At 46.4% G+C, this 64,122-nt stretch overlaps 2 protein-coding genes across 2 annotated transcripts; one reads left to right on the top strand and one right to left on the bottom strand.

The window, feature by feature from the left end:
- Positions 1-7,072: 7,072 nt before the first annotated feature.
- On the top strand, positions 7,073-27,009 carry LOC118948229 (heparan sulfate glucosamine 3-O-sulfotransferase 3B1-like). The gene is made up of 2 exons (XM_036973279.2): positions 7,073-8,822; positions 25,205-27,009. The coding sequence occupies exons 1-2, from the start codon at positions 8,236-8,238 to the stop codon at positions 25,830-25,832; spliced, it is 1,215 nt and encodes a 404-aa protein (XP_036829174.2). The 5' UTR covers positions 7,073-8,235; the 3' UTR covers positions 25,833-27,009.
- Positions 27,010-49,672: 22,663 nt separating this feature from the next.
- LOC118948227 (uncharacterized) lies at positions 49,673-54,385 on the bottom strand. Its single transcript, XM_090197608.1, has one exon. It carries the CDS (start codon positions 53,967-53,969, stop codon positions 51,075-51,077), a length of 2,895 nt encoding a protein of 964 aa, XP_090053734.1. The 5' UTR covers positions 53,970-54,385; the 3' UTR covers positions 49,673-51,074.
- Positions 54,386-64,122: the final 9,737 nt, after the last annotated feature.

The raw sequence follows: 64,122 nt of genomic DNA, 5'->3' as shown, positions 1-64,122 counted from the left end.
AAAATGAAACACAGTCATCAACATCATGTACTCCCTGCTCAACATGAAACACAGTAATCAGCATCATGTACTCCCTGCTCAAAATGAAACACAGTCATCAACATCATGTACTCCCTGCTCAAAATGAAACACAGTAATCAACATCATGTACTCCCTACTCAAAATGAAACTCTGCTTACTAATGACACACACACGTCAAATGAATCTGACTTAGCGACAACCCAGATCCCACTGATGTGACGTATTCAAAACACTACTATTAGAACCTATTTCAGTGTAAAGACTTCTGTTGTTATACTGTATATTGTTTGTGTGTACTCAAACAAGAAAGGAACACAGCTGTAAAAATGTCTGTTTTATATTTCAACATGACTCGATACATGTCAACCAGCATACTGTAAGCACACATACAGTAAAAATGCAAACACAGGAAATATATTTTGCAGATGCAAAGGAAGAAAAATAGTCCTATTTGTACTACTGTACTGTATGTTCGATCAATTGTGTGGAAGAGATAAAGACTGTCAAATATAAATCATAAGTCAAGAAACAAATACTCCATTGAGAAAACTAAATCAGTCATGTCTGTTGTTTTGGTCCGGCCACAGATTTATCATCAACAACACAGGGCAGTATTCTCCTTGGCCAGACAGCAGGGGAATATCTTCTGGCATGACACATCCATCCACCCCTGACAGGACTGGAACGTCACCACAGGCCTCCTCCATTGCCTGGAGAAGGGCCATACGTTCATGGGGTTGTGATCATACACCTTCCACCGCCATGCTGAAAACAACTCCTCAATGGGGTTGTGATCATACACCTTCCACCGCCATGCTGAAAACAACTCCTCAATGGGGTTGTGATCATACACCTTCCACCGCCATGCTGAAAACAACTCCTCAATGGGGTTGTGATCATACACCTTCCACCGCCTTGCTGAAAACAACTCCTCAATGGGGTTGTGATCATACACCTTCCACCGCCATGCTGAAAACAACTCCTCAATGGGGTTGTGATCATACACCTTCCACCGCCTTGCTGAAAGCAACTCCTCAATGGGGTTGTGATCATACACCTTCCACCGCCTTGCTGAAAGCAACTCCTCAATGGGGTTGTGATCATACACCTTCCACCGCCATGCTGAAAACAACTCCTCAATGGGGTTGTGATCATACACCTTCCACCGCCATTCTGAAAACAACTCCTCAATGGGGTTGTGATCATACACCTTCCACCGCCTTGCTGAAAGCAACTCCTCAATGGGGTTGTGATCATACACCTTCCACCGCCTTGCTGAAAACAACTCCTCAATGGGGTTGTGATCATACACCTTCCACCGCCATGCTGAAAACAACTCCTCAATGGGGTTGTGATCATACACCTTCCACCGCCATGCTGAAAACAACTCCTCAATGGGGTTGTGATCATACACCTTCCACCGCCATGCTGAAAACAACTCCTCAATGGGGTTGTGATCATACACCTTCCACCGCCATGCTGAAAACAACTCCTCAATGGGGTTGTGATCATACACCTTCCACCGCCATGCTGAAAACAACTCCTCAATGGGGTTGTGATCATACACCTTCCACCGCCTTGCTGAAAGCAACTCCTCAATGGGGTTGTGATCATACACCTTCCACCGCCATGCTGAAAACAACTCCTCAATGGGGTTGTGATCATACACCTTCCACCGCCATGCTGAAAACAACTCCTCAATGGGGTTGTGATCATACACCTTCCACCGCCATGCTGAAAACAACTCCTCAATGGGGTTGTGATCATACACCTTCCACCGCCATGCTGAAAACAACTCCTCAATGGGGTTGTGATCATACACCTTCCACCGCCATGCTGAAAACAACTCCTCAATGGGGTTGTGATCATACACCTTCCACCGCCATGCTGAAAACAACTCCTCAATGGGGTTGGGAAATGGGGAATATGGTGGGAGAAGGAGAATTGTAAAGCTGGGATGGTCATGGAACCAGTTGCAGACCTGAGCAACCCGATGGAAACTCACGTTGTCCCAAATTAGAACATATATTTGCTGCTCAGGATCACGTGGCCCTCTCTGCTCAGGATCACATGAACCTCTCTGCTCAGGATCACCTGGCCCTCTCTGCTCAGGATCACGTGGCCCTCTCTGCTCAGGATCACCTGGCCCTCTCTGCTCAGGATCACATGAACCTCTCTGCTCAGGATCAACTGGCCCTCTCTGCTCAGGATCACATGAACCTCTCTGCTCAGGATCACCTGGCCCTCTCTGCTCAGGATCACCTGGCCCTCTCTGCTCAGGATCACATGGCCCTCTCTGCTCAGGATCACCTGGCCCTCTCTACGCAGGATCACGTGGCCCTCTCTGCTCAGGATCACCTGGCCCTCTCTGCTCAGGATCACCTGGCCCTCTCTGCTCAGGATCACCTGGCCCTCTCTGCTCAGGATCACCTGGTCCTCTCTGCTCAGGATCACCTGGCCCCCTCTGCTCTGGCTGTCCCTCTCTGCTCAGGATCACCTGGCCCTCTCTGCTCAGGATCACCTGGCCCTCTCTGCTCAGGATCACCTGGCCCTCTCTGCTCAGGATCACTTGGCCCTCTCTGCTCAGGAGCACCTGGCCCTCTCTGCTCAGGATCACCTGGCCCCCTCTGCTCAGGATCACCTGGTCCTCTCTGCTCAGGATCACCTGGCCCTCTCTGCTCAGGATCACCTGGTCCTCTCTGCTCAGGATCACCTGGCACTCTCTGCTCAGGATCACCTGGCCCTCTCTGCTCAGGATCACCTGGCCCCCTCTGCTCTGGCTGTCCCTCTCTGCTCAGGATCACCTGGCCCTCTCTGCTCAGGATCACCTGGCCCTCTCTGCTCAGGATCACCTGGCCCTCTCTGCTCAGGATCACTTGGCCCTCTCTGCTCAGGATCACCTGGCCCTCTCTGCTCAGGATCACCTGGCCCCCTCTGCTCAGGATCACCTGGTCCTCTCTGCTCAGGATCACCTGGCCCTCTCTGCTCAGGATCACCTGGTCCTCTCTGCTCAGGATCACCTGGCCCTCTCTGCTCAGGATCACCTGGTCCTCTCTGCTCAGGATCACCTGGCCCCCTCTGCTCTGGCTGAAAAAGATTGTAATGTAAGTTGTTCAGGAAATGAAGATGGGCAGTGTTGTATGGTCCAAGGGTAGCATGGCGGTAGAGGACCCCATTGTGACTCATAGCTGCACATATGATGACATTTCCCCGCGCTGGCCAGGTACCTCAAGGATGGCCCGTTGACCAATGATGTTCCTTCCCCTCCTCCTCGTCTTCGCTAAATTGAATTTTTTACATATTCCCACAGTTTTATGGTATTATTTTCATCTACCATTTGCACAATGGCAGCTTCCTGTTGGTCTGTAAACAGACGTGTTCTACCACCACGTACGTGGTGGTCGTCTTTCAGTTCTACAAACACAAAATAGCATCCTGTACAGTAAACACTACATTAATACAGTATACAAGATAAACATGTTACAAAGTAGTATAGCTCCCTTATTTCATACATACAGTAATACATGAAACATTGACTTTGTTTCCCCTTACAGTATGTATTGGAATCTACCGTCTTTACTGTGCTTTATGTTGCACTACTGTCAAGTAGTAAAAGTAGTAGAGTGGTCCAATGTCTGCTGTACATATCTATTCTCATTTGGGAACGTTCAGATGATGGATGGCCAGGTGAAGTGGCTCAGATTGGGCTGCACTCTCTGCCCAGCCTCTCTCAAAGTCAAACCATGGTTGACCACATGGTCCACCACAGTCGCCCGAATTTCATCAGAGATTACTCTCCTTGTTCTTGGTCTTCGTCCACCTCCACCGGTACCCCCACCTCCACCTCTACCTCCACCGGTACCCCACCCCCACCTCCACCTCCACCGGTACCCCACCCCCACCTCCACCTCTACCTCCACCGGTACCCCACCCCCACCTCCACCTCTACCTCCACCGGTACCCCACCTCCACCGGTACCCCACCCCCACCTCTACCTCCACCTCCACCTCCACCTCCACCTCCACCGGTACCCCACCCCAACCTCTACCTCCACCGGTACCCCACCCCCTCCTCCACCTCCACCGGTACCCCACCCCACCTCCACCGGTACCCCACCCCACCTCCACCTCCACCGGTACCCCACCCCACCTCCACCGGTACCCCACCCCACCTCTACCTCCACCGGTACCCCACCCCCACCTCTACCTCCACCGGTACCCCACCTCCACCTCCACCGGTACCCCACCCCCACCTCCACCTCTACCTCCACCGGTACCCCACCCCCACCTCCACCTCTACCTCCACCGGTACCCCACCCCCACCTCCACCTCTACCTCCACCGGTACCCCACCCCCTCCTCCACCTCCACCTCCACCGGTACCCCACCTCCACCTCCACCTCCACCGGTACCCCACCTCCACCTCCACCTCCACCGGTACCCCACCTCTACCTCCACCGGTACCCCACCCCCACCTCCACCTCTACCTCCACCGGTACCCCACCCCCACCTCCACCTCTACCTCCACCGGTACCCCACCCCCACCTCCACCTCTACCTCCACCGGTACCCCTCCTCCACCTCCACCTCCACCCCACCTCCACCTCCACCGGTACCCCACCTCCACCTCCACCTCCACCGGTACCCCACCTCTACCTCCACCGGTACCCCACCCCCACCTCCACCTCTACCTCCACCGGTACCCCACCCCCACCTCTACCTCCACCGGTACCCCACCCCCACCTCCACCTCCACCTCCACCTCCACCGGTACCCCACCCCCACCCCCACCTCCACCTCCACCGGTACCCCACCCCCACCTCTACCTCCACCTCCACCGGTACCCCTCCCCCTCCCCCACCTCCACCTCCACCGGTACCCCACCTCTACCTCCACCTCTACCTCCACCGGTACCCCACCCCCACCTCTACCTCCACCTCCACCGGTACCCCTCCCCCTCCCCCACCTCCACCTCCACCGGTACCCCACCTCTACCTCCACCGGTACCCCACCCCCACCTCTACCTCCACCTCCACCGGTACCCCTCTCCCTCCCCCACCTCCACCTCCACCGGTACCCCACCTCTACCTCCACCGGTACCCCACCCCCACCTCCACCTCCACCTCCACCGGTACCCCACCCCCACCTCTACCTCCACCGGTACCCCACATCTACCTCCACCGGTACCCCACCTCCACCTCTACCTCAACCGGTACCCCACCTCCACCGGTACCCCACCCCCACCCCCACCCCCACCTCCACCGGTACCCCACCCCCATCTCCACCTCTACCTCCACTGGTACCCCACTTCTACCTCCATGAGGTCTTGAGAGGACCATTCATGTACTTGTAGTTTATGAGTTGATGAGTTTTTCTTGTGTGTGTGATGGTGACTGATATGAACAGGTGAGAGAAGAGAAGAAGTACAGTTACATGTTAACACGCTCCATTTACTGTAATCAGGAGATGTAAAGGACACCTTTACTGTGTCCATTTACTGTAATCTGGAGATGTAAGGGACCGGGACACCTTTACTGTGTCCACTTACTGTAATCTGGAGATGTAACAGACTCCTTTAATGTGTCCACTTACTGTAATCTGAAGATGTAAAGGACCAGGACTCCTTTAATGTGTCCATTTACTGTAATCTGGAGATGTAACAGACTCCTTTAATGTGTCCACTTACTGTAATCTGAAGATGTAAAGGACCGGGACACCTTTACTGTGTCCACTTACTGTAATCTGGAGATGTAAAGGACCAGGACTCATTTAATGTGTCCACTTACTGTAATCTGGAGATGTAACAGACTCCTTTAATGTGTCCACTTACTGTAATCTGAAGATGTAAAGGACCAGGACTCCTTTAATGTGTCCATTTACTGTAATCTGATGGAAGATGTAAAGGACCAGGACTCCTTTAATGTGTCCATTTACTGTAATCTGAAAATGTAACGGACCATAACTCCTTAAATGTGTCCAGTTACTGTAATCTGAAAATGTGAAGGACCAGGACTCCTTTAATGTTTCCATTTACTGTAATCTGATGGAAGATGTGAAGGACCAGGACTCCTTTAATGTGTCCATTTACTGTAATCTGATGGAAGATGTAAATGACTACAACTCCGTTAACCCAGTTTTTTGGGGCCATTATCAAACATATACCATATAACTGTCTGACTCCTGCTTTATAACAGTCAAAGTCATCTCCAGTAATCCTGCTGAGAAAACTGTTTCCAACTTCCTGAAGAAAATGGGTTTTCTGTTGGAACATGCCTGGGTGTATGGATTCAGATAAACACAGAGCACACACACGCATGCACACAAGGACACACAGACCCTCCCCCTATCTAGCCTTGTGTGTGAGTGTGTGTGATGAGATAAGGGGATTACAGTGTCACTGTGGTGGTTCTGGTGAGACTGACTGACATGGCAAGCTCTTCAGTAATCTTCATAATCCATCTGAACACAATGGCTGCCCCCTGACCTTCCCTGTCCACACACACAAGAAGAGGTACACACACACACACACACACACACACATACACACACAAGAAGAGGTACACACACACACACACACAAGAAGAGGTACACACACACACACACACACACATACACACACAAGAAGAGGTACACACACAAGAAGAGGTACACACACAAGAAGAGGTACACACACACACACACACAAGAAGAGGTACACACACACACAAGAAGAGGTACACACACACACACACACAAGAAGAGGTACACACACACACACACACACATACACACACAAGAAGAGGTACACACACACACACACAAGAAGAGGTACACACACACACACAAGAAGAGGTACACACACACACACAAGAAGAGGTACACACACACACACAAGAAGAGGTACACACACACACACACACACACACACACACAAGAAGAGGTACACACACACCACACACAGACACACGCATGGACACAAGCACACACACCACACACACACACATGGACGCAAACACACACACACACACACATCAACGCAAGCACACACACACACACACACACTCACAGACACAGACAGACTCACTGGCGCAGGCACGTGGGCTTGCACACACACCACTTGTAGCCTATACTTGTTATACTGTACAATACACGCGCATCTTGACTACCGGCTGGCAGGAGGGTACAGAAACCGCCTTAAGTCGAGTAGTTACAACCCGTGACACCCTATCGCTGTTGCGCAGTGAAAGAATGCAACTTTACAAACTAGCCATTCAGCCTGGAACCGCAGGAGATTCAGGACATCTGCCCGCGTCGTGCCACGTCCTTTCAGAACGTCGTGTGCTCGTGCTGATCTCTCCGCATAAGACTATTGTCTCGTCTGGTCATGCAGAAAAGCACTTGTTCTAGCGATAGATATTCTGATGCTAAATTCCAATGGCAGTAAACAGATGTTGTGTTGATGCTGCCATGTTGTCCATATGTTTGGGGTGTATAAAAGGACGTTTAAAACGCTATCATAATATTTGCTTTTGCATTTCAGCGGGTTGGATAGAGGATGCGGCTACTTCGCCAGTGACATAAGTTGATTTCCTTCAACAATTCCAGCCTGTTAAAGTAAAGTAAATAAATAACAATTGAAATGTAGATTTTTAAAATAATTTTATGTAAAAAAAAAAGTATATCATATTTTCAAGTTTTAAATATTAAACACGAAACACTTATAACACAGTTATAATCAGCCTACATTATAAGGTGACTATTATGCACGTAGCCATGATGTGTGAAGGGTTTATTGGCCTATAACTACTCATTGGAAATAAAGCAACAGATAATTATCTCTCACTACAGTCTTCTAGGATTGGTCGGCTCTACTGTCAATCATACGCTCCAAGCCTAAACGGGATGAATGGGATGTAGCCTACTCATCTATTCGCCGTAGTGCGCTCCCTCTCGCTCACACGCCTGTTGGCCAAGTGATGGGAGACAACCACGGATACTTTGTTTTTACGCACAGGGCGCGGACACATCTGACCGGAGTATCTTTTCGTTTCGTTTGGAATTGCGTATGAATGGAGCTGGAAATTAGATTCATTCATCACTAAATAATAAGAAGTCCGTTATAAGCAGCGTATAGGCAAGTTGTGGAATTATGTCACCAGGATTTTTGCAGTGGAAGAGGAGCGAATAACTTTAGCCAATATGCGTTTTTGGATTATGACTCGTCTCGCCCGACTGTCCTATGGAATATAGCCCAATATATCAGAACCTGCATTTTGTCTCATCATCCCACGTGAAGAATAAACTCTTTGTTTTCTGCATCATGTTGTCCCTGTGGGTGTATATGATATATTGCTGCGTCGGATACTGTTCAACCATGCCAAGTCTGATGGTCGGTACAGCCAGCAGTAAACATTCACAACATCTCGAAACAGTTGACCCTAACAGAACTCAACCCCGACTCCAAAACGAAGGGGACTTGGAATCCGAACACCAAGAAGATCCGTTAGATTCTTTAGATCCGTTATTCGGCGCATCATCCAGGGACGTGTTAAATAATGAGAGTGATTTGGACAGCAGAGGAGGGGAGGACTGGGATGAGATTCGAAGCGAGCAGAGGACGTTGGATAATAATGTCGTGTCAAGTCTCTTCAACGAGTCAGGGCCGGTGGAGAGTAAGAAGTTGCCCCAGGCGATTATCATCGGGGTGAAGAAGGGAGGCACACGGGCGCTGCTGGAGTTCCTCCGCGTGCATCCCGACATTAGAGCTGTTGGGGCCGAGCCGCACTTCTTTGATCGGAACTATGACAAGGGGCTAGAGTGGTACAGGTACATTTCATACACTTAATAACGTTAACTGATCAGAACATAAACGAATTATGTATATACTACTAAAATAATTCATCATTTGCCCTTTAATTGAGCCCATCTATTTAATTTAATTTATTTTGTATCCCATCTTCATTTCTAGGCTACTACTCAGTCTATAACACATACACATGTCATAGGTTGTCTGGTCGATTAATGGGTTTCTGAGAAACACCGTTATTTTTAGAGACTCACAGAGAACATCAAACAAAACCTCAAGGCTGTCAGGGAAGAACATCTCCGTTTAGAATATTATGTTTGCTGGCCTCTACGTCTCTTCACAGAGCTACTGTAGGACTAATGCACGCAGTGTCTTTAAACACACCTCTAAGATAACACGCAACACTACGATTAGATGGACATATGGCCATTGTGCTGAGTGGAAAAAAATAACCAGGTTGATTAGCATGGATTTAAACACACACACACACACACACACACACACACACACACACACACACACACACACACACACACACACACACACACACACACACACACACACACACACACACACACACACACACACACACACACTCACACTCTCTCACACACACACACACATACACACACTCACACTCACACTCACACACACTCACACAGAGAGAGAGAGAGAGAGAGACACACACACACACACTCACACTCACACTCACACACATAATAGAAATAGGCCTACGCCACACAATGGTAACAATTAGTTAAAGTAACCAGTGCCTGTAGTTAAGTTAATTAAAGTAGTGACCATTCACTGTGGCTCATGTGGATGGTGAATATAGACCTACAGTAGTTCTGAAAAACTGTACCATGAATGTGCAGACACTATGGGTATCCAATGGAATGTGTTTATGAATGTATATCCTGTTCAAGGTGAAAATGAAACACATTTTTCATTGGGCCAATAAAGCTATAATAAAGTTAGAATGAAGCTAGAAGTCTCTCCTCACAGTGTGATGAGTGTGAACTGAGGAATGTATCACTCTAACAGCTGACTACCAACTCAATAATCAAACACTCCATATAAAGTATAGTCCTGAGTCATAGGGAGAGTCCCAAATGGCACACATAGGCTCTGGTCAAAATAAGTGGGAATAGGGTGCCATTTGGGACTAGGGCCGATATGGGCCTAATAAAAGGGCCCAAATTCAATTACGCAACTTAAATGACACATAGAAACTGACTTGTTTGACAGTTCCTTCTAGAGCTCAGACAAACATTCTACAGCTTCCATTCAGTTTGACAGTTCCTTCTAGAGCTTAGACAAACATTCTACAGCTTCCATTCAGTTTGACAGTTCCTTCTGAAGCTCAGACAAACATTCTACAGCTTCCATTCAGTTTGATAGTTCCTTCTAGAGGTCAGACAAACATTCTACAGCTTCCATTCAGTTTGATAGTTCCTTCTAGAGGTCAGACAAACATTCTACAGCTTCCATTCAGTTTGACAGTTCCTTCTAGAGCTCAGACAAACATTCTACAGCTTCCATTCAGTTTGACAGTTCCTTCTAGAGCTCAGACAAACATTCTACAGCTTCCATTCAGTTTGACAGTTCCTTCTAGAGGTCAGACAAACATTCTACAGCTTCCATTCAGTTTGACAGTTCCTTCTAGAGCTCAGACAAACATTCTACAGCTTCCATTCAGTTTGACAGTTCCTTCTAGAGGTCAGACAAACATTATACAGCTTCCATTCAGTTTGACAGTTCCTTCTAGAGCTCAGACAAACATTCTACAGCTTCCATTCAGTTTGACAGTTCCTTCTAGAGCTCAGACAAACATTCTACAGCTTCCATTCAGTTTGACAGTTCCTTCTAGAGGTCAGACAAACATTATACAGCTTCCATTCAGTTTGACAGTTCCTTCTAGAGCTCAGACAAACATTCTACAGCTTCCATTCAGTTTGACAGTTCCTTCTAGAGCTCAGACAAACATTCTACAGCTTCCATTCAGTTTGACAGTTCCTTTTAGAGGTCAGACAAACACTCTACAGCTTCCATTCAGTTGACAGTTCCTTCTAGAGCTCAGAGAAACATTATAGAGCTTCCATTCAGTTTGACAGTTCCTTCTAGAGGTCAGACAAACATTCTACAGCTTCCATTCAGTTTGACAGTTCCTTCTAGAGCTCAGACAAACATTCTACAGCTTCCATTCAGTTTGACAGTTCCTTCTAGAGGTCAGACAAACATTCTACAGCTTCCATTCAGTTTGACAGTTCCTTCTAGAGCTCAGACAAACATTCTACAGCTTCCATTCAGTTTGACAGTTCCTTCTAGAGGTCAGACAAACATTATACAGCTTCCATTCAGTTTGACAGTTCCTTCTAGAGCTCAGACAAACATTCTACAGCTTCCATTCAGTTTGACAGTTCCTTCTGAAGCTCAGACAAACATTCTACAGCTTCCATTCAGTTTGACAGTTCCTTCTAGAGCGTAGACAAACATTCTACAGCTTCCATTCAGTTTGATAGTTCCTTCTAGAGGTCAGACAAACATTCTACAGCTTCCATTCAGTTTGATAGTTCCTTCTAGAGGTCAGACAAACATTCTACAGCTTCCATTCAGTTTGACAGTTCCTTCTAGAGCTCAGACAAACATTCTACAGCTTCCATTCAGTTTGACAGTTCCTTCTAGAGCTCAGACAAACATTCTACAGCTTCCATTCAGTTTGACAGTTCCTTCTAGAGGTCAGACAAACATTCTACAGCTTCCATTCAGCTTGACAGTTCCTTCTAGAGGTCAGAGAAACATTATAGAGCTTCTATTCAGTTTTTCTTCTGGAGTTTAGACCCAAACAGCACATGGTTTACTGCCAGGAGTAAACAGACTAAATCATGACATCATCCCCTAGCAGCCAGAAGCATCGTAATTCAATTGAGTGCTCCCGGTTCCAGGGATTGATTCTTAGGCTGTGATTCCCTTTACGACAACACAGCTTTAACCATGCTTGGTTCCCAAATGGCACCCTATTCCCTATATAGAGCACTACTTCTGACCGGAGCTCATAGAGCTCATATCACACTATGTGGGGCATAGGGTGCCACTTGGGACACAGACAATGAGTTAATTTCAAATTCCAGGGATCCAAAGCTATAGGAACAGTGAACAGTTTGCCCAGTGTTCAACAATGTGTGGTTGTAATGATCAACCTCTCAGTGCATCTCAGTGAGTTCCCAGTGTTAGCTAGACCTGTTGTAACCCACAGCATCACAACAGGCCTCTCTCTCTGTTCTAAACAACTATAGCCTGTTCCTGATTCAGTCGTTGACAGGACCTCCGTAAAGTATCAGAGTGATATGTAAAGTTAAATCATTTCAGGAATTCTGAGGTTTTTAATTGAAGACTGAAAAACAGCAGATGAGACACTTTGTCAACATTGAAACGTGTACCTTTGTTGGTTTCTTTGAGGAGCCATCTAAATGGACTTGAGCCATCTAAATGGACTTGAGCCATCTAAATCGAGCCATCTAAATGGACTTGAGCCATCTAAATTGAGCCATCTAAATAGACTTGAGCCATCTAAATGGACTTCAGCCATCTAAATTGAGCCATCTAAATAGACTTGAGCCATCTAAATGGACTTGAGCCATCTAAATTGAGCCATCTAAATGGATTTGAGCCATCTAAATTGAGCCGTCTAAATAGACTTGAGCCATCTAAATGGACTTGAGCCATCTAAATTGAGCCATCTAAATTGAGCCATCTAAATGGACTTGAGCCATCTAAATTGAGCCATCTAAATTGAGCCATCTAAATGGACTTGGGCCATGGAGATTAGCAGTCAATGTCAACGGCTCCTTAATGCTACTAGTTCAACGCTGTCTTCACCAACCTCTATTCATAACTCTACAATGGAGGAAGTCAGGGGAGCTACGTTCAAAAGGCCTTCTGGGTTCAGCTGCTCCAAGAGTTTCCAGACAGTGTTAGGACACTTGTGTTGAGGTTGACCAACGCACTGTGACGGGGACAGGGGGGGGGGTCTTTAGTGCCTCTTCACTGACTGAGAAGAAAAGAGATGACGTTCAACAAGGAACGGACAGTTTCTTCCTCTGGTGGTTTCTGGAGTCTTTAAGCATCATATTTCATGACTCGATCAGAACGGCAAACTGATGTAGTAGGATCTGTGTTGATCATAGAAGCTGGAGGCTATTGGCGGAAATAAAGAGCTGGAAGACAGTAAACGTCTGAGTGACATCTGACCTATTTATGTTAGCTAAAGGTGAACATGAAAAAGCTCATCCTCTGGCTCAGAACTGGTATTTCTAAACACATTAGAGCTGCAGGTTCATGACTGTGTAGGCCTACAGTAAGTATCCACAGTGGAGAAACACAGTGCAGTTGTATATGTAGGATGTAATGAAAGAACCCTGTATCTGATTGCCTGGAGTGGTTGTTAGGTTAATTAAAACCCCTCCGCTTGAGTAACGCCCAGCCAGACCATTCAGACCCCAGTCAGACCCCAGAGGTCTCTGTACTAATGACCATCACTAGTGACCGTCACCACCCTGGATCAACAGAGTCATCTCCCTCTACTCTGTCTTTTAGTGAAGTCACAGTGGAGGGAGGGAGGGCCGAGGTCACATGGTCATCCACATACCAACCAGTAAACTTACTGTTAAAACATTCTAGATGATCAGAAAGGGTGCCAGTTATTCAGGGTTACTAGAGCAGGCCCAACTCGTTCACCATGGAGGATAGTCCTCTTACCATGAGGTCAGTTATTTCAGTGTTGGTCCTAACTTTATCCTTAGGAGGGGATGGACAGGGAGAGGGTATGGTGTGGCTTGACTAACTCTCGTAAAGCCTCCACCACTGTGCTTGGGGAGAGGAGGTGCAGGGGAGGGGAGAGAGGGGGCTGAGGAGCAGCTCTGCTGGGTGGCCTGGTTCAGGCCCGTCCCCCGTGGAGGCATTGATCTCTGCTGCCCACATCTCCACACTGTTGGTCCAACAGTGCTGTAGAAGCCCCCCACCCTGCAGTCTAGAGCCACACAGAGAGGAGAGGCCATACACATAGAATAACTACAACACACAATATGGTCGCCTTGAAAGGGGATTCTCATCTAGTCCTTCTATTTCTATGGCCTAGGCCTGGCGCAGCGGGGACTCCGGCCACAGATATAGCCAGTTGGCCACGCTTTCACAGAATATAGACGTGCTTACACCAAGAGGCAGAAAGACAGGAGCTGCCAGACAAATTGTAGGCTGCACGCTCACACATACAGGAGGGTGGGAGCGCGGGAGGAGGGAGCGCGGGAGGAGGGAACTCCCAAAGGCCGTGGGAATGTTCTTTTCCATTCCAACCTTCCTCCTCCTTTCTCTATAAGTCACTGTTTTAATTCCCAGTTAGACTTCTTGACTTATTCTCTTCTTGATACTATGAATTTAGAGAGTAGAACATCTGGGCACCACATGCTGCTGGAATCAAAAGGCATGAAGTGATCCTGGAAAACGAACCCATTCTGTTGAAATATGATAGTGTGGGGTTTTTCTGTTCTCGTCAGCTTGCTATCTCACTGACTGTCAGAGGAAGGGAAACAGTTATTCTAACCCCAAACAGAGCTGCTTGGGAGCTGGGTCGGAGCTGGGTGGGAGCTTGGTGAGAGCTGGGTCGGAGCTCTGTGGGATCTGGTTCGGAGCTGGGTCGGAGCTGGGTGGGAGCTTGGTGAGAGCTGGGTCGGAGCTTGGTGAGGAGCTGGGTCGGAGCTTGGTGAGAGCTTGGTCGGAGCTTGGTGAGGAGCTGGGTCGGAGCTGGGTGGGAGCTTGGTGAGAGCTGGGTCGGAGCTTGGTGAGAGCTTGGTCGGAGCTTGGTGAGGAGCTGGGTCGGAGCTGGGTGGGAACTTGGTGAGAGCTGGGTCGGAGCTCTGTGGGATCTGGTTCGGAGCTGGGTCGGAGCTGGGTGGGAGCTTGGTGAGAGCTGGGTCGGAGCTTGGTGAGAGCTTGGTCGGAGCTTGGTGAGGAGCTGGGTCGGAGCTGGGTGGGAACTTGGTGGGACCTGGGTTTGGGATAGGTATGCAGAGAATATTTTTATTTAACCTTTATTTAACCAGGCAAGTCAGTTAAGAACAAATTCTTATTTTCAATGACGGTCTAGGAACAGTGGGTTAACTGCCTTGTTCAGGGGCAGAACGACAGATTTGTACCTTGTCAGCTCGGGGGTTTGAACTTGCAACCTTTCGGTTACTAGTCCAACACTCTAACCACTAGGCTACCCTGCCGCCCCAATGATGGAGTTGAGTCCCAATTAGCACCCTATCCCCTATATAATGCACTACATTTGACCAGAGCATTATAGGCCCTGGTCAAAAGTAGTGCCTTTTCTAGGAAATAGAGTGCCGTTGGGGACGCAGCCAGAGAGAGGGCAGTAAATTGAAAGTGAGTCTTTAGAATCTGCAGTGGCGGTGGGGGTGTACAGCTGTCTGAAAGAGGAGCAGAGGAACCCCTGGGGTTTATATTAACCCTAGTGATAATAGAACAGGGCCATTAGAGTGAAACGTAGTTTCTCTTCACTTTACGTTGTATGCAAATGTCCCTCAGGAGCGGGAAAGTGCTTTTTCAACTTGAATCCTTCGGAATGTTGCCTGCAAATGGAACTCTGGGTTCTGGAACTCTGGGTTCTGGAACTCTGGGTTCTGGAACTCTGGGTTCTGGAACTCTGAGGCCAGCAGGATGGACAGATTGTTAACACTGAGCCTCAGTGTTCTCTATTCTGTTCTGAAAGTTGATTCTCCTCCTGAGGTCTTTCAGAGGGAGAAGTTATATTTCCCTTCAGGTAGTTCATACAAGTACATTTGGTTTTCTTTTTGCTGACTACAAACCCTTAGTAGTTTTTATGGACACAGGGGAATAATAATGGTTTAAGAAGCAGGAAAGCCATCCATGTAGATCCTTCCCAGCTAAATTCAATGCATCAGCATATTGATAGGCAGGAGAAGAACAGAACATCTGTTGAGAATGAGGAACGGGCCCAACGGGGGGTGTGTAGGGCTACAGTAGGTATCGAAATATGCTGACATTTGTTTCTGAACATTCCCAAAATAGTTGACTTTTAGCTGACGCAGCTGTGTGAACGGTATTGGTTAAGACCTACTTTTACTTCTTGGAGCTCAATAGCTGGAAAACTAAAGTTAATCTCTCATCAAACTATTATCAATCAGGGAGGGAAACTGTCATTTCAGGTGGTAAAACCCGGGGGTTTTATAGGAGGTCATCAGACCACAGCACTTTGTCAGACACTTAGAAGAACATGGACACATTGTGGTTCAGTTCAGTTGTGTAGTTCTCGCCTTCTCTGTCCTCCTGGAGTTGTTTAGTTCTCTCCTTCTCTGTCCTCCTGGAGTTGTTTAGTTATCTCCTTCTCTGTCCTCCTGGAGTTGTTGTTTAGTTCTCTGTCCTCCTGGAGTTGTTTAGTTCTCTCCTTCTCTGTCCTCCTGGAGTTGTTTAGTTCTCTCCTTATCTGTCCTCCTGGAGTTGTTGTTTAGTTCTCTCCTTCTCTATCCTCCTGGAGTTGTTTAGTTCTCTCCTTCTCTGTCCTCCTGGAGTTGTTGTTTAGTTCTCTCCTTCTCTGTCCTCCTGGAGTTGTTTAGTTCTCTCCTTCTCTATCTTCCTGGAGTTGTTGTTTAGTTATCTCCTTCTCTGTCCTCCTGGAGTTGTTGTTTAGTTCTTTCCTTCTCTGTCCTCCTGGAGTTGTTGTTTAGTTCTCTCCTTCTCTGTCCTCCTGGAGTTGTTTAGGTCTCTCCTTCTCTATCCTCCTGGAGTTGTTGTTTAGTTCTCTCCTTCTCTATCCTCCTGGAGTTGTTGTTTAGGTCTCTCCTTCTCTGTCCTCCTGGAGTTGTTTAGTTCTCTCTTTCTCTGTCCTCCTGGAGTTGTTGTTTAGTTCTCTCCTTCTCTATCCTCCTGGAGTTGTTATTTAGTTCTCTATTGTCCTGGAGTTGTTGTTTAGTTCTCTGTCCTCCTGCAGTTGTTGTTTAGTTCTCTCATTCTCTATCCTCCTGGAGTTGTTGTTTAGTTCTCTCCTTCTCTGTCCTCCTGGAGTTGTTGTTTAGTTCTCTCCTTCTCTGTCCTCCTGGAGTTGTTGTTTAGTTCTCTCCTTCTCTGTCCTCCTGGAGTTGTTGTTTAGTTCTCTCCTTCTCTATCCTCCTGGAGTTGTTGTTTAGTTCTCTCCTTCTCTATCCTCCTGGAGTTGTTGTTTAGTTCTCTCCTTCTCTGTCCTCCTGGAGTTGTTTAGTTCTCTCCTTCTCTGTCCTCCTGGAGTTGTTTAGTTCTCTCCTTTTCTGTCCTCCTGGAGTTGTTTAGTTCTCTTCTTCTCTGTCCTCCTGGAGTTGTTTAGTTCTCTCCTTCTCTATCCTCCTGGAGTTGTTGTTTAGTTCTCTCCTTCTCTGTCCTCCTGGAGTTGTTTAGTTCTCTCCTTCTCTATCCTCCTGGAGTTGTTGTTTAGTTCTCTCCTTCTCTATCCTCCTGGAGTTGTTGTTTAGTTCTCCCCTTCTCTGTCCTCCTGGAGTTGTTTAGTTCTCTCCTTCTCTGTCCTCCTGGAGTTGTTTAGTTCTCTCCTTCTCTGTCCTCCTGGGGTTGTTTAGTTCTCTCCTTCTCTGTCCTCCTGGAGTTGTTTAGTTCTCTCCTTCTCTGTCCTCCTGGAGTTGTTGTTTAGTTCTCTCCTTCTCTATCCTCCTGGAGTTGTTGTTTAGTTCTCTAGACCTGTACATCTCTGATGTTATCACTGATCAGGTCCTGTCAGACTATTGTCCATCTCTAATGTTATTACTGATCAGATCCTGTCAGACTGTAGACCTGCACATCCCTGCAGCAGCTAGGATAGAGCCATGAGTTGAATTACCAAAGTCATTTATCAAACAAATCACCTAGCAGGAACATATAGTTTTGGGCAGGAAGAAGTTTCTTTCGCAGAACATTTTGCCACATTTTGCTGAATATTTATTTTGCTGACTGTAAGTCGCTCTGGATAAGACAGTCTGCTAAATGGTCAAAATGTATAACTGTAATTGATCCATCCTTGCCACCCTGACAGAGGTGTTGGTTCTGTTGTTCTGTTAACAGCAGGAAGACAGAGAGTGATAAAACTGCTATGCGGTAGCGCAAGGCTGAAAGTGACAGATCTATGAGTGGCAAGTAGCTAACCCAAACGGTTGCTGGTTCAAATCCCCAGCCAACTAGGTAAAACATCTGTTCATGTGCCCTTGAGCAAGGCACTTAACCCTAATTGACCCTGTAAGTCTCTCTGGATGAGAGTGCCTGTTAAATGACTAAAATGAAAAACCAGAGGAGGGCATACACATTACGCCTCTTCTCTGCCCTTCTCCACTCACCTTCTCTCTAGACCTGGGCCTCTTCTCCGCCCTTCTCCTCTCATCTTCTCTCTAGACCTGGGCCTCTTCTCCGCCCTTCTCCTCTCATCTTCTCTCTAGACCTGGGCCTCTTCTCAGCCCTTCTCCTCTCATCTTCTCTCTAGACCTGGGCCTCTTCTCCGCCCTTCTCCTCTCATCTTCTCTCTAGACCTGGGCCTCTTCTCCGCCCTTCTCCTCTCATCTTCTCTCTAGACCTGGGCCTCTTCTCCGCCCTTCTCCTCTCATCTTCTCTCTAGACCTGGGCCTCTTCTCCGCCCTTCTCCTCTCATCTTCTCTCTAGACATGGGCCTCTTCTCCGCCCTTCTCCTCTCACCTTCTCTCTAGACCTGGGCCTCTTCTCCGCCCTTCTCCTCTCACCTTCTCTCTAGACCTGGGCCTCTTCTCCGCCCTTCTCCTCCCACCTTCTCTCTAGACCTGGGCCTCTTCTCCGCCCTTCTCCTCTCACCTTCTCTCTAGACCTGGGCCTCTTCCCCGCCCTTCTCCTCTCATCTTCTCTCTAGACCTGGGCCTTCTTCCAACTGTTAATAAGGTGGCCTTGATTCCTGCTGCTGCATATTGCTGGTATGAGAAGAGTCGAGGAGTGGATAGAAAAGGAGGGGAGGAGAGCATGGGAAAACCTTTCTCTGCATTATCTGTGTTGACAGGAATGCTGTAGAGATATTGAGAAATCAGAGCACAGTGAAGAAGGCACTGAGTGCAGAGAGAGAGAGAGAGAGAGAGAGAGAGAGAGAGAGAGAGAGAGAGAGAGAGAGAGAGAGAGAGAGAGTGATGAGAACGTCTTTTACACAGTTGATAAGAGAACGTCCCACCGGTATCTACAACCAAAGAACGGCCTCATCGTTCCTTCTAAGAAGCTGTTCTCTTTGATTCATGTCTGGAACTTGTCTAACAGAAATGTTGCCAGATTGTTCTGAGTGTCTGCATACCATCACCTCTTATCCCGTGTCTGGTGGTCTGAGGAGAGGAGTGGTTCCCACAGTAGTAGACCCTATGGTCCTGGTGAATCCTCCCTCTGAGCTGGTAGACAGTAATGGACACTATAGTCCTGGTGAATCCTCCTCTCTGAGCTGGTAGATAGTAGTAGACCCTATAGTCCTGGTGAATCCTCCCCTCTGAGCTGGTAGATAGTAGTGGACACAATAGTCCTGGTGAATCCTCCCCTCTGAGCTGATAGATAGTACTGGACACAATAGTCCTGGTGGATCCTCCCCTCTGAGCTGGTAGATAGTAGTAGACCCTATAGTCCTGGTGAATCCTCCCCTCTGAGCTGATAGATAGTAGTAGACACTATAGTCCTGGTGAATCCTCCCCTCTGAGCTGGTAGATAGTAGTAGACCCTCGAGTCCTGGTGAATCCTCCCCTCTGAGCTGGTAGATAGTAGTAGACACTATAGTCCTGGTGAATCCTCCCCTCTGAGCTGATAGATAGTAGTAGACACTATAGTCCTGGTGAATCCTCCCCTCTGAGCTGGTAGACAGTAATGGACTCTATAGTCCTGGTGAATCCTCCCCTCTGAGCTGGTAGATAGTAGTAGACACTATAGTCCTGGTGAATCCTCCCCTCTGAGCTGATAGATAGTAGTAGACACTATGGTCCTGGTGAATCCTCCCCTCTGAGCTGGTAGATAGTAGTAGACCCCATAGTCCTGGTGAATCCTCCCCTCTGAGCTGGTAGATAGTAGTGGACACTATAGTCCTGGTGAATCCTCCCCTCTGAGCTGGTAGATAGTAGTAGACCCTATAGTCCTGGTGAATCCTCCCCTCTGAACTGGTAGATAGTAGTAGACCCTATAGTCCTGGTGAATCGTGTCTGTTTAAATTCTAATCATGATTGTTGTTAATAAGTTATTGAAAGCCTGTGCTCACCTCATTCAGATTACAATGGACCAGTTATGTAAGTAAAGTTTTATTTGGATATAAATGTAGAGATAAAAGTAAATGACTATACACCACACCCCTTCCCCAAGTCAGCCGACAGCAACAGCCAAGCCCAACAAGCTCCATACAGCCAGTCAGTCAGGGAAGTAAATTCCTACCTTTGAACCTGTTCCCTGATAGCAACAGATATCAACATTGACCAGCAGCTTCAAACAGCCTCTGTCTAGAAGGAGATTGGTTAATGAAGTCACCTGACAGACCAGCAGCTTCAAACAGCCTCTGTCTAGAAGGAGATTGGTTAATGAAGTCACCTGACAGACCAGCAGCTTCAAACAGCCTCTGTCTAGAAGGAGATTGGTTAATGAAGTCACCTGACAGACCAGCAGCTTCAAACAGCCTCTGTCTAGAAGGAGATTGGTTAATGAAGTCACCTGACAGACCAGCAGCTTCAAACAGCCTCTGTCTAGAAGGGGATTGGTTAATGAAGTCACCTGACAGACCAGCAGCTTCAAACAGCCTCTGTCTAGAAGGAGATTGGTTAATGAAGTCACCTGACAGACCAGCAGTTTCAAACAGCCTAAGTCTAGAAGGAGATTGGTTAATGAAGTCACCTGACAGACCAGCAGCTTCAAACAGCCTCTGTCTAGAAGGAGATTGGTTAATGAAGTCACCTGACAGACCAGCAGCTTCAAACAACCTCTGTCTAGAAGGAGATTGGTTAATGAAGTCACCTGACAGACCAGCAGCTTCAAACAGCCTCTGTCTAAGAGGAGATTGGTTAATGAAGTCACCTGACAGACCAGCAGACACAACACAGCAGTTTCACAGCTCACACAGACACACAGTGATTAGGGGCTGGAGCTAGGAGTTATCTAGTGGTTCGGGAGGAGGAAGAGGAGGAGGAGGAGGAAGAGCAGGAGGAGGAGGACAGGAAGTGTATGTTACATCTCTATTGGCTGATAGAGGAAGATGCTTTGCAACCTATTGGTTCCTCCAGGCAATCTAGTTTATTATCACAGAAACAATTGTGAAAGATTGTTAATCTGCCCCCAAGGGCACTCTTCTTCACTCCTCTAGCCTGTGACGGTGTTCCCTCTCTGTCTCTCTGTTCTTCTCTCTCGCTTTTTCTTTGTCTCTCTTTCTCATCTCTATTATTTCTCTCTCTCGTTCTCATTCTCTCTCTTTCTCTCCTCCCTATCTTACTCTCTCTTCTCTCCCTCTCAATTAAATTAAATTCAAAGGGCTTTTTAAAATGTATTTGGGTGTCTGTGTAAACTGAGGGAAATATGTGTCTCTAATATGATCATATATTTGTCAGGAGGTTAGGAAGTGCAGCTCACTTTCCACCTTGTGGGCAGTGAGCACATAGCCTGTCTTCTCTTGAGAGCCAGGGCTGCCTTCAGGAGCCTCTCTCAATAGTAAAGCTATGCTAACTGAGTCTGTACATAGTCAAAGCCTTCATTTTGGGTCAGTCTCAGTGGTCAGTATTCTGCCACTATGTACTCTCTGTTTAGGGCCAAATATAATTCTAGTTTGCTCTGTTTTTTTGTTAGTTCTTTCCAATGTGTCAAGTAATTATATTTTTGTTTTCTCGTGATTTGGTTGGTTTTAATTGTGCTGCTGTCCTGGTGCTCTGTGGGGTGTGTTTGTGTTTGTGAACAGAGCCCCAGGACCAGCTTGCTTAGGCGACTCTTCTCCAGGTTCATCTCTCTGTAGGTGATGGCTTTGTTATGGAAGTTTTGAGAATCACTTCATTTTAGGTGGTTGTATAATTTAATTGCTCTTTTCTGGATTTTGATAATTAGCTGGTATTGGCCTAATTCTGCTCTGCATGCATGATTTGGTGCTCTACGTTGTACACAGAGGATGTCTTTGCAGAATTCTGCATGCAGAGTCTCAATTTGGTGTTTGTCCCATTTGGTAAATGATTGGTCAGTGAGCGGACCCCAGACCTCACAAACAGAAAGGGCAATGGGTTCTGTAACTGTTTTTAGACAGGTCCTATTTAGTGTGTAAAATGTTCTGTTCCTTTTTATGTATATTTTGTGTGCTCTAGGGCAATGGTGTCGAGATGGAATTTCTATTTGTCGTCCTGGCAACTGGACCTTTTTTGGAACACCATTATTTTTTGGTCTTACTGAGATTTACTGTCAGGGCCCAGGTCTGACAGAATCTGTGCAGAATATCTAAGTGCTGCTGTAGGCCCTCCTTGGTTGGGGACAGAAGCACCAGATCATCAGCAAATAGTAGAATTTTATTTAGTAGGTTGAGCTGCATACCTGTCTCACCCCACAGCCTTGTGGAAAGAAATGTGTGTGTTTTTTGACAATTTTAACAACACTTGTTGTGTGTGTACATGGATTTTATAATGTCGTATGATTTAACCCCAACACCGCTTTCAAACAATTTGTATAGAAAACCCTCATTTCTTTCTCTCTCTCTCTCTCTCTCTCTCTCTCTCTCTCTCTCTCTCTCTCTCTCTCTCTCTGTCTCACTCCCTCTCTCTTTCTCCTCTCTCTCTCTCTCCCTGTCTCTCTCTCTCTCTCTCTCTCTCTCTCTCCCTGTCTCTCTCTGTCTCTCTGTCTCTCTGTCTCTCTCTCTCTCTCTCTTGCTCTCTCTCTCTCTCTCTCTCTCTCTCTCTCTCTCTCTCATATCTATCTAATGCATTATTCATCCATCTTCCATCCAGGTTTGTTTTGCTCTGGGACTAAGTGTGCATTTTGATTGGTAGTAAGTTTCTCTGTGACTCCCCCAGGGCCTTGACAAAATGCACTCCGCTTGTGTATCCAAGAGATACGGCATATAATTGCAGAAGTGTTGCAGTGATGCTGATAGCGAGCTGTAGTGGTTGGTGTTTTGTTCACACCTCACATAGTAATAGGGAGAGAGGGAGATGGAAAAGTATGAGTGTAGTGGAGAGAGATGTATCGAGAGACTAATGGGGAAGAGGTTTTGTTGGTTTCTGTGATTGTGACAGAAGGAAAGAGCAACCCCCTGTGTGTTTGCCTTGGAGTAATGAGGTCTTTCCAAAAGGAGCGATCCCCATAGGTCAAGGACCCACCCCAAGGCTCCAGTCAGCAGTGCTCAGCTAGGGCTTTACCATGCCTGTTTCTGCAGTAGTTGGTTACACATATTCAGAAGGAGATCAGCAAATACCTTACTTTTGACAAAGTAGTAGTTTAGTAGTATTTATTACTGTGTTCGTCATTGTTAAAAAATAGTGATAACTCTACTTACGAGACATATACTATCAACCTAATGTTATGACTGTACTATAGTAGTATTAGATATATACTACCAACCATCTCCTAATGTTGGTGACTGTACTATAGTAGTATTAGATATATATTACCAACCAACCATCTCCTAATGTTAGTGACTGTACTATAGTAGTATTAGATATATACTACCAACCATCTCCTAATGTTAGTCACTGTACTAATGTAGTATTAGATATATACTACCAACTATCTCCTAATGTTAGTGACTCTACTAATGTAATGTTATCTATCTGTCTTCCTCTTTTCTCCACTACCCTGCCTCCTCCCCTCCCTTCCCTCCTCCCCTCCTTCCTCCCCTCCCCTCCCATCCCTCCTCCACTTCCTCCTACCCTCTCTCCTACACTCCCTCCTCCCCTCCCTCCAACCCTCCCTCCTCCCTTACCCCTCTAAGTCACTAAGCACTAGTATACTACCCCTCACTAGTCTACTACCCCTATCTCCCTCCCTCCTTTCCTATCCTTCTAATGCACTACAAGGACTAATACTCCTAATGCCTATGTGTTTAGGCTCAGTTGAAATCTCTGGTGGCCCACTTTAGCCATTACCCTGAGCCCTGGTCATTACCCTGGTCTGGGGCTGCAGTTAACTGGCTAATTTATTATCTAAAAGAGTTAGGTCAGCTCAGTAAGAGGGACTGGACTGGACTGGACTGGACAGACAGACAGACAGACAGACAGACAGACAGAGACACACACACACACACACACACACACACACACACACACACACACACACACACACACACACACACACACACACACACTCATTCATTCATTCATTGACCGTAATCAGTTTTGACCTTTTATATCATAATGAATAAGATTACATAGACAGGGGGATCTGATCCTAGATCAGCATTCCTATTCCACAACGCTTGATCCTTTATGTCTCCGTGAGTTATCTGACCTGAATGCACAGTCTGACTACTCCTGAACTGTAGCCTGGATGCTGCATGGTCCCAGGCTATAACTCCTGAATTGTAGCCTGGATGATGCATGGTCCCAGGGTGTAACTCCTAAACTATAGCCTGGATGCTGCATGGTCCCAGGCTATAACTCCTGAACTATAGCCTGGATGCTGCATGGTCCCAGGCTGTAACTCTTGAACCACACAGTGCTATATGTGCCTTAGCCCAATACTAACCTCTCCACGTCTCCACCTCTCCATCTCTCCATCTCTCCATGTCTCCATCTCCCCATGTCTCCATCTCTCCATGTCTCCACCTCTCCAACTCTACATCTCTCCATCTGTCCATCTCTCCATGTCTCCACCTCTCGATCTCTCCATGTCTCCACCTCTCCATCTCTCCATGTCTCCATCTCCCCATGTCTCCATCTCTCCATGTCTCCACCTCTCCATGTCTCCATCTCCCCATGTCTCCATCTCTCCATGTCTCCACCTCTCCATCTCTCCATGTCGCCATCTTTCCATGTCTCCATCTCTCCATGTCTCCACCTGTCCATCTCTCCATGTCTCCACCTCTCCATGTCTCCACCTCTCCATGTCTCCACCTCTCCACCTCTCCATCTCCCCATCTCTCCATGTCTCCACCTCTCCATCGCTCCATGTCTCCACCTCTCCATGTCTCCACCTCTCCACCTCTCCATCTCCCCATCTCTCCATGTCCCCACCTCTCCACCTCTCCATCTCACCACCTCTCCACCTCTCCATGTCTCCACCTCTCCACGTCTCCAACTCTCCATGTCTCCACCTCTCCACGTCTCCAACTCTCCATCTCTCCACCTCTCCATCTCTCCATCTCATGGAGTGCTTCACAGTCCTGTCTTTATCCTGTGTGTATAATAACAAACCTCTCCATCTCTCCTCTCCTCAGAGACCGTATGCCTGAGACTCAGGAGGGTCAGATCACCATGGAGAAGACCCCCAGCTACTACGTCACTAAAGACGTCCCCGCCCGTATCCACACCATGTCCCCAGACACCAGGCTGATTGTGGTGGTCCGAGACCCCGTCACCAGGGCCATCTCAGACTACACTCAGACCCGCTCCAAGAAACCTGACATCCCCTCCTTTGAGAGCCTCGCCTTCAAGAACAGAACTACGGGTCTCATCGACACGTCCTGGAGCGCCGTCCAGATCGGGATGTATGCCAAGCACCTAGAACGCTGGCTGCAGTACTTCCCCAAGGACCAGCTCCTCTTCGTCAGCGGGGAGAGGTTGATCTCCGACCCAGCCGGGGAGATGACACGCGTACAGGACTTCCTGGGGCTCAGGAGGGTGGTCGGTCACAAACACTTTCACTTCAACCCAGCCAAGGGCTTCCCCTGTCTGAAGAGGCCGGAGGGGAATAGTAAACCTCACTGTCTGGGTAAAACCAAAGGAAGGATTCATCCTAATATTGACCCTGAGGTGGTACAGAAGCTGAGGGACTTTTATCAACCTTTCAACAGCAGGTTTTATCAGATGACGGGACATGACTTTGGATGGGGTTCATGGAGCTGAGCGACGGAGACATTGAGTGAATCCGAAATGGAACCCTATTCCCTATGTAGCGCACTACCCTGGTCAATAGTAGTGCACTATAATATTGGACAAAATGGCACCCTCTTCCCTATGTAGCGCACTACCCTGGTCAATAGTAGTGCACTATAATATCGGACAAAATGGCACCCTCTTCCCTATGTAGCGCACTACCCTGGTCAATAGTAGTGCACTATAATATCGGACAAAATGGCACCCTCTTCCCTATGTAGCGCACTACCCTGGTCAATAGTAGTGCATTATTGAGGTTGTTGTACACTATTCTGTTCAAATGCAGTGCACTACTGAGGTGTTATGGTGCCCTTTCAGACAGAGATGTTGTATTTTTCTTTGCGGGGTTTTAGGTTGTAATTGTAACACTTTGGAGATATTGTTATACTGTGTATATAAGGCAGCGTGTGTAAAAAGTACAGAAGTCTATTTTATGATAATTTATTTCTAGGATATTATGAACTCACTGAGCTGCCTATCCATGTTTGTTGAGGATCATCACACATCTTTACATTCCTGTTTTTAAAATCTTCGTTTGAAGGGCATTTTGTAATCTTGAAATTACCTCAGAAAAAATACATGTGCAGGAATTGTGGAAATGAAAATATAACAGCACAATTCTGTTACGGGTAGCAGCACTCGACCAGCAGGGTTAGGCTAGAGCTATTGTTTCCCTTCATATACATGCAATGACTTTATAATGCTGCATTAGCTCATTCTCCCTCCCTTTACCACATTGCTTTTTAACATGACTGAACGAATACCACACCATCTCAGCAAAAACGGTTCAATCACAAAGGTTGGTAGAATGAGGACGTACAAATACTGTAACGGCCAGAGAATTAGTGTTGGGTCATTGAACACGGAGGCATCTCTATAGCCTCTTTGTTTTTAAAAGATGTTTAAAAACCACTCATGGAGTCCAAATCAACCTCCTTAAGATCAGCCTGACCTCCAGAGGCCTGTGGGCCCACTTCATCCACCAGATCAATATATAGAACCCCAGCTGATCCCGTCAGTCCTTTGTCCCAAATGGCTCCCTGCTCACTTAATCGTTCACTACTTATGACCAGGACCCATGGGGCATTTAGGGAAACAGGGAACCATTTGGGATGCCCTTCCAGTGTCACTATGACAGCTATATCAATACAGTAATAACTCATCATCACATCAATTACACGTGAGTGATGCCACATTACAGCTGAGTGATGTCACATTACAGCTGGGTGATGTCACAGTGCAGCTGAGTGATGTCACATTACAGCTGAGTGATGTCACAGTGCAGCTGAGTGATGTCACATTACAGCTGAGTGATGTCACAGTGCAGCTGAGTGATGTGACAGTGCAGCTGAGTGATGTCACATTACAGCTGAGTGATATCACAGTGCAGCTGAGTGATGTCACAGTGCAGCTGAGTGATGTCACAGTGCAGCTGAGTGATGTCACATTACAGCTGAGTGATGTCACATTACAGCTGAGTGATGTCACAGTGCAGCTGAGTGATGTCACAGTGCAGCTGAGTGATGTCACAGTGCAGCTGAGTGATGTCACATTACAGCTGAGTGATGTCACAGTGCAGCTGAGTGATGTCACAGTGCAGCTGAGTGATGTCACAGTGCAGCTGAGTGATGTCACAGTGCAGCTGAGTGATGTCACATTACAGCTGAGTGATGTCACAGTGCAGCTGAGTGATGTCACAGTGCTGTCTCTGGACTCTCCTGCTATAAAACAAGGATCTGTCAAAAGGAGTCAACAACGTATGTTGGGACCTTGTGACCACTACACATTTAACATGATGGATTTTATGTTCCGGATTCAAGGCTCTTCTGAAAAGGGCAAGCTATTTAGGAAGCTTTACGTTACTGTCATAGTCTTTAGCACCCCTCCTAGTTCCTCTGCTTGTTGAAGCCAGTTGACCGACCTAAACTCCAACCTTTAAATGTGCAGTCTTTTTTATGAGATGACACCGCATTTTCATGTTTGTAATCCGTTCTTTGCTAACAGTGAGGTTGGCTTGTGTAATGACTCTATACAGGGATGATGAGCTGACCATGATACAGTATAATGTTATCATCACAGCCCTCTGTAGTCCTGTTGGGTAAAGTTAACAGGACTGCTGTTGGATCAGCTGTTATCATGGGTAAAGTTAACAGCTGTTGGATCAGATGTTATCACCACAGCCCTCTGTAGTCCTGTTAGGTAAAGTCAACAGGACAGCTGTTGGATCAGATGTTATCACCACAGCCCTCTGTAGTCCTGTTAGGTAAAGTCAACAGGACAGCTGTTGGATCAGATGTTATCACCACAGCCCTCTGTAGTCCTGTTAGGTAAAGTCAACAGGACAGCTGTTGGATCAGATGTTATCACCACAGCCCTCTGTAGTCCTGTTAGGTAAAGTCAACAGGACAGCTGTTGGATCAGATGTTATCACCACAGCCCTCTGTAGTCCTGTTAGGTAAATTCAACAGGACAGCTGTTGGATCAGATGTTATCACCACAGCCCTCTGTAGTCCTGTTAGGTAAAGTCAACAGGACAGCTGTTGGATCAGATGTTATCACCACAGCCCTCTGTAGTCCTGTTAGGTAAAGTTAACAGGACAGCTGTTGGATCAGATGTTATCACCACAGCCCTCTGTAGTCCTGTTAGGTAAAGTCAACAGGACAGCTGTTGGATCAGATGTTATCACCACAGCCCTCTGTAGTCCTGTTAGGTAAAGTTAACAGGACAGCTGTTGGATCAGATGTTATCACCACAGCCCTCTGTAGTCCTGTTAGGTAAAGTTAACAGGACAGCTGTTGGATCAGATGTTATCACCACAGCCCTCTGTAGTCCTGTTAGGTAAAGTTAACAGGACAGCTGTTGGATCAGATGTTATCACCACAGCCCTCTGTAGTCCTGTTAGGTAAAGTTAACAGGACAGCTGTTGGATCAGATGTTATCACCACAGCCCTCTGTAGTCCTGTTAGGTAAAGTTAACAGGACAGCTGTTGGATCAGATGTTATCACCACAGCCCTCTGTAGTCCTGTTAGGTAAAGTCAACAGGACAGCTGTTGGATCAGATGTTATCACCACAGCCCTCTGTAGTCCTGTTAGGTAAAGTCAACAGGACAGCTGTTGGATCAGATGTTATCACCACAGCCCTCTGTAGTCCTGTTAGGTAAAGTTAACAGGACTGCTGTTGGATCAGATGTTATCACCACAGCCCTCTGTAGTCCTGTTAGGTAAAGTCAACAGGACAGCTGTTGGATCAGATGTTATCACCACAGCCCTCTGTAGTCCTGTTAGGTAAAGTCAACAGGACAGCTGTTGTATCAGATGTTATCACCACAGCCCTCTGTAGTCCTGTTAGGTAAAGTTAACAGGACAGCTGTTGGATCAGATGTTATCACCACAGCCCTCTGTAGTCCTGTTAGGTAAAGTCAACAGGACAGCTGTTGGATCAGATGTTATCACCACAGCCCTCTGTAGTCCTGTTAGGTAAAGTCAACAGGACAGCTGTTGGATCAGATGTTATCACCACAGCCCTCTGTAGTCCTGTTAGGTAAAGTTAACAGGACAGCTGTTGGATCAGATGTTATCACCACAGCCCTCTGTAGTCCTGTTAGGTAAAGTCAACAGGACAGCTGTTGGATCAGATGTTATCACCACAGCCCTCTGTAGTCCTGTTAGGTAAAGTCAACAGGACAGCTGTTGGATCAGATGTTATCACCACAGCCCTCTGTAGTCCTGTTAGGTAAAGTTAACAGGACAGCTGTTGGATCAGATGTTATCATCACAGCCCTCTGTAGTCCTGTTAGGTAAAGTTAACAGGACTGCTGTTGGATCAGATGTTATCACCACAGCCCTCTGTAGTCCTGTTAGGTAAAGTTAACAGGACAGCTGTTGGATCAGATGTTATCACCACAGCCCTCTGTAGTCCTGTTAGGTAAAGTCAACAGGACAGCTGTTGGATCAGATGTTATCACCACAGCCCTCTGTAGTCCTGTTAGGTAAAGTTAACAGGACAGCTGTTGGATCAGATGTTATCACCACAGCCCTCTGTAGTCCTGTTAGGTAAAGTTAACAGGACAGCTGTTGGATCAGATGTTATCACCACAGCCCTCTGTAGTCCTGTTAGGTAAAGTTAACAGGACAGCTGTTGGATCAGATGTTATCACCACAGCCCTCTGTAGTCCTGTTAGGTAAAGTTAACAGGACAGCTGTTGGATCAGATGTTATCACCACAGCCCTCTGTAGTCCTGTTAGGTAAAGTTAACAGGACAGCTGTTGGATCAGATGTTATCACCACAGCCCTCTGTAGTCCTGTTAGGTAAAGTTAACAGGACAGCTGTTGGATCAGATGTTATCACCACAGCCCTCTGTAGTCCTGTTAGGTAAAGTCAACAGGACAGCTGTTGGATCAGATGTTATCACCACAGCCCTCTGTAGTCCTGTTAGGTAAAGTTAACAGGACAGCTGTTGGATCAGATGTTATCACCACAGCCCTCTGTAGTCCTGTTAGGTAAAGTCAACAGGACAGCTGTTGGATCAGATGTTATCACCACAGCCCTCTGTAGTCCTGTTAGGTAAAGTTAACAGGACAGCTGTTGGATCAGATGTTATCACCACAGCCCTCTGTAGTCCTGTTAGGTAAAGTTAACAGGACAGCTGTTGGATCAGATGTTATCACCACAGCCCTCTGTAGTCCTGTTAGGTAAAGTTAACAGGACAGCTGTTGGATCAGATGTTATCACCACAGCCCTCTGTAGTCCTGTTAGGTAAAGTCAACAGGACAGCTGTTGGATCAGATGTTATCACCACAGCCCTCTGTAGTCCTGTTAGGTAAAGTCAACAGGACAGCTGTTGGATCAGATGTTATCACCACAGCCCTCTGTAGTCCTGTTAGGTAAAGTTAACAGGACAGCTGTTGGATCAGATGTTATCACCACAGCCCTCTGTAGTCCTGTTAGGTAAAGTCAACAGGACAGCTGTTGGATCAGATGTTATCACCACAGCCCTCTGTAGTCCTGTTAGGTAAAGTCAACAGGACAGCTGTTGGATCAGATGTTATCACCACAGCCCTCTGTAGTCCTGTTAGGTAAAGTCAACAGGACAGCTGTTGGATCAGATGTTATCACCACAGCCCTCTGTAGTCCTGTTAGGTAAAGTTAACAGGACAGCTGTTGGATCAGATGTTATCACCACAGCCCTCTGTAGTCCTGTTAGGTAAAGTCAACAGGACAGCTGTTGGATCAGATGTTATCACCACAGCCCTCTGTAGTCCTGTTAGGTAAAGTTAACAGGACAGCTGTTGGATCAGATGTTATCACCACAGCCCTCTGTAGTCCTGTTAGGTAAAGTCAACAGGACAGCTGTTGGATCAGATGTTATCACCACAGCCCTCTGTAGTCCTGTTAGGTAAAGTCAACAGGACAGCTGTTGGATCAGATGTTATCACCACAGCCCTCTGTAGTCCTGTTAGGTAAAGTTAACAGGACAGCTGTTGGATCAGATGTTATCACCACAGCCCTCTGTAGTCCTGTTAGGTAAAGTTAACAGGACTGCTGTTGGATCAGATGTTATCACCACAGCCCTCTGTAGTCCTGTTAGGTAAAGTCAACAGGACAGCTGTTGGATCAGATGTTATCACCACAGCCCTCTGTAGTCCTGTTAGGTAAAGTCAACAGGACAGCTGTTGGATCAGACCACATTTTTTGGGAATTCAATGGTGCATTGTTGTGTTATTGTTGTTGAAATGGAAAGGCTGCGATTCAATCCGATCGCACGTTGCAGTGCTCTTGACATCAGAAAGTAATTTCCAGCTGAGCCAACGTTAACAGAGGTTTACCTTGAAGGTCACCTCTGTGAAAGTGGGAACATTACCTCTGTGACAGTGTGCAGCGCTGTAGCGACCCTTGGATTGAATCGTGACCAACGTCTTGCTATTCAGGGCTCACAATTCCTTTCTCCTAAGTCTGTGTATGGGTGAGTTTTATTCATCCCTATACAGAGAGATACGCCAATGACAATGTTTCTACCCATCAAGTATGATGATAATGTATTGATAAAAAAATCTGTATACATACATGAACAAATCCAACTATTTTGCTGTATAGTTTCCATTTTACAAAGATGTAAATGAGGCCGTTGTGAGTAAAATAGCGTCATTGTGGTTATTTCTTTGAAGTAAGGAATATATCTATTTTACCAAAACCAAATGATCCTCTGAATGTCACATTGTCATAAAACTACACTACACCTTTGACATGTGTTATAACTACATTATAAACAAATTATACAGTCTTATAACCAGCTTATGACCAACTTATAAAGCCCCTGTCATTTATCCTCATTGTCTTCGGTGACTACGTCATTGGAGCCCTTAGCACTGAGCACAGTGGCACCAGAGGGGTTGTCTGACGCTTCCTTGAACCTCATTATACAGACAGGTTAATGAGCGCAGTTAGCATTAGTGTTAGCGTTAGCGCCTCAATGGAACACTACCACGCTTGTCGCCATGGTCACAGCATCATGTGTCAGGTCCCTCTCTAAGCAGACAGATGATCAAAACACTGCCATTCCTCCGAGAGCCTGATATTTCATAACACCTGACTCTGTAAAGAAGGCGAGCCTGATAGTTGATAACCCCTGACACTGTAAAGAAGGAGAGCCTGATAGTTGATAACCCCTGACACTGTAAAGAAGGCGAGCCTGATAGTTGATAACCCCTGACTCTGTAAAGAAGGAGAGCCTGATAGATGATAACCCCTGACACTGTAAAGAAGGAGAGCCTGATAGTTGATAACCCCTGACACTGTAAAGAAGGAGAGCCTGATAGTTGATAACCCCTGACACTGTAAAGAAGGAGAGCCTGATAGTTGATAACCCCTGACACTGTAAAGAAGGAGAGCCTGATAGATGATAACCCCTGACACTGTAAAGAAGGAGAGCCTGATAGTTGATAACCCCTGACTCTGTAAAGAAGGAGAGCCTGATAGTTGATAACCCCTGACTCTGTAAAGAAGGAGAGCCTGATAGTTGATAACCCCTGACACTGTAAAGAAGGAGAGCCTGATAGTTGATAACCCCTGACACTGTAAAGAAGGAGAGCCTGATAGTTGATAACCCCTGACACTGTAAAGAAGGAGAGCCTGATAGTTGATAACCCCTGACACTGTAAAGAAGGAGAGCCTGATAGATGATAACCCCTGACACTGTAAAGAAGGAGAGCCTGATAGTTGATAACCCCTGACACTGTAAAGAAGGAGAGCCTCATAGTTGATAACCCCTGACACTGTAAAGAAGGAGAGCCTGATATCTGATAACTCCTGACACTGTAAAGAAGTAATGTCAGGTCAACACGATTGTTCAGTTTTTCGATCGGTAATTTTTTCGAATTCCCTGTGAATGGGTTTGTGTTGGAGGGAATTGATCATCTGTATCTGTATGTAAGTGTACTAAAATCAAATCAAATCAAACGTATTTATATAGCCCTTCGTACATCAGCTGATATCTCAAAGTGCTGTACAGAAACCCAGCCTAAAACCCCAAACAGCAAGCAATGCAGGTGTTGAAGCACGTTGGCTATGAAAAACTCCCTAGAAAGGCCAAAACCTAGGAAGAAACCGAGAGAGGAACCAGGCTATGAGGGGTGGCCAGTCCTCTTCTGGCTGTGTCGGGTGGAGATTATAACAGAACACGGCCAAGATGTTCAAATGTTCATAAATGACCAGCATGGTCAAATAATAGGTCTGGGACAGGTAGCACGTCCGGTGAACAGGTCAGGATTCCATAGCCACAGGCAGAACAGTTGAAACTGGAGCAGCAGCACGGCCAGGTGGACTGGGGACAGCAAGGAGTCATCATGCCAGGTAGTCCTGAGGCATGGTCCTACGGCTTAGGTCCTCCAAGAGAGAGAAAGAAAGAGAGAATTAGAGAGAGCATACGTAAATTCACACAGGACACCGGATAAGACAGAAGAAGTACTCCAGATATAACAAACTGACCCTAGACCCCCGACACATAAACTACTGCAGCATAAATACTGGAGGCATGTATACTAGTACCTGTATGGATGAGTTCATTATATATATTTATAAAATACCTGTAAGGACAAGTACAGTATATATATAATACCTGTATGGATGAGTACAGTATATATATAATATCTGTATGGATGAGTTCATTATATATATTTATAAAATACCTGCAAGGACAAGTACCATATATATACAGTATATATACAGTATATACACAGTATATATACACTAAAACACTAAAATAACACATCCTAGATCTGAATGAATGAAATATTCTTATTAAATACTTTTTTCTTTACATAGTTGAATGTGCTGACAACAAAATCACACAAAAATTATCAATGGAAATCAAATTTATCAACCCATGGAGGTCTGAATTTGGAGTCACACTCAAAATTAAAGTGGAAAACCACACTACAGGCTGATCCAACTTTAATGTAATGTCCTTAAAACAAGTCAAAATGAGGCTCAGTAGTGTGTGTGGCCTCCACGTGCCTGTATGACCTCCCTACAATGCCTGGGCATGCTCCTGATGAGGTGGCGGATGGTCTCCTGAGGGATCTCCTCCCAGACCTGGACTAAAGCATCCGCCAACTCCTGGATAGTCTGTGGTGCAACGTGGCGTTGGTGGATGGAGCAAGACATGATGTCCCAGATGTGCTCAATTGGATTCAGGTCTGGGGAACAGGCGGGCCAGTCCATAGCATCAATGCCTTCCTCTTGCAGGAACTGCTGACACACTCCAGCCACATGAGGTCTAGCATTGTCTTGCATTAGGAGGAACCCAGGGCCAACCGCACCAGCATATGGTCTAAAAAGGGGTCTGAGGATCTCATCTCGGTACCTAATGGCAGTCAGGCTACCTCTGGCGAGCACAAGGAGGGCTGTGCGGCCCCCCAAAGAAATGCCACCCCACCCCACACCATGACTGACCCACTGCCAAACCGGTCATGCTGGAGGATGTTGCAGGCAGCAGAACATTCTCCACGGCGTCTCCAGACTCTGTCACGTCTGTCACATGTGCTCAGTGTGCTTTCATCTGTGAAGAGCACAGGGCGCCAGTGGAGAATTTGCCAATCTTGGTGTTCTCTGGCAATAGCCAAACGTCCTGCACGGTGTTGGGCTGTAAGCACAACCCCCACCTGTGGACGTCGGGCCCTCATACCACCCTCATGGAGTCTGTTTCTGACCATTTGAGCAGACACATGCACATTTGTGGCCTGCTGGAGGTCATTTTGCAGGGCTCTGGCAGTACTCCTCCTGCTCCTCCTTGCACAAAGGCGGAGGTAGCGGCCATGCTGCTGGGTTGTTGCACTCATACGGCCTCCTCCACATCTCCTGATGTACTGGCCTGTCTCCTGGTAGCGCCTCCATGCTCTGGAAACTACGCTGACAGACACAGCAAACCTTCTTGCCACAGCTCGCATTGATGTGCCATCCTGGATGAGCTGCACTACCTGAGCCACTTGTGTGGGTTGTAGACTCCGTCTCATGCTACCACTAGAGTGAAAGCACCGCCAGCATTCAAAAGTGACCAAAACATCAGCCAGGAAGCATAGGAACTGAGAAGTGGTCTGTGGTCACCACCTGCAGAACCACTCCTTTATTGGGAGTGTCTTCCTAATTGCCTATAATTTCCACCTGCTGTCTATTCCATTTGCACAACAGCATGTGAAATTTATTGTCAATCGGTGTTGCTTTCTAAGTGGACAGTTTGATTTCACAGAAGTGTGATTGACTTGGAGTTACATTGTGTTGTTTAAGTGTTTCCTTTACTTTTTTTGAGCAGTGTATATATAGATAGATATGTAGATATATAGATATACTGTATATATAGTACCTGTATGGATGAGTACAGTATATATGTATTGTACCTGTATGGATTTGGACAGTATATATATAGTACCTGTATGGATGAGTACAGTATGTATGCTATATCATTGTCTCTGAACCCAGAGGCAGGCTTTGGAGGCCTGTAGGAACTGAATGAGAATGTTAGTTGAGGTAAACGCCAGTTCAGTTCCTCTCACACAACCCTGTGTTTGTGTGTGTGTGTGTGTGTTTGGTGTGCTGCACACACCTGCAGCAAGGGAATAACAGCAAGTCTGTCAGGTTACTAGGCTAGCAGCCAGCTCCTTAAGGAGGCAGCCCCCCTCTGCAATTCTGAAAGTGCAGTGTGTGTGTGTGTGTGTGTGTGTGTGTGTGTGTGTGTGTGTGTGTGTGTGAGAGAGACTGATTGGAGGGGTTATCTGTGTGTATAATTGCTGTACTCCCAGTTGAGAGACTGTTGTTAACACACATCCCTTCAGGCTGTTGTTTGGATCGAAACCACAGGATCTGGCAACACACACACACACACACACACACACACACACACACACACACACACACACACACACACACACACACACACACACACACACACACACACACACACACACACACACACACACACACACACACACATTGACACACACTCTACAGAACGGACACCTGGCAGATTGGCAGTATGAAAGACAACAAATTGGCCTGACTTCCTACCAGGGGGTACTGATGTAGCTTCGGAGCAGGAGCAGAGAAACAGAACAACCCAGTAGAACAGAACATGCTGTTGATTTTATGGGATACTGTAATACTTTAACACTTTAATAAACAACTCCCTGTTGTTAAAATGGAAGGCTGAGATCTGAAGACTGGTGTTAGCTTTACGAGCTATCGCCTTGGCTTTAGCTCAGAGGACAAACACAATCCTACGGCACACAGAAAACCTGTGGTTTAAATAGATTTAAAGCCTTCAATCCCAGGTTGTATGGCCTGCAGGAGACCAGGGTTTGAATCTAGGTTGATGGCACTCCTTGCCTCCAGACAACTTGTGTAGGTTCTCCATCCCTCCTCTGTTGAAGTCACATGGGCTCTGAGCCAAAGGAAGTTGGCCAATCCAGTGGTAGTGTATAATGGAGTTAGTAACTTAACGAATGCTCAAGGTCCCTTAATACACTTGGCCTTATTAGAGTTGACTTAGCTAAAGTGGCTTTAAGATGTAGAGATTACAGGCCTACAGGGCAGAGGCCATCTGGTTAGGTCGTAGAGCAGAGCAGGTGTTCTAGCACGGTAACGACCAGGGAAGGTAGTGTTGGTGTAATGACCAGGTAAGGACCAGGGAAGGTAGTGTTTGTATCATGATACGGAAAGGACCAGGGAAGGTAGTGTTTGTATCATGACACGGTAAGGCCCAGGGAAGGTAGAGTTTGTATCATGACACGGTAAGGACCAGGGAAGGTTGTGTTGGTGTCATGACACGGTAAGGACCAGGGAAGGTAGTGTTTGTATCATGACACGGTAAGGACCAGGGAAGGTAGTGTTGGTGTCATGACACGGTAAGGACCAGGGAAGGTAGTGTTTGTATCATGACACATTAAGGACCAGGGAAGGTAGTGTTTGTATCATGGCACGGTAAGGACCAGGGAAGGTAGTGTTTGTATCATGACACGGTAAGGACCAGGGAAGGTAGTGTTTGTATCATGACACGGTAAGGACTATGGAAGGTAGTGTTTGTATCATGGCACGGTAAGGACCAGGGAAGGTAGTGTTTGTGTCATGACACGGTAAGGACCAGGTAAGGTAGTGTTGGTATCATGACATGGTAAGGCCCAGGTAAGGTAGTGTTTGTATCATGGCACGGTAAGGACCAGGGAAGGTAGTGTTTGTATCATGACACGGTAAGGACCAGGTAAGGTTGTGTTTGTATCATGACACGGTAAGGACCAGGTAAGGTAGTGTTGGTATCATGACATGGTAAGGACCAGGGAAGGTAGTGTTTGTATCATGACACGGTAAGGACCAGGGAAGGTAGTGTTTGTATCATGACACGGTAAGGACCAGGGAAGGTAGTGTTTGTGTCATGGCACAGTAAGGACCAGGGAAGGTAGTGTTTGTCATGACAAGGTAAGGACCAGGGAAGGTAGTGTTTGTATCATGACACAGTAAGGACCAGGGAAGGTAGTGTTTGTATCATGACACGGTAAGGCCCAGGGAAGGTAGAGTTTGTATCATGACACGGTAAGGACCAGGGAAGGTAGAGTTTGTATCATGACACGGTAAGGACCAGGGAAGGTTGTGTTGGTGTCATGACACGGTAAGGACCAGGGAAGGTAGTGTTTGTATCATGACACGGTAAGGACCAGGGAAGGTAGTGTTGGTGTCATGACACGGTAAGGACCAGGGAAGGTAGTGTTTGTATCATGACACATTAAGGACCAGGGAAGGTAGTGTTTGTATCATGGCACGGTAAGAACCAGGGAAGGTAGTGTTTGTATCATGACACGGTAAGGACCAGGGAAGGTAGTGTTTGTATCATGACACGGTAAGGACCAGGTAAGGCAGTGTTGGTATCATGACATGGTAAGGACCAGGGAAGGTAGTGTTGTATCATGACACAGTAAGGACTATGGAAGGTAGTGTTTGTATCATGGCACGGTAAGGACCAGGGAAGGTAGTGTTTGTGTCATGACACGGTAAGGACCAGGTAAGGTAGTGTTGGTATCATGACATGGTAAGGCCCAGGTAAGGTAGTGTTTGTATCATGGCACGGTAAGGACCAGGGAAGGTAGTGTTTGTATCATGACACGGTAAGGACCAGGTAAGGTTGTGTTTGTATCATGACACGGTAAGGACCAGGTAAGGTAGTGTTGGTATCATGACATGGTAAGGACCAGGGAAGGTAGTGTTTGTATCATGACACGGTAAGGACCAGGGAAGGTAGTGTTTGTATCATGACACGGTAAGGACCAGGGAAGGTAGTGTTTGTGTCATGGCACAGTAAGGACCAGGGAAGGTAGTGTTTGTCATGACAAGGTAAGGACCAGGGAAGGTAGTGTTTGTATCATGACACAGTAAGGACCAGGGAAGGTAGTGTTTGTATCATGGCACAGTAAGGACTATGGAAGGTAGTGTTTGTGTCATGGCACAGTAAGGACCAGGGAAGGTAGTGTTTGTGTCATGGCACGGTAAGGACCAGGGAAGGTAGTGTTTGTCATGACAAGGTAAGGACCAGGGAAGGTAGTGTTTGTATCATGACACAGTAAGGACCAGGGAAGGTAGTGTTTGTATCATGACACGGTAAGGCCCAGGGAAGGTAGAGTTTGTATCATGACACGGTAAGGACCAGGGAAGGTAGAGTTTGTATCATGACACGGTAAGGACCAGGGAAGGTTGTGTTGGTGTCATGACACGGTAAGGACCAGGGAAGGTAGTGTTTGTATCATGACACGGTAAGGACCAGGGAAGGTAGTGTTGGTGTCATGACACGGTAAGGACCAGGGAAGGTAGTGTTTGTATCATGACACATTAAGGACCAGGGAAGGTAGTGTTTGTATCATGGCACGGTAAGAACCAGGGAAGGTAGTGTTTGTATCATGACACGGTAAGGACCAGGGAAGGTAGTGTTTGTATCATGACACGGTAAGGACCAGGTAAGGCAGTGTTGGTATCATGACATGGTAAGGACCAGGGAAGGTAGTGTTGTATCATGACACAGTAAGGACTATGGAAGGTAGTGTTTGTATCATGGCACGGTAAGGACCAGGGAAGGTAGTGTTTGTGTCATGACACGGTAAGGACCAGGTAAGGTAGTGTTGGTATCATGACATGGTAAGGCCCAGGTAAGGTAGTGTTTGTATCATGGCACGGTAAGGACCAGGGAAGGTAGTGTTTGTATCATGACACGGTAAGGACCAGGTAAGGTTGTGTTTGTATCATGACACGGTAAGGACCAGGTAAGGTAGTGTTGGTATCATGACATGGTAAGGACCAGGGAAGGTAGTGTTTGTATCATGACACGGTAAGGACCAGGGAAGGTAGTGTTTGTATCATGACACGGTAAGGACCAGGGAAGGTAGTGTTTGTGTCATGGCACAGTAAGGACCAGGGAAGGTAGTGTTTGTCATGACAAGGTAAGGACCAGGGAAGGTAGTGTTTGTATCATGACACAGTAAGGACCAGGGAAGGTAGTGTTTGTATCATGGCACAGTAAGGACTATGGAAGGTAGTGTTTGTGTCATGGCACAGTAAGGACCAGGGAAGGTAGTGTTTGTGTCATGGCACGGTAAGGACCAGGGAAGGTAGTGTTTGTCATGACAAGGTAAGGACCAGGGAAGGTAGTGTTTGTATCATGACACAGTAAGGACCAGGGAAGGTAGTGTTTGTATCATGGCACAGTAAGGACTATGGAAGGTAGTGTTTGTATCATGACACGTTAAGGACCAGGGAAGGTAGTGTTTGTATCATGACACATTAAGGACCAGGGAAGGTAGTGTTTGTGTCATGGCAGAGTAAGGACTATGGAAGGTAGTGTTTGTATCATGACACGTTAAGGACCAGGGAAGGTAGTGTTTGTATCATGGCACAGTAAGGACTATGGAAGGTAGTGTTTGTATCATGACACGGTAAGGACCAGGGAAGGTAGTGTTTGTATCATGACACATTAAGGACCAGGGAAGGTAGTGTTTAGAGTGAGGGAAGCAGATTTAGAGTAAGTAAGTATTAAAGAAGACAGAGGAAATGAGATGAGAGATCAGTGTTCTCCAGGAATATGTCATTGTAGTCTGTCAGTGCTTTAGGACTTTACAAGGTTTGTAGTGTGTAGCTGACTAACACCATTCAGAGACAGACCAATATACTGGGGACCTCTGATATGGTTCAGAGTTTCTATTTTGAGTGGAACATCCCTGGACATTGTCAACGTGACAACAAAAAAAACATCCTCATACAACCATTATACAACATGACCATGATGTCACCAAATACCTCAGAATAACGTCATCGCAACCTGTTTTTGCTCGCTGGGTCAATGTACAGTATTCTGCAACGGGAACACTTGAGTGCTCTGGTAGATGCTCATGGACACATTCAAGTACTTGTCATTGTTGACCTCTTGAGGACTGCTCTAGTGCGGTTTTCATCCCTTTAAGAGCCACTGTGCAGCTTTACACAGATGTAGTATCATCATTTGATAACTTTTTTGTTGCTGAAAACTTGTAGTGTATTCAAAGGTATAAAGTGGCTTCTAAAGTTTGCAATTTTCACTTTAAAGTGTCAGACTTGATTTAACCTAACGTAAAAATGTATCACCCCCTACCAAAATGTCCATTCATTATAATCCACATAATAATTCACATTTCGTGTTGCTGCAGGATTATTTTCACGCTGTAGCAAACTGGCTCAAATGAAGATCCTACATCTGTAGATATTGATTCAATGGATTCAATAGGTTAGTTAAGGTTAAGGGTTGGTGAAGATGTTTCATGTACACGTTTTCTGCAGACCTTGAACAGAGTTAAGTATTGACAACTGTTTTATAAACGCTCCTTGTCCCTTTGAGAACGACTCTATTGCTCTATAAACATATAAATTCAACAGGTTAGGAAAGGCTTGCAGATGACCTTCAATGTGCACTTCTCCTACAGAACCTGAAACGTGAACAAAATAGCTGAGAGCAGGATGACAAGGTTCAGTCTGGAGGTCTTGAGTCCTTGGCCCAGGGAACACTGGTTTTCTACTGACATGAACGTGTTGAAACCCCTCTTAAACCATCACTTTCAGAATGTACTATAAAGGACTGTTCTCTTTCTAGACCTCCTCATCTGACTCATCAGCCAGACACTATAAAGGACTGTTCTCTTTCCCGACCCCCTCGTCTGACTCATCAGCCAGACAGTGTAAAGGACTGTTCTCTTTCCAGACCTCCTCATCTGACTCATCAGCCAGACAGTGTAAAGGACTGTTCTCTTTCCAGACCCCCTCGTCTGACTCATCAGCCAGACAGTGTAAAGGACTGTTCTCTTTCCAGACCTCCTCATCTTACTGATCAGCCAGACAGTGTAAAGGACTGTTCTCTTTCCAGACCCCCTCGTCTGACTCATCAGCCAGACAGTGTAAAGGACTGTTCTCTTTCCAGACCTCCTCATCTGACTCATCAGCCAGACAGTGTAAAGGACTGTTCTCTTTCCAGACCTCCTCATCTGACTCATCAGCCAGACAGTGTAAAGGACTGTTCTCTTTCCAGACCCCCTCGTCTGACTCATCAGCCAGACAGTGTAAAGGACTGTTCTCTTTTCAGACCTCCTCATCTGACTCATCAGCCAGACACTATAAAGGACTGTTGTCTTTCCAGACCTCCTCATCTGACTCATCAGCCAGACACTATAAAGGACTGTTCTCTTTCCAGACCCCCTCGTCTGACTCATCAGCCAGACAGTGTAAAGGACTGTTCTCTTTCCAGACCCCCTCGTCTGACTCATCAGCCAGACACTATAAAGGACTGTTGTCTTTCCAGACCTCCTCATCTGACTCATCAGCCAGACACTATAAAGGACTGTTCTCTTTCCAGACCCCCTCGTCTGACTCATCAGCCAGACAGTGTAAAGGACTGTTCTCTTTCCAGACCCCCTCGTCTGACTCATCAGCCAGACAGTGTAAAGGACTGTTCTCTTTCCAGACCCCCTCATCTGACTCATCAGCCAGACAGTGTAAAGGACTGTTCTCTTTCCAGACCCCCTCATCTGACTCATCAGCCAGACAGTGTAAAGGACTGTTCTCTTTCCAGACCTCCTCATCTGACTCATCAGCCAGACACTATAAAGGACTGTTCTCTTTCCAGACCCCCTCATCTGACTCATCAGCCAGACACTATAAAGGACTGTTCTCTTTCCAGACCTCCTCATCTGACTCATCAGCCAGACACTATAAAGGACTGTTCTCTTTCCAGACCCCCTCGTCTGACTCATCAGCCAGACAGTGTAAAGGACTGTTCTCTTTCCAGACCCCCTCGTCTGACTCATCAGCCAGACAGTGTAAAGGACTGTTCTCTTTCCAGACCCCCTCATCTGACTCATCAGCCAGACAGTGTAAAGGACTGTTCTCTTTCCAGACCCCCTCATCTGACTCATCAGCCAGACAGTGTAAAGGACTGTTCTCTTTCCAGACCTCCTCATCTGACTCATCAGCCAGACACTATAAAGGACTGTTCTCTTTCCAGACCTCCTCATCTGACTCATCAGCCAGACACTATAAAGGACTGTTCTCTTTCCAGACCTCCTCATCTGACTCATCAGCCAGACACTATAAAGGACTGTTCGCTTTCCAGACCCCCTCGTCTGACTCATCAGCCAGACAGTGTAAAGGACTGTTCTCTTTTCAGACCTCCTCATCTTACTGATCAGCCAGACACTATAAAGGACTGTTCTCTTTCCAGACCCCCTCGTCTGACTCATCAGCCAGACAGTATAAAGGACTGTTCTCTTTCCAGACCTCCTCATCTTACTCATCAGCCAGACAGTGTAAAGGACTGTTCTCTTTCCAGACCCCCTCGCCTGACTCATCAGCCAGACACTATAAAGGACTGTTCTCTTTCCAGACCTCCTCATCTGACTCATCAGCCAGACACTATAAAGGACTGTTCTCTTTCCAGACCCCCTCGTCTGACTCATCAGCCAGACAGTGTGAAGAACTGTTCTCTTTTCAGACCTCCTCATCTTACTGATCAGCCAGACACTATATAGGACTGTTCTCTTTCCAGACCTCCTCATCTTACTCATCAGCCAGACAGTGTAAAGGACTGTTCTCTTTCCAGACCTCCTCATCTTACTGATCAGCCAGACACTGTAAAGGACTGTTCACTTTCCAGACCTCCTCATCTTACTGATCAGCCAGACAGTGTAAAGGACTGTTCTCTTTCCAGACCTCCTCATCTTACTGATCAGCCAGACACTGTAAAGGACTGTTCTCTTTCCAGACCCCCTCATCTGACTCATCAGCCAGACAGTGTAAAGGACTGTTCTCTTTCCAGACCCCCTCATCTGACTCATCAGCCAGACAGTGTAAAGGACTGTTCTCTTTCCAGACCTCCTCATCTGACTCATCAGCCAGACACTATAAAGGACTGTTCTCTTTCCAGACCTCCTCATCTGACTCATCAGCCAGACACTATAAAGGACTGTTCTCTTTCCAGACCTCCTCATCTGACTCATCAGCCAGACACTATAAAGGACTGTTCTCTTTCCAGACCCCCTCGTCTGACTCATCAGCCAGACAGTGTAAAGGACTGTTCTCTTTTCAGACCTCCTCATCTTACTGATCAGCCAGACACTATAAAGGACTGTTCTCTTTCCAGACCCCCTCGTCTGACTCATCAGCCAGACAGTATAAAGGACTGTTCTCTTTCCAGACCTCCTCATCTTACTCATCAGCCAGACAGTGTAAAGGACTGTTCTCTTTCCAGACCCCCTCGCCTGACTCATCAGCCAGACACTATAAAGGACTGTTCTCTTTCCAGACCTCCTCATCTGACTCATCAGCCAGACACTATAAAGGACTGTTCTCTTTCCAGACCCCCTCGTCTGACTCATCAGCCAGACAGTGTAAAGAACTGTTCTCTTTTCAGACCTCCTCATCTTACTGATCAGGCAGACACTATAAAGGACTGTTCTCTTTCCAGACCCCCTCGTCTGACTCATCAGCCAGACACTATAAAGGACTGTTCTCTTTCCAGACCTCCTCATCTTACTCATCAGCCAGACAGTGTAAAGGACTGTTCTCTTTCCAGACCTCCTCATCTTACTGATCAGCCAGACACTGTAAAGGACTGTTCACTTTCCAGACCTCCTCATCTTACTGATCAGCCAGACAGTGTAAAGGACTGTTCTCTTTCCAGACCTCCTCATCTTACTGATCAGCCAGACACTGTAAAGGACTGTTCTCTTTCCAGACCTCCTCATCTTACTGATCAGCCAGACACTGTAAAGGACTGTTCACTTTCCAGACCTCCTCATCTTACTGATCAGCCAGACAGTGTAAAGGACTGTTCTCTTTCCAGACCTCCTCATCTTACTGATCAGCCAGACACTGTAAAGGACTGTTCACTTTTCCAGACCCCCTCATCTGACTCATCAGCTGGTAAATCTTAAGTAAATGGAAAAATAACTCAGGTGAATGACCCACTTTTAATGTTTATACCCCCCCCCCCGCTCCCCATTTTCTATAATGAAAAACACATATTTCTTCAAGGAGAGGCTGATATGATCACACACTAACTCACACAGAGAGATTCATCCCCCTCTGGTAAAGGAATCCACAGTTTCAAGTGTTACAGTAATACGACATTGTCTCCCAGTGCTGTGGGCTTTGTCTTCCACCTCTTTTGTCCTTGCCATTGTTTAAATGGCCTAATCCTAATCTGGAAGAAAAGGCCATGCCGTGTTAATCTGAGTGGGGGTTGTGCGCTGGGGGTGTCAGTAACATATGTGCTGACAAGGCTAATCCCAATCCTAATCCTTGTTCATTCATCAGGCCCATTGGCATTAAATGGCAACCTCTTCCCTATGTAGTTTGAAAAAGCCCATAGTGCCATAGTGCACTATGTAGGGAATAGGGTGCCATTTGGGAAGCAAATATTGTCTAGGACTAGCACTAAATGGGATTGGGGTGTTACTGTAACTCCCTCAGAAGACAAGGCACATGGGTTTAAAATGTACAATCTTCTGGGTTTTAAATGAATTACGTGACTGAAGATTGATGGCTGAACCAATGAGACTAGCCATGCCCTAATCCCTGTTAATACCAGCCAGACCATTGACATTGTCTAGGACCAGCACACTTTGGGATTGGGATGATGTCTAGGACCAGCAGGCCCATTGTCTAGGACCAGCAGGCCCATTGTCTAGGACCAGCAGGCCCATTGTCTAGGACCAGCAGGCCCATTGTCTAGGACCAGCAGGCCCATTGTCTAGGACCAGCAGGCCCATTGTCTAGGACCAGCAGGCCCATTGTCTAGGACCAGCAGGCCCATTGTCTAGGACCAGCAGGGTTTGGGATTGGAATTTTCACTTCCCGAGAGGGTTTTAACATTTAAATGTACAATCCCTGGGTTATACACTGGAGGAATGATAAGTGATTGGCTGGTGAATTAGCCTAACAGGGAGAACACAACACCCACCATATTTTCATTGTTTTTGTCATGGTGGATGGTTGAACCAAGTCCCTCCACCTCACCTTTCTATTGGTCACGTTTGAGTATTTTATCCTTGTAGATCCTGGGTGTGCAGACAGTACTTCAGCCTGCCAGAAAAGTTATTACAGCTGTATGGCTGCACTCCTTAAACAGGAAGGAATCTCAGTTATTACAGCTGTATGGCTGCACTCCTTAAACAGGAACCCAAACTTGGTACCTATACTTGATGTGTACCTAGGTCCACACTTGATGGGTACCTAGGCCCACACTTGATGGGTACCTATGCCCACACTTGATGGGTACCAATGCTCACACTTGATGGGTAGCTAGGCCCACACTTGATGGGTACCAAGGCCCACACTTGATGGGTACCTAGGCCCACACTTGATGGGTACCTAGGCCCAGACTTGATGGGTACCTAGGCCCAGACTTGATGGGTACCTAGGCTCAGACTTGATGGGTAGCTAGGCCCACACTTGATGGGTACCTAGGCCCAGACTTGATGGGTAGCTAGGCCCACACTTGATGGGTACCTAGGTCCACATGATACCACATTCATAACCCAGGCATACCACATTGATAAGTAGCACATAACCATTTTCATAAACTGATGTCAACGTCTGACATAAATGCCTATTGCATATCTTGATGAAGATTATAGTGCACAGTGTATCTATGTACAGCACATATCATTCATCTGGGATGTACATCATCATCATCATCATCATCATGAGTTCAGGATATCCAACAGGATCCATACATGTGTCATGGCCACGCCTACAGGAACACATTTTCCATGAGACAACTCTCCTCTTCTGTTCTTTGTCTTTTAACTGTTCAGTCCAAAATGCATACCGCATGTCTTTAATGGAAGCCATGCCAGGGTTGGGCTGAGGGCTGAGGGCTGAGGGCTGAAGGCGGAGGGCTGAGAGCTGAGGGCTGAGGGCTGAGGGCTGAGGGCTGAGGGCTGAGGGCTGAGGGCTGAAGGCTGAGGGCTGAAGGCTGAGGGCTGAGGGCTGGGGGTTGAGGGCTGAGGGCTGAGGGCTGGGGGTTGAGGGCTGGGGGCTGAGGGCTGGGGGCTGGGGGTTGAGGGCTGAGGGCTGAGGGCTGAGGGCTGAGGTCTGGGGGCTGAGGGTTGAGGGCTGAGGGTTGAGGTCTGGGGGCTGAGGTCTGGGGCTGAGGGCAGAGGTCTGGGGCTGAGGGTTGAGATCTGGGGCTGAGGGGTGGGGGCTGAGGGCTGAGGTCTGGGGGCTGAGGGCTGGGGGTTGAGGGCTGGGGGTTGAGGTCTGAGGGTTGAGGTCTGAGGGTTGAGGCCTGGGGGTTGAGGGCTGGGGGTTGAGGTCTGAGGGTTGAGGTCTGAGGGTTGAGGGCTGAGGGTTGAGGGCTGAGGGTTGAGGTCTGAGGGTTGAGGTCTGAGGGTTGAGGGCTGAGGGTTGAGGGCTGAGGGTTGAGGTCTGAGGGTTGAGGGCTGGGGGTTGAGGGCTAGGGGCTTTGCCAAATGAGCTTAGAGGACTTCACATATGGTACTCAACATGGTCCTTAAGTTGGAAAATTTTCCGATTTGTTCTACTTCTTTCCAACGTGTTGCCATCTCCATCGCTGATTAAACTCAGCTTCCCACATACGGAACACACATTATATCAACAGATTTGTATTCATTTCAACACAAATAGAGTGTTACAGGAAAGCAACAGGAAAGCTGTAAATAGAGGAAGTGTTTTGAAATCATCTGATCATTGAAAATACTGCACAAACACACAAAAACATCCAGGCTGCATCACATCCGGTCCACTGTCCACTGTAAATAGTCCACTGTAAATAAGACTGACTTGCCTAGTTCATAAATAAAATAAAACAAATAAACACACACACACACACACACACACACACACACGCACACACACAAACACACACACACACACACATACACACACACACACACACACACACACACACACACACACACACACACACACACACACACACACACACACACACACACACACACACACACACACCGCATGTGAAAACAGAGGAGACAGAGTGTGTCCACCAGTCAAGGCAGTTCCATTACTAATATTATTCTGTGTTCTCAGTCCCACAACCACCATGACTGTTTGCTGGCGTGACCCGCCTGCCTTGTACCTCTGTTGAATTACAGTATGTCACTATTATCTGGGGCTGTAGTCCTCTTCAGAGCCCTATGACATGCCTCTATAATGACATTATTACTCTGGGGCTGTAGTCCTCTTCAGAGCCCTGTGACATGCCTCTATGATGTCACCATTATCTGGGGCTGTAGTGCTCTTCAGAGCCCTGTGACATGCCTCTATGATGTCACCATTATCTGGGGCTGTAGTGCTCTTCAGAGCCCTGTGACATGCCTCTATGATGTCACCATTATCTGGGGCTGTAGTCCTCTTCAGAGCCCTGTGACATGCCTCTATAATGACATTATTACTCTGGGGCTGTAGTCCTCTTCAGAGCCCTGTGACATGCCTCTATAATGACATTATTACTCTGGGGCTGTAGTCCTCTTCAGAGCCCTGTGACATGCCTCTATAATGACATTATTACTCTGGGGATGTAGTCCTCTTCAGAGCCCTGTGACATGCCTCTATAATGACATTATTACTCTGGGGCTGCATGCTTTGTTCTACTTTGGTTAGATATCCTACGGTACTCATTAAAAGCTATCTCTCCCACTCTGGTTAGATATCCTACTGTACTCATTAAAAGCTATCTCTTCCACTCTGGTTAGATACCCTACTGTACTCACTAAAATCTATCTCTTCCACTCTGGTTAGATACCCTACTGTACTCACTAAAAGCTATCTCTTCCACTATATAGGAATGTACAGTAAGACAGAGCTACACTGTGTGGTTGAAAACACAGCAGAAGTCTTGTGATTCTTCTTCCTCCCCCTCACCTCTGTAATCCAACCCAACCAGGAAGCTCAGACATCTCCAGTCTCCTCCCCCCTGGCTTTCCCTGTGACAATGTCATATTTGTGTACCCCCCTTCTCTCTATGGAGCCCATAGTCAGTTTGATAATGACTGGGACCCCGGTGGGATTATAAACTGGTCTGTCTGCTGTCTGTATGGGACCTTCACCTACTTCATCCTTGACCTGTTCAGAAGACCTTGGGAGGCCTTGACCTTTGACCTAGAGAGATGTTCTTTCAGCCATTGGGTTTGAACCCTGGTCTCCTTCATTTGTTGCCTGCAGAAAACCACCCTGCATCCCATTACACCCTTCATCCCATACCACCCTTCATCCCATACCACCCTTCATCCCATACCCCCTTGCATCCCACACCACACTGGTACCATGAAGGCCACCTAATCGTACCAAGCTCATCCATCCTCTCCCTGGTAACTATTCCCCAGGTTGTTGATTTAAAGGAGAATGTGTTCTCCGTCAACTTACCCGGTAAAATAAGGGTAAAATAAAATAAAAACTTAGACCTCAAGCAGCAGAATTCTTCAGGGGTCGGGCGAGGTTACCACCGGGGAAGACCTGACCTTTAGCTGGAGGGATGATGCTTATCTGTGACTAGAACTGATAAGGCTGGAGTCTCCATCATACACCATGATAATGGAGGTTAACCAGACATATCAGGCTTACTCTGTGGTCTACTGTAGTCAGAGCATTGATAGCCTGGGCAAGCTGCTGAAAGCTGGCCTCAGTTAGAGACTGTTATCTGTTCTGCATGTGTCAGATCTAAGAACTTATAGAATAGAGAATATGGAGGCATTCTAGAATAGAACAATACAATGAGTTATTCTAATGCAGGGATGCTCTTTATTTAAAAACAGAAACACAAGACAGTTTACAACGTTTCAGCTGTATGCCTTGGTCAAGACCACGAACAACAATGAAATAACACAACAAAACTATGTTACCTCCAATATTGCGCAGAAATGACCTAATTGTCCAGAAAGGGGTACACCTCCCCAAGCCCATGAGTGAACCATATACAGTTAGTTATACAACTAGCAACTACATTTAGTTAAACAACTAGCAACTACATTTAGTTAAACAACTAGCAACTACATTTAGTTAAACAACTAGCAACTACATTTAGTTAAACAACTAGCAACTACATTTAGTTAAACACCTAGCAACTACATTTAGTTAAACAACTAGCAACTACATTTAGTTAAACAACTAGCCACTATATTTAGTTAAACAACTAGCAACTACATTTAGTTAAACAACTAGCAACTACATTTAGTTAAACAACTAGCAACTACATTTAGTTAAACAACTAGCAACTACATTTAGTTAAACAACTAGCAACTACATTTAGTTAAACAACTAGCAACTACATTTAGTTAAACAACTAGCAACACATTTAGTTAAACAACTAGCAACTACATTTAGTTAAACAACTAGCAACTACATTTAGTTAAACAACTAGCAACTACATTTAATTAAACAACTAGATACTACATTTAATTAAACAACTAGCAACTACATTTAGTTAAACAACTAGCAACTACATTTAGTTAAACAACTAGCAACTACATTTAGTTAAACAGCTAGCAACTACATTTAGTTAAACAGCTAGCAACTACATTGAGTTAAACAACTAGCAACTACATTCAGTTAAACAACTAGCAACTACATTCAGTTAAACAACTGAAAAGGACATTTCAGTACAAAGCTCTTTGATCAATATTGAAATAAAGTAACTGCTTTGCGGTCATTCACATATTATCATTAATTACTGCTTCATGGTCATTCATTCATGTATTTCATTGTATGTGTTTCATTCATTCATGTATTGTCGTTCACACCCTTTTTCAGTGACTCTTGGCAAGAAATATACAGGCAAAGACATGTGTTAGCGATTAGGTGATAAAAAAAGTACAAAAAGGATATGATAAAATTCGTGGAAGTAAAAAAATGTCATTTAAATACTATTATTTTATGAAATGTAAAAAGGGTTATTTTTAAGTAATTTAACTATGATTATTTCTATGTAATTTAAATAGGAATACATATACATATTAGTTGAAGATTAATCAGAAAAAGTACAGAGCATTTAAAATGACTTCATTAGAATTGTCTAAACACATCACAAATTCTGGAAGACATTTTGTACAGAGGAATTTTAACGACAAATTCAATACCTCAACATATGTGTCAACATTGCGTCTTCATAAGCACAAGGTTCAACATCAACCTCTGATCTCAAGCTCAGTCTGAGGTTTCAGTTTAGCCCACAGTCTGTCCCAGAATGCCTGGTGCTGAAGGGGGTCCTGGGGCCAGTCCAGATAAGTCCTGGTTTTCAGCAGGCGAGCCAGCCTGTGGTGGGCAGACAGACGGCGAGGGGGGATCTTCTCAAGGAAGACCAGGAGGAGGATGTCCCTTTGTTCCACCTGCAGCCTGTAGGTGGCCAGCTTCATCTCCAGAGAGCACCAGTTACTGCGTAGGTAGTGGCGGCTGACTAGGCAGAGGGTGTGGCGGCTCCGGTAGAGGCTGTCTGTGATGTTCTCCACAATGTCCTTCCCCAGCTGGAAGTCCCTGCTGTGCAGACAGAGGCGCAGGAAAGGAGGACCCCTCTGCTCCAGATTAGGTAGCAGCTCCTCCACCACCCAGCGCTCGTCCTTCCCGCTATAGGAGACAAACGCATCGTAGTGGTAGCGCCCCCTGGTGTTGGATCGCATGGCTTCTAACAGCCAGCCAAGGGTGATGTGGTAGAGGGGGAGGAGGTAGGGGCCGGCCAGAATATGGACCAACACCAATAGCATGAAGAACAGGACTCCCAGGCCAGTCGCAACAAAGAGCACAAAGCCAACCTCTGTTGTGCAGTTGGCTTCTGTGTACTTGACAAAATTAGGTGTGTCTATTCCATTGTCCGACAAGCATATCAAGTCCTCCAAAGCATACATACCGGTTTTAGCATACGGACCAAGCATGATCACTTCAACCTGCCTGCACCCCTTTGCCCATGTTATGAGCCAAGCATTGTCACAACTGCAAAACATCTGTAAATTATCAAATGTCAAAAGCTTAAGGCTAGAGAGAGGTTCAGTAAAGCTGTAGAATACATTATAAATGTTCTCTATATGCAAATACAACGTTTTCAAAGATTTCAAGTCTTTAGTTAAACTCCCCTCTAAAGAGTAAATCCTGCCGTTGTCAAGTTCCAGAACCTCCAGTTTGGTCAAGTTGTGAAAAATGATGTCGGCAGAACGCTGTATTAAAAGATCCACCTGTCGTAGAGTCAGTTTCCTCAGGTGAATCAGCTGATTAATTGATGTTAAATCAACCCTTTTAGCTGAAAGCTTTGATCTGTAGTCAAATGTCTCCACAGACGTGAAGTACTTTCCCATGAATTCAGATCCACAAAGGAATTCTTCAGCATCAGCATGAAGATGGGTTACAGACTGAAAGAAAGGTCTGTCACAGTCCTGAAATGACACCGTCTGGCCTTTGAGCTGGAGACTCAGGTTCTGTTTAGATGTGATGTTACTGCCGATAGTCAACTGCATTGGCCTCATAGCTGAACTAATGTACAGATGAGTCAGCTGACTCAGAATGCCACCAAATATAAGTGTCAGATTCAGCTTGATCACAGGTTCTGTTAGTGGGTTGTGCACTTGCCCGAGAAACACTTGTCTAAGAGACATGAGGTGTGTGAAAGACATTGCCTCAATGTTGTGAATAAGTGGATTGTTCCTGAGGTCTAACCATGTCAAACTATGTAAACCATAAAATGTGTTTGTATTTATCTGTGTTATCTTATTACTTGTCATGTCTAAGGACTCCAGATTTGTCAATCCCAGGAAAGCAAAGTCTTCAATGTTTGAAATTAAATTATATTTTATATCCAGATACAGGAGCTTAACAAGACAGATAAATTGTTTAGCAAAAAGCATTTGATTTTTCAACCCTAAAGTGAGATTTGTTAACCATGTTATTGGTTGTTTTTGGAAGGAGCAAATATCAAGTCTGTTGTCTTCCAGGCCGACTATGTTTAATTGACTAAGGTTTTTGAGACTGGAAATAAAATGCCAATCCAAATGGGTAGTAGGATGGAAAGACAAAGGTACACTTAAATACATATATTCTAGCCCAGTGCACAATTCAACACTGGACATAGAGAGGCTGCTTGTATTGGCATTGTTTACATATATTTTCTTGATTGAAAGCAAAAACACTACATTACAGATACTTTCAATATCAATGACATTGATCCCAGAGCAACTGAGGACCTGGATTTGTTTTATCCCAGACAGGGGAAGGTCCAGTAGGACTTCCTGGCTGAAAGCCCCTGCTAACCTTGTGAGGTTCTGGAGCCAAGCCAGTGAACCTTCCTCTATGTGTGTTATTTCACCAAATGATAAGCCAACCCTCGCTAGATTTATATAAACAGGTGTCATGCTTTCGTTGGTGTTTAAGACGGAGCAGTTTGAAATGTTTAACGATCGTATGTTTGTTGCGTCTACATATAACCTAACAAGTGACTTAATATTCATAATTCTGCATGCTATCTCTGACATATCCTCTAAACAGGGTTCCGTAATGATGAGACTTTGTAACAGAGGAATGCCATGGAAAACATCCGGGGACATTGCTGACAGTCTATATCTCCAAAGAATCAAATGACTTAGGTTGACGAGATCTCTGAATGTATGGGGCCCAATATGACATTCACAGCAATCTGAGTCAGTTCCCCATTTACCTAAGTGCATATGTTGCAGATTTGGAAGGTGACTATTCGCAGTTGGAAGGATTTGAGTAAAACAGCCATCAATGTACAGGTACTCTAGATCCTGAAACTGAGAGAAAAAGCCCAGAGACATGGATCTATTTTCACCATGTGTCATATATATGCAGAGGGTATTGATATTAGGGGGAAGTCCAAGTAGATCCTCCTCGATGGCTGTGACATCTTGACAGGCAGCAGTGTAACGTTCTGCATGATGAGGTATGTGGCTGCAGGTCCAGGTGGGAAAGTTTTCCAAGTCTTCACTACTGTCATAAATCTGGCATTTAGGATGCATCCATCCACTAGAACTCTGAATCCACAGGAACAGGACGGCAGGGTGGGAAAACATAGATCTCATCTCTTCCAACGTCAGTCAAATCTACTGAGATAATTGTCAGAATAGTTTGGTTCCGGTGGATATCTCTAGGACGTTGGTTTGATACAGTAAAACCCTTATGAACGCTGTAAACAGTATGGAGTCTCTGGTCTTCTTGTTGTTTGTCAGATGGGTTCCTCCTTGGTAACTAACAGCAGTTCATACCTTTTGGTTGTTCCAATGTTCTTCCCTTTCACCCTGCAGTTGAGTTGTATCTCAAGGTAGCAGGAGTAAATATTTAATGGTTAGTTTGGTTCCAAAAGTAAAGAAACAATAAAATGTCCCACAGACAATGAAGAAATGAATGCAGAGCTGCAACGTGTTCTCTGACCGCCACAGTTGATGTCTGAATGTGTCCGAGGACCAGCAACCTGTTTGTACAGCACAGTCACACAGTATGTTAAACAGCTTGTGAAAGTCTATTTTTACAAGTTTTTTCATGTCTCTCTTTCAGTTCCTGAAAATAAACTTACAGTCAATAAAAATACAATTAACATGAAGGACCTGTTTGGACATGATAGATTACAGAAGACCGTTGAGTCTCACTAAAACATCAACAGATTGTAATGAAATATGAATTAGAGTACAGTACTTCATTTTAGTATTACTTTACTGAATTATCTTGTACATGTACAACTCTTTAATGTATTTGTTCTGTTGACATTATCAATTATTATTAGTTGTATAATGACATTATTACTCTGGGGCTGTAGTCCTCTTCAGAGCCCTGTGACATGCCTCTATAATGACATTATTACTCTGGGGCTGTAGTCCTCTTCAGAGCCCTGTGACATGCCTCTATAATGACATTATTACTCTGGGGCTGTAGTCCTCTTCAGAGCCCTGTGACATGCCTCTATAATGACATTATTACTCTGGGGCTGTAGTCCTCTTCAGAGCCCTGTGACATGCCTCTATAATGACATTATTACTCTGGGGCTGTAGTCCTCTTCAGAGCCCTGTGACATGCCTCTATAATGACATTATTACTCTGGGGCTGTAGTCCTCTTCAGAGCCCTGTGACATGCCTCTATAATGACATTATTACTCTGGGGCTGAAGTCCTCTTCAGAGCCCTGTGACATGCCTCTATAATGACATTATTACTCTGGGGCTGTAGTCCTCTTCAGAGCCCTGTGACATGCCTCTATAATGACATTATTACTCTGGGGCTGTAGTCCTCTTCAGAGCCCTGTGACATGCCTCTATAATGACATTATTACTCTGGGGCTGTAGTCCTCTTCAGAGCCCTGTGACATGCCTCTATAATGACATTATTACTCTGGGGCTGTAGTCCTCTTCAGAGCCCTGTGACATGCCTCTATAATGACATTATTACTCTGGGGCTGTAGTCCTCTTCAGAGCCCTGTGACATGCCTCTATAATGACATTATTACTCTGGGGCTGAAGTCCTCTTCAGAGCCCTGTGACATGCCTCTATAATGACATTATTACTCTGGGGCTGTAGTCCTCTTCAGAGCCCTGTGACATGCCTCTATAATGACATTATTACTCTGGGGCTGAAGTCCTCTTCAGAGCCCTGTGACATGCCTCTATAATGACATTATTACTCTGGGGCTGTAGTCCTCTTCAGAGCCCTGTGACATGCCTCTATAATGACATTATTACTCTGGGGCTGTAGTCCTCTTCAGAGCCCTGTGACATATCTCTATAATGACATTATTACTCTATGGGCTGTAGTCCTCTTCAGAGCCCTGTGACATATCTCTATAATGACATTATTACTCTGGGGCTGTAGTCCTCTTCAGAGCCCTGTGACATGCCTCTATAATGACATTATTACTCTGGGGCTGTAGTCCTCTTCAGAGCCCTATGACATGCCTCTATAATGACATTATTACTCTGGGCCTGTAGTCCTCTTCAGAGCCCTGTGACATGCCTCTATAATGACATTATTACTCTGGGGCTGTAGTCCTCTTCAGAGCCCTGTGACATGCCTCTATAATGACATTATTACTCTGGGGCTGTAGTCCTCTTCAGAGCCCTGTGACATGCCTCTATAATGACATTATTACTCTGGGGCTGTAGTTCTCTTCAGAGCCCTGTGACATGCCTCTATAATGACATTATTACTCTATGGGCTGAAGTCCTCTTCAGAGCCCTGTGACATGCCTCTATAATGACATTATTACTCTGGGGCTGTAGTCCTCTTCAGAGCCCTGTGACATGCCTCTATAATGACATTATTACTCTGGGGCTGTAGTCCTCTTCAGAGCCCTGTGACATGCCTCTATAATGACATTATTACTCTATGGGCTGTAGTCCTCTTCAGAGCCCTGTGACATGCCTCTATAATGACATTATTACTCTGGGGCTGTAGTCCTCTTCAGAGCCCTGTGACATGCCTCTATAATGACATTATTACTCTGGGGCTGTAGTCCTCTTCAGAGCCCTGTGACATGCCTCTATAATGACATTATTACTCTGGGGCTGTAGTCCTCTTCAGAGTCCTGTGACATGTCTCTATAATGACATTATTTCTCTGGGGCTGAAGTCCTCTTCAGAGCCCTGTGACATGCCTCTATAATGACATTATTACTCTGGGGCTGAAGTCCTCTTCAGAGCCCTGTGACATGCCTCTATAATGACATTATTACTCTGGGGCTGAAGTCCTCTTCAGAGCCCTGTGACATGCCTCTATAATGACATTATTACTCTGGGGCTGTAGTCCTCTTCAGAGCCCTGTGACATGCCTCTATAATGACATTATTACTCTGGGGCTGAAGTCCTCTTCAGAGCCCTGTGACATGCCTCTATAATGACATTATTACTCTGGGGCTGAAGTCCTCTTCAGAGCCCTGTGACATGCCTCTATAATGACATTATTACTCTGGGGCTGAAGTCCTCTTCAGAGCCCTGTGACATGCCTCTATAATGACATTATTACTCTGGGGCTGTAGTCCTCTTCAGAGCCCTGTGACATGCCTCTATGATGTCACCATTATCTGGGGCTGTAGTCCTCTTCAGAGCCCTGTGACATGCCTCTATAATGACATTATTACTCTGGGACTGTAGTCCTCTTCAGAGCCCTGTGACATGCCTCTATAATGACATTATTACTCTGGGGCTGAAGTCCTCTTCAGAGCCCTGTGACATGCCTCTATAATGACATTATTACTCTGGGGCTGTAGTCCTCTTCAGAGCCCTGTGACATGCCTCTATGATGTCACCATTATCTGGGGCTGTAGTCCTCTTCAGAGCCCTGTGACATGCCTCTATAATGACATTATTACTCTGGGGCTGTAGTCCTCTTCAGAGCCCTGTGACATGTCTCTATAATGACATTATTACTCTGGGGCTGTAGTCCTCTTCAGAGCCCTGTGACATGCCTCTATAATGACATTATTACTCTGGGGCTGAAGTCCTCTTCAGAGCCCTGTGACATGCCTCTATAATGACATTATTACTCTGGGGCTGTAGTCCTCTTCAGAGCCCTGTGACATGCCTCTATAATGACATTATTACTCTGGGGCTGAAGTCCTCTTCAGAGCCCTGTGACATGCCTCTATAATGACATTATTACTCTGGGGCTGTGGTCCTCTTCAGAGCCCTGTGACATGCCTCTATAATGACATTATTACTCTGGGGCTGTAGTCCTCTTCAGAGTCCTGTGACATGCCTCTATAATGAAATTATTACTCTGGGGCTGAAGTCCTCTTCAGAGCCCTGTGACATGCCTCTATAATGACATTATTACTCTGGGGCTGAAGTCCTCTTCAGAGCCCTGTGACATGCCTCTATAATGACATTATTACTCTGGAGCTGAAGTCCTCTTCAGAGCCCTGTGACATGCCTCTATAATGACATTATTACTCTGGGGCTGTAGTCCTCTTCAGAGCCCTGTGACATGCCTCAATAATGACATTATTACTCTGGGGCTGCATGCTTTGTTCCACTCTTGTTAGATATCCTACTGTACTCACTATCCTACTATACTCCTCCTACTGTATCAAATACATGTGTAATGAACCATATACAGGCAACACTCAAGCAACACATTTATTTCAACTAGCTTATTTCAATTAACAACTAGCAACAAATGTTGTTCAAAATCTAGCAACACATTTAGTTAAACAACTAGCAAATACATTTATTTAAACAACTAGCAACATATTTAGAGGTCTTGCTCACACTGGCTACCGAGAGCGTTATCACAGTCATCCAAAACAGCTGGTGCTCTTGTGGATGCTTCAGTGCTGCTTTCCACGATGCATTTAACTCATCTGGTAGGCTCACTGGGCAGCTCGCATCTGGCTTTCCCTTTGTAGTCCGTAATAGTTTTCAAGCCCTGCCACATCCGACGAGCATCTTTTCTTGTTTGATGGTTCGGCTGAGGGCATAGCAAGATTTCTTAAAGGCGTCCGGATTAGTGTCCCGCTCCTTGAAAGCAGCAGCTCTAGCCTTTAGCTCGGTGCGGATGTTGCCTGTAATCCATGGTTTCTGGTTTGGATATGTACGTGCGGTCACTGTGGGGACGACATTGTCGATGCACTTATTGATGAAGCCGATGACTGAGGTGGTTTACTTTTCAATGTCATTGGATGAATCCTGTAACATGTTCCAGTTTTTGCTAGCAAAACAGCCCTGAAGCGTAGCATCCGCGTCATCTGACCACTTCCGTATTGAGCGAGTCACTGGTGCTTCCTGCTTTAGTTTTTGCTTGTATGCAGGAATCAGGAGGATAGACTTATTGTCATATATGCCAAATGGAGGGCTGGGGAGAGCTTAGTACGCATCTCTGTGTGTGGAGTAAAAGTGGTCTTGAATTGATTTCCTCTTGTTGCACATTTGACATGCTGGTAAAGATTTGGTAAAACTGATTTAAGTTTGCCTGCATTAATGTCCCCTGCCACTAGGAGCGCCGCTCCTGGGTGAGCATTTTCTTGTTTGCTTTTGGCCTTATAGAGTTGGTTGAGTGCAGTCTTAGTGCCACCATTGGTCTGTGGTGGTAAATAGACGGCTATAAACAATATAGATGAGAACTATCTTGGTAGATAGTGTAGTCTACAGCTTACTTTAAGGTACTCTACCTCAGGCGGGCAATAGCTCGAGACTTCCTTCGATATCGTGCAACGCCACCTGTTATTTGCAAAAAGACATAGTCTCCCGCCCCATGTCTTACCAGACGCCGCTGTTCTCGAGACTTCTTTAATATTAGACATCGCGCACCAGCTGTTGTCACACCCTGGCCATAAAGAGGTTTTTATTAGCCCCTCTCTAATTCTCTCTTTCTCTCAGAGGACCTGAGCCCTAGGACCATGCCTCAGGATTACCTGGCATGATGACTCCTTGCTGTCCCAAATTAACCTGGCCGTGCTGCTGCTCCAGTTTCAACTGTTCTGCCTGTGTCTATGGAACCCTAACCTGTTCACCTGATGTACTACCCTGTCACGGACCTGGTGTTTTCGACTATCTCTCTACCGCACCTGCTGTCTCTAAATCTGAATGATCGGCTATGAGAAACCAACTGACATTTACTCCTGAGGTGCTGACCTGTTGCACCCTCTAACAACCACTGTGATTATTATTATTATTATTTGACCCTGCTGGTCATCTATGAACGCTTGAACATCTTGGACATGCACTGTTATAATCTCCACCCGGCACAGCCAGAAGAGGACTGGCCACCACTTAGAGCCTGGTTCCTCTCTAGGTTTCTTCCTATGTTCCTGCCTTTCTTGGGAGTTTTTCCTAGCCACCGTGCTTCTACATCTGCGTTGCTTGCTGTTTCTGGTTTTATGCTAGGTTTCTGTACAGCACTTTGTGACATCGGCTGATGTAAAATGGACTTTATAAATACATACATTTGATTGATTGATTGAAGACAGCCTTCAACACTGCAGACACTATGGATACCTGGTGATGCCATTCGGTCTGACCAATGCTCCTGCTGTGTTGCAGGCCTTGGTTAATGATGTTCTCCATGACATGTTGAACTGGTTTGTGTTCGGCTTTTCCCGCTCAGCTCAAGAACACGTTTTCCACGTCCGACAGGTCCTCCAGCATCTCATGAAGAACCAGCTTTTTGTCAAACCTGAAAAATGTGATTCCCATCACTCTACCATCTCCTTCCTTGGATATGTGAAAGCTGCTGGGACTGTGCAGATGGATCCAGGAGAGGTAAGAGCACCCACCTCTTCCAATGTCCCGTTCACATTAAACACCTCTCCACCAACCCTCCCATATTGATCCAACCGGATCCGTCCCGTCAGCTCGTGGTGGAGGTAGACGCCTCGGATGAGAGAGTGCTGGCCGTCCTGTCCCAGCATTCTGCCCTGGGCCTTAAGCTACATCCATGCGCATTCCTCTCCAATCGTCTTTACGCCACAGAGGGGAATTATGATGTGTGGAATCGAGAACTGCATGCGGTGAAGATGGCATTGGAGGAGAGGAGACACTGGTTAGAGGGGGCGGAATGTCCGTTCATAGTGTGGATGGACCACAAGAACCTGGAATATTTTCGCATCACCAAGGGTCTCAACTCCAGGCAAGCTCAGTGGGCCGGTTCAAATTCACCATCTCCTGGACACACTTTCATGCCTCTAGCCCCACATCTACACCCTCGGACCCAGAGACCATTCCTCCTACCTCAGATGCTGCCCGCTCCACGGTCCTGGTATGGGCTCGTTCCTCCAGGCTTGCCTGTCACCCTGGTTCCCGTCAGACCCTGGCCTTTGTGCGACAACCCTTTTGGTGTCACACCGTGGTCCCTGACGTCTCCGTGTTCGTCGCCGCCTTCAGTGCTCAGAACAAGACTGATCCCCAGCCTGCCTGCAGTTCTGAACCTTACGTACTCTGCCCTGGATTACTGACCTCTGCCCGCCCTTGACCTGTCGTTTGCCTGCCCCCTGTTTTTGTAATAACCTTTTATTATTCTTAACTGTCTTCATCTGGGTCTTATCCTCAGGTCTGATAACTACAGTCCCAGAGTAATAATGTCATTCTAGAAGCATGGGCTCTGAAGAGGACAACAGCCCCAGAGTAATAATGTCATTATAGAGGCATGTCACAGGGCTCTGAAGAGAACTACAGCCCCAGAGTTATAATGTCATTATAGAGCCTTGGTCTCTGATGAGGACTACAGCCCACGAGTAATAATGTCATTATAGAGGCATGTCACAGGGCTCTGAGGAGGACTACAGCCCCAGAGTAATAATGCCATTATAGAGGCATATCACAGGGCTTTGGAGAGGACTTCAGCCCCAGAGTAATACAACTAATAATAATTAAAATGTTAAAATTATAATTAATAATGTCAACAGCACAAATACATTAACGAGTATACCTGACCATAGTTATTGTGTGTTTTCCTTATTTTAGTGTTGGTCAGGACGTGAGCTGGGTGGGCATTCTATGTTGTGTGTCTAGTTTGTCCGTTTCTATGTATGGCCTGATATGGTTCTCAATCAGAGGCAGGTGTTAGTCATTGTCTCTGATTGGGAACCATATTTAGGTAGCCTGTTTTGTGTTGGGTTTTGTTAGTGGTTGTTTCCTGTCTTTGTGTTCTCTGCACCAGATAGGACTGTTTTCGGGTTTTGCCACGTTTATTGTTTTGTAGTGTGTTCATGTTTTGAGTTTTCTCTTATTAAAAAACCATGGACACTTACCACGCTGCACATTGGTCCTCTGATCCTTCTCGCCTCTCCTCTTCAGACGAAGAGGAGGAGGAAAACCCTTACAGAACCACCCACCACAACAGGACCAAGCAGAAGAAGCAGTGGTAACGGGCAGCAGCAACAGCGGCCGAAGACACAAGACTCCTGGACATGGGAGGTTATACTTGACGGGAGAGGACCCTGGGCAAAGCCAGGGGAGTGTCGCCGTCCCAAGGTGCAGCAGGAGAAGCAGCAGCAGCAGGAGAAGCAGCAGCAGCAGGAGAAACAGCAGCAGCAGCAGGAGAAGCAGCAGCAGCAGGAGAAACAGCAGCAGCAGCAAAAGCAGCAGCAGAAGAAGCAACAGAAGCAGCAGAGGAAGCGGCAGCAGCAGCAACAGCAGAAGCAGTAGAAATGTCAGGATTCCTGGACATGGGATGATGTGTTGGATGGCAAGGGTTGCTACACATGGGAGGAGATCCAGGCTGGTAGGGATTGCCTACCATGGGAACAGGTGGAGGCATTGAGGAAAGCAGAGGCAGCCGGAGAGAGGATCCATCGATACGAGGGAACGAGACTGGCAAGGAAGCCCCTAGAGGCAGCCCCAAAAATGTATTGGGGGCCGGCACTTGGAGCTGTCGGTGAAGCTGAGGGCTGAGTCTGAGAGGGTCGAGGAGTTATTGGACAGAATGGAGGAGAGTGAACGGATGGGAGATGAGGAGACACTCGAGGAGGTGTTAATAGAATTGGGGGAGAGTGAAGAGAGAGAGCAGTTGATTTGGCGTAGTATGCAAGGTATTCGCCCTGAGGTGCGTGTCCCCAGCCCGGTACCACCAGTGCCGGCACCCCGCACCAGGCTGTCTCTCCGTCCCATCAATACAGGTGCTCCCGCCTGTCCGGCGCTACCAGAGTTTCAGCCCCTCAGTCGAGAGGCGCCAGAGGCCCTCAGTCGAGAGGTGCCAGAGCCCCTCAGTCCAGAGGCGCCAGAGCTCCTCTGTCCAGCGCAGTCAGAGCTTTCCTCCTCACCAGCGCTGCCGGAGTCTCCCGTCTGTCCAGAGCTGCTAGAGTCTCCCGTCTGTCCAGAGCTGCTAGAGTCTCCCGTCTGTCCAGAGCTGCTAGAGTCTCCCGCCTGTCAGCCAGGATCTGCCAGAGCCGCCATTCAGCCAGGATCTGCCAGAGCCGCCATTCAGCCAGGATTTGCCAGAGCCGCCATTCAGCCAGTATCTGCCAGAGCCGCCATTCATCCAGGATCTGCCAGAGCCGCCATTCAGCCAGGATCTGCCTGAGCCGTCAGTCAGCCAGAAGCTGCCAGAGCCATCAACCAGCCAGAGCTACCTCTCAGGCCTGAGCTACCCCTCGGTCCTGAGCTACCCCTCGGTCCTGAGCTACCCTTCAGTCCTGAGCTACCTCAGTCCCGAGCTGCCCCTCAGTCCGGAGCTGCCCCTCAGTCCAGTGGGGCCCTTTGTTAGGGTTCCTAGGCCAATGTTGGCGGCGAGGGTCGCCACTCAAAGGACGCTAAGGAGGTGGACTAAGACAATGATGGAGTGGGGTCCACGTCCAGCGCCAGAGCCGCCTCCGCGGACAGATGCCCACCCAGACCCTCCCCTATAGATTTAGGTGGGGGGGGGGGGGATTCTGTCACGTTCCATCATTGACTCAGTGGGTTTTGTCCAACACGTCTCTGGACCCACTCACTGTCACAGTCATACGCTGGACCTAGTTTTGTCCCATGGAATAAATGTTGTGGATCTTAATGTTTTTCCTCATAATCCTGGACTATCGGACCACCATTTTATTACGTTTGCAATTGCAACAAACAATCTGCTCAGACCCCAACCAAGGAACATTAAAAGTCGTGCTATAAATTCACAGACAACACAAAGATTCCTTGATGTCCTTCCAGATTCCCTCTGTCTACCCAAGGACGCCAGAGGACAAAAATCAGTTAACCACCTAACTGAGGAACTCAATTTAACCTTGCGCAATACCCTAGATGCAGTTGCACCCCTAAAAACTAAAAACATTTCTCAAAAGAAACTAGCTCCCTGGTACACAGAAAATACCCAAGCCCTGAAGCAAGCTTCCAGAAAATTGGAACGGAAATGGCTCCACACCAAACTGGAAGTCTTCCGACTAGCTTGGAAAGACAGTACCGTGCAGTACAGAAGAGCCCTTCTGCTGCTCGATTATCCTATTTTTCTAACTTAATTGAGGAAAATAAGAACAATCCCAAATTCCTTTTTGATAGTGTCGCAAAGCAAACTAAAAATCAGCATTCCCCAAGAGAGGATGGCTTTCACTTTAGCAGTGATAAATTCATGAACTTCTTTGAGGAAAAGATCATGATTATTAGAAAGCAAATTACGAACTCCTCTTTAAATCTGCGTATTCCTTCAAAGCTCAGTTGTCCTGAGTCTGCACAACTCTGCCAGGACCTAGGATCAAGAGAGACGCTCAAGTGTTTTAGTACTATATCTCTTGACACAATGATGAAAATAATCATGGCCTCTAAACCTTCAAGCT

This window comes from Oncorhynchus mykiss, chromosome 13, assembly GCF_057628025.1.
Source record: "Oncorhynchus mykiss isolate SJ-2025 chromosome 13, ASM5762802v1, whole genome shotgun sequence".
In the NCBI taxonomy this organism is placed as follows: Eukaryota; Metazoa; Chordata; class Actinopteri; order Salmoniformes; family Salmonidae; genus Oncorhynchus; species Oncorhynchus mykiss.
The sequence above is the reverse complement of the archived record's forward strand: the minus strand, read 5'-3'. Positions and strand labels throughout refer to the sequence as shown.

Excerpts from the sequence above, each read along its gene's own strand:
- LOC118948229 (XM_036973279.2), top strand. The coding sequence starts at position 8,236 with ATGGAATATAGCCCAATATATCAGAACCTGCATTTTGTCTCATCATCC. Across the intron at positions 8,823-25,204 it reads AAGGGGCTAGAGTGGTACAG|AGACCGTATGCCTGAGACTC; the intron begins GTACATTTCATA and ends TCCTCTCCTCAG.
- LOC118948227 (XM_090197608.1), bottom strand. The coding sequence starts at position 53,969 with ATGAGATCTATGTTTTCCCACCCTGCCGTCCTGTTCCTGTGGATTCAG.